A 72,089-nucleotide genomic window follows, 5' to 3' on the forward strand; every position below is an offset into this window, starting at 1 on the left:
CAAAGCAACAGAATACACATTCTTCTCTAGTGCACATGGAACCTTCTCCAGAATAGATCACATCCTGGGTCACAAATCAGGTCTCAACCGGTATCAAAAGATTAGGATTATTCCCTGCATATTTTCAGACCACAATGCTCTGAAGCTAGAACTCAATCACAAGAGGAAAGCTGGAAAGAACCCAAATACATGGAGACTAAACAGTATCCTTCTAAAGAATGAATGGGTCAACCAGGAAATTAAAGAAGAACTGAAAAAATTCATGGAAACAAATGATAATGAAAACACAACGGTTCAAAATCTGTGGGACACAGCAAAGGCAGTCCTGAGAGGAAAATATATAGCGGTACAAGCATTTCTCAAGAAACAAGAAAGGTCTCAAATACACAACCTAACCCTACACGTAAAGGAGCTGGAGAAAGAACAAGAAAGAAACCCTAAACCCAGCAGGAGAAGAGAAATCATAAAGATCAGAGCAGAAATCAATGAAATAGAAACCAAAAAAACAATAGAAAAAATCAATGAAACTAGGAGCTGGTTCTTTGAAAGAATCAATAAGATTGATAAACCCCTGGCCAGACTCATCAAAAAGAAAAGAGAAAGGACCCAAATAAATAAAATCATGAATGAAAGAGGAGAGATCACAACTAACAACAAAGAAATACAGACAATTATAAGAACATACTATGAGCAACTCTACGCCAACAAATTGGACAATCTGGAAGAAATGGATGCATTCCTAGAGACATATAAACTAACACAACTGAACCAGGAAGAAATAGAAAACCTGAACAGGCCCATAACCAGTAAGGAGATTGAAACAGTCATCAAAAATCTCCAAACAAAAGCCCAGGGCCAGACGGCTTCCCAGGGGAATTCTACCAAACATTTAAAGAAGAACTAATTCCTATTCTCCTGAAACTGTTCCAAAAAATAGAAATGGAAGGAAAACTTCCAAACTCATTTTATGAGGCCAGCATCACCTTGATCCCAAAACCAGACAAGGATCCCACCAAAAAAGAGAACTACAGACCAATATCCTTGATGAACACAGATGCAAAAATTCTCACCAAAATACTAGCCAATAGGATTCAACAGTACATTAAAAGGATTATTCACCACGATCAAGTAGGATTTATTCCAGGGCTGCAGGGTTGGTTCAACATCCGCAAATCAATCAATGTGATAGAACACATTAATAAAAGAAAGAACAAGAACCATATGATACTCTCAATAGATGCTGAAAAAGCATTTGACAAAGTACAGCATCCTTTCCTGATCAAAACTCTTCAAAGTGTAGGGATAGAAGGCACATACCTCAATATTATCAAAGCCATCTATGAAAAACCCACTGCAAATATCATTCTCAATGGAGAAAAACTGAAAGCTTTTCCGCTAAGGTCAGGAACACGGCAGGGATGTCCATTATCGCCACTGCTATTCAACATAGTCCTAGAAGTCCTAGCCTCAGCAATCAGACAACAAAAAGAAATTAAAGGCATCCAAATCGGCAAAGAAGAAGTCAAACTATCACTCTTCGCAGATGATATGATACTATATGTGGAAAACCCAAAAGACTCCACTCCCAAACTGCTAGAACTTGTACAGGAATTCAGTAAAGTGTCAGGATATAAAATCAATGCACAGAAATCAGTTGAATTTCTGTACACCAACAACAAGACAGAAGAAAGAGAAATTAAGGAGTCAATCCCATTTACAATTGCACCCAAAACTATAAGATACCTAGGAATAAACCTAACCAAAGAGACTAAGAATCTATACACAGAAAATTATAAAGTACTCATGAAAGAAACTGAGGAAGACACAAAGCAATGGAAAAATGTTCCATGCTCCTGGATTGGAAGAATAAATATTGTGAAAATGTCTATGCTACCTAAAGCAATCTACACATTTAATGCAATCCCTATCAAAATACCATCCATTTTTTTCAAGGAAATGGAACAAATAATCCTCAAATTTATATGGAACCAGAAAAGACCTCGAATAGCCAAAGGAATATTGAAAAAGAAAGCCAAAGTTGGTGGCATCACAATTCCGGACTTCAAGCTCTATTACAAAGCTGTCATCATCAAGACAGCATGGTACTGGCACAAAAACAGACACATAGATCAGTGGAACAGAATAGAGAGCCCAGAAATAGACCCTCAACTCTATGGTCAACTAATCTTCGACAAAGCAGGAAAGAATGTCCAATGGAAAAAAGACAACCTCTTCAATAAATGGTGCTGGGAAAACTGGACAGCCACATGCAGAAAAATGAAATTGGACCACTTCCTTACACCACACACGAAAATAGACTCACAGTGGATGAAGGACCTCAATGTGAGAAAGGAATCCATCCAAATCCTTGAGGAGAACAGAGGCAGCAACCTCTTCGACCTCAGCAGCAGCAACATCTTCTTAGGAACATCGGCAAAGGCAAGGGAAGCAAGGGCAAAAATGAACTATTGGGATTTCATCAAGATCAAAAGGCTTTGCACAGCAAAGGAAGCAGTTAACAAAACCAAAAGACAACTGACAGAATGGGAGAAGATATTTGCAAACGACACATCAGATAAAGAGCTAGTATCCAAAATCTATAAGGAACTTAGCAAACTCAACACCCAAAGAACAAACAATCCAATCAAGAAATGGGCAGAGGACATGAACAGACATTTCTGCAAAGAAGACATCCAGATGGCCAACAGACACATGAAAAAGTGCTCCACGTCACTCGGCATCAGGGAAATACAAATCAAAACCACAATGAGATATCACCTCACTCCAGTCAGAATGGCTAAAATTAACAAGTCAGGAAATGACAGATGCTGGCGAGGATGTGGAGAAAGGGGATCCCTCCTCCACTGTTGGTGGGAATGCAAGCTGGTGCAACCACTCTGGAAAACAGCATGGAGGTTCCTGAAAATGTTGAAAATAGAACTACCCTATGACCCAGCAATTGCACTACTGGGTATTTACCCTAAAGATACAAACATAGTGATCCGAAGGGGCACGTGTACCCGAATGTTTATAGCAGCAATGTCTTCAATAGCCAAACTATGAAAAGAACCTAGATGTCCATCAACAGATGAATGGATAAAGAAGATGTGATATATATATACAATGGAATACTATGCAGCCATCAAAAGAAATGAAATCTTGCCATTTGCGACGACGTGGATGGAACTAGAGCGTATCATGCTTAGTGAAATAAGTCAATCGGAGAAAGACAACTATCATATGATCTCCCTGATATGAGGACATGGAGAAGCAACATGGGGGCTTAGGGGGATAGGAGAAGAATAAATGAAACAAGATGGGATTGGGAGGGAGACAAACCATAAATGACTCTTAATCTCCCAAAACAAACTGGGGGTTGATGGGGGGAGGTGGGGTTGGGAGAGGGGGAGGGGGTTATGGACATTGGGGAGGGTATGTGCTATCGTGAGTGCTGTGAAGTGTGTAAACCTGGCGATTCACAGACCTGTACCCCTGGGGATAAAAATACATTATATGTTTATAAAAAAAAAATTGGAAGGGGAGGCAAACCATAAGAGACTAGGGACTCTGAAAAACAACCTGAGGGTTTTGAAGGGTCAGGGGTGGGAGGTTGGGGGAACAGGTGGTGGGTATTAGGGAGGGCACGTTTTGCATGGAGCACTGGGTGTTGTGCAAAAACAATGAATACTGTTATGCTGAAAAAATTAAAAAAAATAAAAAAATAAAGAGAAAGGAACACATTTTTCTCTTTGGCTAAAATAAATACATAGCAAATTCATTTAATGATTTCCAATATACTAAGCACTTAATGTATATTCTCTCTTTTATTCCTCACAAAAAGCTTTATATATTGTTGTCCCATTTTATGTGAGAAACTGAGACCAATAACTCTTTAATGACTTGCCCCAGTCCAATACAGAGGTATTGAAGAGTCACAAGAATATAATTTTTCATTTAATTATGGTCTACTAATTCTCCCTGGTTTCTTTCTTTCCTTTAAACTGATGCAGCAGTAAATCTTTTTCATCCTATCTCCTTATGCTTTTCAGCCAGTTCTTCCCAGATCTACCCTAAGTTCTCTGCAAATATACTAGTGAGTATCAGAAAAATAATATTTTAAAATATTTTAACAGAAAACAAAGGTTTTTTTAAATGTCATGATATATTTTAACTGAAATAGGTATAGAAGAGGGGCCTTTGTTAACAAATACTGTAGCTAAGACTAAAAAAAACTGGGCTGTCAGCTAAAGTGTTAGAACTTTTTCTGTTACTTCTTCAGTATAATTTCTAATCCAATTGCTTGAATGGATCATACTTCTTTACTTCTTAACAGTCCCCCATGCCTGCATAATACACCCTTCATCTGGTCATACTAAACATTTCTATATTCTTTGTTTTTTTTTTTTAAAGATTTTATTTATTTATTTATTTATTTGACAGCGAGAGAGAGAGATCACAAGTAGGCAGAGAGGCAGGCAGAGAGAGAGAGAAGCAGGCTCCCTGCTGAGCAGAGAGCCCGATGTGGGACTCGATCCCAGGACCCTGAGATCATGACCTGAGCCGAAGGCACCGGCTTAACCCACTGAGCCACCCAGGCGCCCCATTTCTATATTCTTTGAAACCATATGTTTTCACTTCTGCATTCCTGTACCCACACCTCATTACTCTCCTTCCCTTTACTCTTTTTCTTTCAGTTTTACTAAGGTATAACTGGCATTAAAAACTGTAAGATATTTGAAGTGTACAACATGATAATTTGATACTTTGCAAAAGGATTCTTCCCACCCAGTTAATGAACACCTCACATAACTCCATCAGCTCGCACATTTACTCCCTTATTTTGGAGAGAAATTTAAGTTCTATCTTCTTAGAAATTTCAATATAAAATACAGTGTTATCAACTCTAGTCATCAAGCTATGCATTAGATCTTTAGACTTTATTAATCTTATAACCGAAAGTGTTTACTTTTTTTTAAAGTTGGCTCCACCCTCAGTGTGGAACCCAGCATGGGGCTTGAACTCATGACTCTGAGATCAAGACCTGAGCTGAAACCAAGAGTCGGTCACTCAACTGCCTGAGCCACCCAGGCACCCAAGAAAGTGTGTACTCTTACCAAACTCTCCCTATTTCTTCCATCTAAAGCCCATTTTTCTATTCTGTTTCTATGAGTTCTATTTTGTTTTTGTTTTTCTTTTCTAAAAAAGTCCACATGTAAGTAATACCATGCAGTATTTGTTTTTCTCTGTCTGGACTGTTTCACTTACCATAATGCCCCCCAGAGCCAACCATGTTGTCATAAATGGCAAGATTTCCTTCTTTGGGGGCACCTGGGTGGCTCAATGGGTTAAGCCTCTGCCTTCGGCTGAGGTCATGGTCTCAGGGACCTGGGATCAAGCCCCACATTGGGCTCTCTCCTCAGCAGGGAGCCTGCTTCCCCCTCTCTCTCCCTGCCTCTCTGCCTACTTGTGATCTCTCTCTCCTGTCAAATAAATAAGTAAAATCTTTTTAAAAATATTTCCTTCTTTTTAAGGCTAAATAATACTCCATTGTATATATATATATATAATCCCACATTGCTTTTTCATTCATCCATTGACAGACACTTAGCTCGTATCTATATCTTGGCTATGGCTGCAATGAATATGGGAGTAGAGATACCTCTTTAAGATCTTTGGGTTTTTTTTTTCCCTATGGAGATGTACCCAAAAGTAGGACTGCTGGATCATAGGGTAGTTCTATGTAATTTCTTGAGAAATCTCCATGCTGTTTTCCACAGCAACTGTACCAGTTTAAATTCCCAAGAACATGTGCAAGATTTCCCTATTATCTACATTCTCACTAGAGTTTCTTATCTCTTGTCTTTTTGATAATAGTTATCCTAACTGGTCTGAGGTGATAACTTATCATGGTTTTGGCTTGTATTTCCCTGATGATTAGTGATGTTGGGCACCTTTCCATGTATATGCGGCCATTTTTATGTCTTTTTTGGAAAAAATGCCTATTCCAGTCCTTTACCCAATTTTTATTTGGGTTATTTGCTTGATTTCTATTGAGTTGTATGAGTTCCTTGTATATTTTAGATATTAACCCCTTATTAGGTAGTTTGCAAATACTATTTTCCATTACATAGGTTGTATGTAATGTTCATTTATTGACAGTTTCCTTTGTTGAGCAGAAGCTTTTTAGTTTGATGTACTCCCACTTAATTTTGCATTTGTGGCCTTTGCTTTTGGTGTCAAAAAAATCATTGCCAAGGCCAATGTCAAAGAACCAATCCCATATTTTCTTCTAAGTGTTATACAATTTCAGGTCTTACATTTAAATCTTTAATTCATTTGAGATTATTTTTATGGTATAAAATAGGGGTCCAGTTTCATTTTTTTGCATGTGACTATATAGTTTACTAATACCATTTATTAAAGAGACTATTGATTCCCTATTGTATATTCTTGCATCCTGTCATAAATTAATTGACCACAGGTATGTGGGTTTATTTCTGGACTGTCTCCTCCACTCCACTAATCTGTGTGTCTGTTTTATGCCAATACCACGTTGTTTTGAGTACTATAGTTCTGTAAAATAATTTGAAATCAAAAATTGTGATGCCTGCAGCTTTGTTATTCATTCTCAAGATTGCTTTGGCTGTTCAGGGTCTTTTGTGGTTCCATACAAATTTTAGGACCTTTTTTCTTCAATTTCTGTGAATAATGCCATTGGAATTTTGATAGGGATTACACTGAATCTGGAGATTGCTTGGTTGAATTAATTCCTAAGTATTTTATTCTTTTTGATACAATTGTAAATAGATTATTGTATTTACTCTTTCCTATTGTTTGTTGTTACTGAATAGATATGCAACTGATTTTTGCATATTGAGCTTGTATCCTACAACTTTACTTAATTCATTGATTAGTTCTAACAAAATTTTGGTAGAGTCTTCAGGGTTTTCTATATATATTATCATGTCATTTGCAAAAAGAGACAATTTTACTTCTTCCTTTCTGATTTGGATACCTTATTTACTTTCTTTAATCTATTTATTTTGTCTAACTATTCTGGCTAGGACTTTTAAAACTATGTTGAAAAAAGAAATGAAATCTTGCCATTTGCGACGACGTGGATGGAACTAGAGCGTATCATGCTTAGTGAAATAAGTCAATCGGAGAAAGACAACTATCATATGATCTCCCTGATATGAGGACATGGAGAAGCAACATGGGGGGGTAGGGGGATAGGAGAAGAATAAATGAAACAAGATGGGATTGGGAGGGAGACAAACCATAAATGACTCTTAATCTCACAAAACAAACTGGGGGTTGCTGGGGGGAGGTGGGATTGGGAGAGGGGGAGGGGGCTATGGACATTGGGGAGGGGAGGCGAACCATAAGAGACTATGGACTCTGAAAAACAACCTGAGGGTTTTGAAGGGTCAGGGGTGGGAGGTTGGGGGAACAGGTGGTGGGTGATGGGGAGGGCACGTTTTGCATGGAGCACTGGGTGTTGTGCAAAAAGAATGAATACTGTTACGCTGAAAAAAAATAAATAAATAAAGAATTTGCACGTGAAAAAAAAAAAAAAAAAAAAAAACTATGTTGAAAATATTGGTGAGAATGGGCACCCACTCTTGTTCCTGATATTAGAGGGAAAGTTTTTAGCTTTCCACCAATTATTATGATGTCACACATGGTGTTTTCATGTATGGCCATTATGTTGAGGTACATTTCTACTCTACCTAATTTGTTGAGAATTCTCATTACAAAAGAATGTTGGATTTTATTAAATGATCTTTCTGTATCTATTGGAATTATATTTTCATCCTTTATTTTGTGAATGTGGTGTATTGCACTTACCGATTTGTAGATGTTGAAACATCTTTGCATCCCATGGATAATTTTATTTTATTTTTATTTTTTAGACAGACAGAGATCACAAGTAGGCAGAGAGAGAGATGGTGAAGCAGGCTCCCTGCTGAGCAGAGAGCCCAATGTGGGGCTCGATCCCAGGACTCTGGGATCATGACTTGAGCCGAAGGCAGAGGTTTTAACCCACAGAGCCACCCAAGTGCCCCTGCATCCCATGGATAAATTCCACTTGATCATTGTGTATCATCTTTTTAATATGCTACTGGATTCAATTTGATAATATTTGTTGAAGATTTTTGCATTTGTGTTCAACAGGGATACCAACCTCTAATTTTATTTTCTTGTAGTATCCTTGTATGGCTTAGGTATCAGGGTAGTGCTGACTTCATAAAATGAGTTTGCAAGGGTTCCTTCCTCATCAAATTTTTGGAAGAGTTTGAGAAGAATTGATGGCATATGGTCCTGGACATTTCTTTCTTGGGACATTTTTGATTACTGATTTTATCTCCTTACTAATAATTGGTCTGCTCAAATTATCTATTTTTTTTATTTTTATTTTTAAAGATTTTTAAAATCTTTTTTTCAGTGTTCCAAAATTCATTGTTTAGGCACCACACCCAGTGCTCCCTGAAATATGTGCCCTCCATAATACCCACCACCAGGCTCACCCAACCCACCCCTGCCAAACCCTCAGTTTGTTTCTCAGAGTCCACAGACCCTCATGGTTTGTCTTCCACTCTGATTTCCCCCAACTCAGATTATCTATTTCTTCATGATTCAGTATTGGTAGATTGTTTCTAGTATTTATCCATTTCTTCTATGTTGTCCAATTTGTTGGCATATAATTATTCATAGTAGTCTCTTGTGATCCTTTGTATGGTATGAATTATAATGTCTTTTCTTTCATTTATAATTTATTTGAATCCTCTTTTTTCTTTTATGTAAAGTTTTGTCAATTTTGTTTATCTTTTCAAATAAACAGCTCTTAATTTTTTCTTTTTTTTAGTTGCTATTTCACTTATTTTTGCTTTGATCTTTGAACATTTTTTAAAATTTATTTGACAGACAGATATTACGAGTAGGCAGAGAGAGAGGAGGAAGCAGGCTCCCTGCCAAGCAGAGAGCCCAATGCGACCTTGATCCCAGGACCCTGGGATCATGACCTGAGCTGAAGGTAGAGGCTTTAACCCACTGAGCCACCCAGGTGCCCGCTTTGATCTTTGTTATATTCTTCCTTCTACTAACTTTGGGCTTAGTTTGTCCTTTTTCAAGTTACCTGAGGCATAAAGTTATGTTGTTTGTTTGTGATCTTTTTCCTAATGTAGGCATTTATCACTATAAACTTCCCTCTTAGAACAACTTTTGCTATGTCCCATAAGTTTTAGTGCTTCCTTTCCTTCTCTGAATATATTTTCTGATTTTTCTTTTTATTCCTTCTTTGACCTATTAGTTGTTCAGTAGGATATTTTTAGTTTCCACATATTTGTGAATTTAGTTTTCTTCTTGTAATTGATTTCTAGTTTCATACCATTGTGATCAGAAAAGATGCTTGATATGATTAAAATGTTCTTAAGTTTATTAAGACTTGCTTCATGGCTCACATATAATGTATCCTGGGAATATCCCATATGCACTTGGGGAGAATACATATTCTATTGCTTTTGGATGGAATGTTCTGTAAATATCTATTAGGTACATTTAATCTATTGTGTAATTTAAATCAATATTTCCTTACAGATTTTATGAGTGGATGATCTATCCATTGTTGAGAAAGTTATTTTAAAGTCCCCAACTAGAGTTGCAGCAGCATCATGGCAACATAATTTGTTCTTTTATCTCCCCACTTCTTAAATAAATAGACATCTATAACTGAAAAAAAGTGCACCTTACATCCAGGGACCCAGGAAGATTTGCTCCCACCTGTGCATCCAAAAATAAACAAACAATGGGATGCCTGGGTGGCTCAGTTGGTTCAGTGTCTGCCTTTGGCTCAGGTCATGATTCTAGATTCCTGGGATGGAGTCTCACATCAGGCTCCTTGCTCAGTGGGGATCCTGCTTCTCCCTCTGCCTGCCACTCCCCCAGTTTGTGCTTGTTCTCTCTCTCTCCGTCAAATAAATAAATAAAATATTTTAAAAATAAAATAAACAAACAAGACTTCTGTAAGGGCTGTGGACCCAAGGAAGTTGTGAACCCACCCTACCCCCAATTGCTGTGGTCAGAAAGAAAACCCAGAGAGTGGCACACCTGGGCAGATACCCACACATGAGAAAACTATTAAGAGTCCAGCCTGCCTGAAGGAGATTCCAGCATACCTTTGGAGTGAAACAGAGATGAGTTTGGACACACAGTAGAGGGAGGTATCACCAGAGACACCTTCTTCACCAGGATAACACTGCAAGGATCTGAGTTATTTGGCAGCAGCGGTGGTGAGCTTCCTATAGAGGTGGAAAGTGGCAACCTCTTCCACGGAGGAGTGGAGAGCAAAAGCAGTGAGTGACTGGCTATCTCAGTGCTGTTGTAGCTAGAGAAGCCTATTTCTCTCCAGTAGCACAATGATTTCTGAGGAAGGACCTCTATCATTGGAGGGAGGGAGGGAGAAGAAAAGGAAGAAAGGAGGTAGGAATATCAAAAGGCATTAAAGGAATGTAGTTCCCAGGTGTCTTCTTTAGGACTTCAGCAGGATCTTCCCACAAGCCCTCAGGAGTACCCCCAGTGAAGCACTGCCCCACCAGGGCATGGGTATCCCCAAAGCACTGAGTGCTAAATCCTACCATCTAGCCACCCTGTGGGCAGTTCCTTATGTGTACTCCCTAATGTAGCAGTGAGAGCAGGTAAGATAATCTAAGTGCTTTCAGAAAAATGGTCCAAAATCTGTGGACAAGGGAGGAAACACAAACTGGAGCTGCGTGGGGTGCCAAGTTTTGCAAAACAAAAGAGAGGCTTTCTGCAGGCAGCTTGGCAAATTGCAATAACAAGAGAAAACAGGAAGGCTAAAAATTCTGCCACAAGAGGGAAGAAGTGTAAAACAGGTCTATCCCTTATAAGTCTGGTATTCCCCAGAGAAACAATACCAATTAACAGTATACCATCTGAAGATAATAAGATACTTAAAATGAGAAAGTAGCAACTCAGAAGTACAAGGAGCTCAAAAAATCAAGGAAATATGTCATTGTGAAAAGGTATCAATAATTCTCCAGCAACAGAACCCAAAACCACAGAATAATGCAATCAACTGATAAAGAATTCAAAATAGCTGTACTGAAGAAACTCAACAAGCTATAACTCAGAAAGGCAGATCAATGAGGGGCACCTGGGTGGCTCAGTCCGTTAAGTACCTGCCTTTGGCTCAGGTCATAATCCTGGGGTCCTGGGGTTGAGTCTGCATCAGGCTCACTGCTTAGTGGAGATTCTCCTTCTGCCTTTTCCCCCACTCATGCTCTCTGGCCTGCTCATTCATTCTCTCTCTCAAATAAATAAATAAAATATTTTTACAAAATCTCTTATAAAACAGATTGAAACTATAAAAAAGAACCAAACAGAAATTCAGGAGTGGAAGAATTCGATGAATGAGACGAAGAATGCAACAGAAAGCATCTGTAGTAGAGAAAAGCAGATGGAAGACAGAATAAATGACTGGCAGGAATTTTGAAACAACACATTTACAACAGAAAAAAGGGGAAAAATACAGAGCAAAGAAAGCCTACATGATCTATGGGATTCAATTAAAAGGGCAAATATTGGGGTGCCTGGGTGGCTCAGTAGGTTAAAGCCTCTGCCTTCAGCTCAGGTCATGATCTCAGGGTCCTGGGATCGAGCCCCGCATTGGGCTCTCTGCTCAGCAGAGAGCCTGCTTCCTCTTTCTCTCTCTGCCTACTTGTGATCTCTGTCATATAAATAAATAAAATCTTTAAAAAAATAAATAAAAGGGCAAACATTTAAATAATCAGGATTCTGGAAAGAATAGAGAGGGAGAAGGGTGGAAGAAATTTTAGTTAAGGAAACAGTAGCTAAAAACTTCGCAAGCTGGGGAAAAGAAGCTAACAGATGATCCTATTATCCCAATGCCAAAAGGCCTTCTCCATGACACATTATAATGAAACCATCAAAAATCAAAGGTTAAAAAAGAATACTAAAGACCACTAGGGAGGAAAAAAAGAGTACAACCTACAAAGGAACACTCATTGAGCTATCAGAAAATTTCACAGCAGAAACCATATAGGCCAAGAGAGAATAAAATGACATATTCAAAGTGATGAAAGATAAAAACTGCCAGCTAAGATTATCCTATCCAGAAAAGTTATCCTTCAGATGAAGAAGAAATAAAGACTTTCATGGACAAATAAAAGCTGAGAAGGTATATCACCACTAGATTTGTCTTGGAAGAAATGCTGGAAGGAGTTCTTCATGCTGAAATAAAAAGACAATAATCAAAGACATGAAAACATATAAAAGTATATGGCATACTGATAAAATGAAAAATATATAGCCAGATTTAGAAGACTCCAATTCTACAACAGGATGGTATATTAATTACTTAACTACAGTATGAAATTAAAAGAAAAGAGTATTGAACATAACTATAACTACTTGGATTTGTTAACAAATACACCACATAAAAAGAGGTAAATTCTGACATCAGAAAAGGGAGGAAGAGTAAAAAGGCAAAGCTTTAAAAAATGAACATGATAAATTGCTGTCAGAAAAAAATGGATGGTTTTATCTCTAAGATGTTCTACATAAGCCTCATGAAACCACAAAGGAAAAAATCTAAAGCAAATTTACAGAACATAAAAAAAGGAAACAGAGTAAATAACTGTAAAGAACCACAAATTTATAAAGGTAGGCCAAAAGAAAGGGAAAAATTTAAAAATTGGAAATATAAAACAACCAGGAAACAATCAATAGGAGGACAATAGTAAGTCCTTACAGATCAGTAATCACTTTAAGTGTAAATGAATTGAATTCACTGATAAAAAGGCATGAAGTGGTTAGATGGAATAAAAAAAAAAAGACCAAATTATATGCTGCCTACAGGAGGCTCATTTCAGCTTTAAAGACAAACAGGCTCAAAGTGAAGGGATTAATAAAGTGAAAACCAAAAGAACATGGAGATAGCCGCACTTATATCTGACAAAATAGACTGTAAGCCAGAAATGGTAACAAGAGACAAAGAAGGTCATTATATAATGATTAAGTAGTCGAAACAATAAGAAAATATAAGGATCATAAATACATGCATTGGAGCACCCAAATATATCAAAGCAAATACTAATAGATCTGGGAGATATATACAATGGTATAATAATAGGAGGAGAATTCAATACCTCACTTTCAGCAATGGATGGTTCATCCAGACAGAAAATCAAGAAAACACTGGACTGGGGCACCTAGGTGGCTCAGTGGGTTAAAGCCTCTGCATTTGGCTCAGGTCATGATCCCAGGGTCCTGGGATCTAGCCCCATGTCTGCTCAGAGGGAAACCTTCCTCACCCCCCAACCCCACTCCCGCCGGTCTGCCAGCCTCTCTGCCTACTTGTGGTCTCTGTCAAACAGATAAATAAAAGCTTTAAAAAAACAAAGAAAAAAGAAAACACTGGACTTAAAACATGCTGTAAACCAAACAGATATAACACACATATATAGAATATTCTATCTAACAGTAACAGGATACACATTCTACTCAAGTGTACTGGAATATTCTCCAGGACAGACCATAGGACACAAAGCAAATCTTAGCAAATTTAAGAAAACTGAAATCTTATCAACTATATTTTCTGATCACAGTGGTATGAAACTAGAAATCAAGAAAAGGAAAGCCGAAAAAACTTCAAATATGTGGAATCTAAATAACACACTTCTTTTTCCTTAGAAGATTTAATTAATTAATTAATTCATTCATTCATTCATTTGAGAGAGAGACAGAGAGAGGGAAAGAGAGAGTGTGCACCCACACAAGCAGGGAGAAGAGTAGAAGGAGAGAGAATCTCTTAGCAGACTCTGTACTGAGTGAGGAGCCCAAGGTGGGGCTCAATCTCATGATGTTGAGATCATGACCTGAACTGAAACCAAGAGTCCGACACTTAACTGACTGAGCCACCCAGGCTCTCCTAAATAACACACTCTGAAAAATCAATGAATGAAAGAAGAAATCAAAAGGGAAATAAAATATATCTCAAAACAAATGAAAATTGAAACCCAACATATCAAAACCTATGGGATGCTGCAAAAGCAATTCTGTGAGGGAAGTTCATAGAGATAAATGTATATATTGAGAAATCAGAAAGTTTTCAAATAAACAACCTAACTCTCCACATCAAGGAACTTGAAAAGGAAGATCAAATTAAGCCCAAAGTTAGCGGAAGAAAGGAAAGAATAAAGGTCATAGTGAAAATAAATTAGAGATCAGAAAAACAACAGAAAGGATTAACAAAAGTAAGCTGCTTTTAAAAAGAGAGAACTGACAGATCTTTAGCTAGAATAAGAAAATGAGAAAACTCAAATTAGAAATAAAAGAAGAGACATTATACTGATAATACAGAATTACACAGGATAATAAGAAACTACTGTCTACAGTTACATGCCAATAAATCAGATAACCTAGAAGAAATGGATACATTTCTACAAACACACAACCTACCAAAACTGAATCAGTAAGAAACAGAAAATCAGAACAGGCCTATAGTGAGTAAAAAGACTGAATTAGTAATTAAAACCTCCCAACACAGAAAACCCCAGGATGAGATGACTTCACTGGTGAATTCTACCAAATATTAAAAGAAAAATTAATGCCAATCCTTCTCAAACTCTTCTAAAAATTTGAAGAGGAGGGAGCACTCAAATTCATTCTATGAGGCTAGCATTACCCTAATGCCAAAGCCAGATAAGAGCACTATAATGAAAATCCCCTAGAGGTCAACATCCCTAATGAATACAGATGCAAAAACTCTCAACAAAATATTAGCGAACCAAATTCAAGAACATATTAAAAGGATTATACATCATGACCAAGTAAGACTTATCCCTGGGATGGAAGGATGGTTCAACATACATGAATCAATAAATGTAATACACTAAATCAAAAGAATAAAAGATAAAAATCACATGGTTATCTCAATAAATACAGAAAAAGCATCTGACAAAATACAAATATCTCTTCATGATAAAAATTCTCAACAGACTTGGTATAGAAAGAGCATACCTCAACATAATAAAGACCTTATATGACAAACCCACAGCTAACATTATATTCAATGGTAAACAAGACAAGGATGCCCACTCTCATCACTCTTATTCAATATAGTACTGAAAGTCCTAGCTAAAGCAATTAGGAAGACAAAGAAATAAAAGGCATCTGAATCAGAAAGGAGAAGTAAATTTTTCATTATTTGCAAATGATATGATTTTGTATGTAAAAAACAGAATCCCAAAGACATGATCAAAAACTGTTGGAATTAATCAATAAATTCAGTAAGTTACCGGATGTAAAATCAACACACATAAATCCATTACATTCCTATACACTAAAAATGAAACACCTGAAAAAGAAGTAAAGAAAACTATCCTATTAACAATAGCATCAAAAACAATAAAATACTTAGGAATAAATTTAACCAAGGAAGTATAAGATCTGTATAAAGAAAACTACTAGACTTTTTTGAAAGAAATCAAAGAAGATACAAACAAATGGAAAGACATCCCATGTTCATGAGTCAGAAGAATGAATTTTGTTAAAACGTCCATACCACCCAAAGCCATTTATAGATTCAGTGCAATTCCTATTAAAATTCCAATGACATTCTTCACAGAAATAGAAAAAAATTCTATTTATGTATTTATTTATTTATTTATTTATTTATTTGAAAGAGAGAGAGAGCATGAGCAGGAGGGGATGGGCAGAGGGAGAGATAAGCAGACTCCTCACTGAGGAAGGAGCCCAATGTGGGACTCAATCCCAGGAACCTGGGATCATGACCTGAGCTGAAGACAGCTGCTTAAAAGACTGAGCCACCTAGGCACCCTAGGAAAAACAATTCTATAATGTGTATGCAACCACAAAAGGCCCTGAATATTGAAAGCAGCCCTGAGAAAGAAGAACAAACCTGGAGATATCAGACTTCTGATTTCATACCATACTCCAAAGCTATAGTAATGAAAACAGTAAGGTACTGGCATAAAAATAAACACAGAGACCAATGCAACAATGCAATTAAACCCCCACATATTATGTCAAATAATATTCAACAAGGGAGCCAAGGACACCTAATGAAGAAAGGATAGTGTCTTCCACAAATGGTGTTGGGAGGGATGCCTGTGTGGCTCAGTCAGTTAAGTGTCTGCCTTCAGCTCAGGTCATGATCCCAGGTTCTGGGATCCAGTCCCACACTGGGATCCTTGCTTTGCAAGGAGCCTGCTTCTCCTTCTGCCCACTACTTCCTCTGCTTCTGCTTACATGCTCTCTCTCTGTCTCCCTCTCTCTCTGACAAATAAGTAAATAAAATCTTAAGTGAAATAAGTCAAGCAAAGAAAGTCAATTATCATATGGTTTCACATATTTGTGGAACATAAGGAATAGCATGGAGGACTTAGGAGAAGAAAGGGAAAAATGAAGCAGAACGGGGGGAATCAGAGGTGGAGAGGACCCATGATAAACTATGGACTCTGAGAAACAAATGGAGGATTTTAGAGGGGATGGGGTGGGGGGATGGGTTAGCCTGATGATGGGTATTAAGGAGGGCACAGATTGCATGGCATACTGGGTATTACATCCAACAATGAATTATGGAATGTTACATCAAAAACTAATGATGGGGGTGTCTGGATGGCTCAATTGGTTAAAACCTCTGCCCTCGGCTCAGGTCATGGTCTCAGGGTCCTGGGATCAAGCCCGAATCAGGCTCTGCTCAGCAGGGAGCCTGCTTCCTCCTCTCTTAGTGCCTGCCTCTCCACCTACTTGTGATCTCTCTGTCAAATAAATGTATAAAATCTTTAAAAAAAAAACTAATGATGTACTATATGGTGACTAACGTAATAAGAATATAGAAAAAAAAACACCTGGATCAATAAAAAAGGAAATTTTTTATGCAGAAAAATGAAACTGGACCTCTATCTTATACCACTCACAAAAATTAATTTGAAATGGATCAAAAACTTAAACAGACCTTACACTATAAAATTCCTTGAAGAAAATGTAGGGAAGAAGTTTCTCAACATTGTCTTGGTAATCATTTCTTGGATATGGCACCAAAAGCACAAACAGCAAAAGCAAATATCAATAAATGGGACTACAACAAACTAAAAAGATTCTGTAAAGAACAACAACAACAACAACAACAAAAAACTCCAACAAAATGAAAAAGCAACCTAAAGAATGGGAGAAAAGTTTTGCAAATCATACACTGGATGAGGGGTTAATATTTAAAATATAAAGAACTCACACAACTCAATAACAACAAAAACAAAAATCCAATTCACAAATGGGCAGAAGAATCAAATAGATCTTTTTCTGAAAGACATCCAAATAGACAACAGGTACATGAAAAGATGCTCAGCATCAATAGTCATCAGGGAAATGCAAATCAAGAGACTCCAAATAGCCCCCCAAAATCTTGAAAAAGAACAAAATTGGAGAATTCACACATCCTGGTTTCAAAACACATTACAAAGCTACATTAATCAAAAGAGTGTGGTACTGGCATGAAGACAAACATATAGACCAATGGAACACAATAGAAAGCTCAGAAATAAACCCTTGCATATATGGCTAAATGAGTTTGGACAAGGGTGCTAATAACTATTAATGGAGAACAAATGGTGTTGAGATAACTGGAAATCCACATGCAAAAGAGTGAAGGTGGGCTGTTATACCATATACAAAAATTAAGTCAAAATGAATCAAAGACCTAAACATAAGAGCAAGAACTATAAAACTCTTAGAGAGAAAACAGGGGAAAACCTTCATAACATTAAATTCAGCAATCATTTCTTGGATATGACACCTACAGCATAGGCAGCAAAAATAGATAAATTGAACATTAAAATTAAAAACTGTGTATCGGAGGACAGAATCCACAGAGTGAAAAAATCAGCTTACAGAATGGGAGAAAACATTTGCAAATCCTGTATCTGATAAGAGGTTAATATCATGAATATATAAAGAACTGCTACAATTCAGTAGCAACAATTCAGTAACAACAACAATTTTAATCTTACTTTAAAAATGGGCAAAGGAGGGGCGCCTGGGTGGCTCAGTGGGTTAAAGCCTCTGCCTTCGGCTCAGGTCGTGATCCCAGAGTCCTGGGATCGAGCCCCACATCGGGCTCCCTGCTCAATGGGGAGCCTGCTTCCTCCTCTCTCTCTCTCTCTCTGCCTGCCTCTCCACCTACCTGAGATTTCTGTCTATCAAATAAATAAATAAAATCTAAAAAAAAAAATGGGCAAAGGACTTGAATACACACTTCTACAAAATTATATACATATTGGCAACAAACGTATGAATAGATCCTCAATATTGCTAATCATTAGGGAAATGCAAATCAAAATTACAATATGACTGCACATCCATAGGACGGCTGCTCTTTAAAAAAATGAATGCAAAATAAAAAGTGTTGTCAAGGATGTGAAGAAATTGCAAATTCTGTGCACTGTTAGTGGGAATCACTGGCAAACAGTAAGTTTGTTCATTAAAAAATTAAAATTAAAGTTACTATATGATCTTACAATTCCATTTCTGGGTATATATCCAAAAATATTTAAAGAAAGGTTTTGAAGAGATATTTGCACACATAGCATTAACAACACTATTCACATTAGCCAACAGGTGGAAGCAATCCAAGAGTCCATTAATGGATAAGTATGAAAAGAAAATGTGGTATGTACATACAATGGAACATTATTCAGCCTTAAAAAGGACAGAAATCTTGACTCATGGTACATGGATGAACCCTGAAGACATTATTCTAAGTGACACGAGCCAGTCACAAAAAGACAAATACTATATGATTCCACTTATATGTCTAGGGCAGTCAAACTCATGAAAAAAGTATAACATTTGTCAAGGGCTGGGGTAAGGGAAAATGGGATATTGTTTCCATTTCGCAAGATGAAAAAGTTCTATGGCTTTGTTGTAAACAGTATGAATATATTTAATACTACTGACTTTAAATTTTAAGATAATAAAATTAAAATTTTTTAAATTTAAAATTTTTTAAGATAATTAAATTGTTTAAATTAAATTTTTTACATAATAAATTTTATATGTATTTTACCACAGTAAAAAAAATAAGCAACTATTGAGTACCTGTTGTATGTCAGCCATTAAGCTCTGTTCTTTAATAACAGGTTTTGAAAACAACTTTCTGGTGCACCTGAGTGGTTCAGTCGGTTAAGCTCCTGCCTTTGGCTCAGGTCAGGATCCCAGGGTCCTGGGATTGAGTCCCACGTTGGACTACTTGTTTGGCGGTGAGCCTGCTTCTCACTCTGCCTGTTGCCCTCCCCCCGCCCCCCGCTTGTGCTGTTTCTCTCTCTCTGACAAATAAATAAATACAATCTTTAAAAAATACATAATAGGGGCGCCTGGGTGGCTCAGTGGGTTAAAGCCTCTGTCTTCGGCTCAGGTCATGATCCCAGGGTCCTGGGATCGAGCCCCACATTGGGCTCTCTGCTCAGTGAGCAGCCTGCTTTCCTCTGTCTCTGCCTGCCTCTCTGCCTACTTGTGATCTCTCTCTGTCGAATAAACATTAAAAAAAATACATAATAAAAACAACTTTCCTATGTGGAAACTCCTATGTTTCTTCCCATTTTATGGACATTGAAATTGAGGCTCTAAGCAACTTCATGATTTTCATGATCTCCTAACATGTTGAGCTTAGCTTCAGAGTCAGACATCCTGGGTTTCAGTTCCAATTTTAGCACTGACTTGTTGCGTGGTTCCAGACAAATTAGTGAGCCTGGGATCCTGTTTTCTCATCTGTCAATTGGGCACAGTAATAACACATGCCTTCTAGATTTTTGTAAGGATAAAAATAGATGGTACATGTTAAAAGCTCAAAACAGTATCTGGCACAGTAAAGAGGGATTTTAGTGTTATTATCATGTACCCAGATATTTCTGATCACAATAGCTAGACTCAACGTTCCACATGATGCCAGAATCTGTATATTCCTTAGGGCTAGATTATCATATCCTCAGATAAAGATCAAATCTGTATCAAGAACACTGGACTTCTATATATCTAGTCTGCAATTATAGCATTTATTATTCCACATTTTTCCTTATGAACAGTTAAATGAGCATAAATGATAACTCTTTCCGTTTGTTGACAGATTTTGTATACGTGGACCACACTAATCCCTAATGCTCAAATGATGTACGAGAGAAGTAGTAGCTAACATTTACAGAAAGCTTCCTGTCAAACAAGCTGACAGTTTTGGTCAGTAACAGGCAGCCCAGATAGAGTCAGTTTATTTCTTATATAGACAGGAAAAGTAATTTAAACATGATGTCACCTTCCACTTTCCTTGTTCCACAGGACATCAAAGCAAAATTTGCCAGATGATAGGCATCATTAGTGTTGTGGAACTCAGTGGTGTGGAAATGGAGTCATTTCCATATTGCAGTTAGGCATTGGAATATGCTATAGCTTTTGCCTGTACCCTCAGGTCAGGGAGAAGGGAGGAATCAAGTTGAAAAGTATTGGAACCAGAGAGGTGATAAGGGTGTTGGTGAGAAATGGTCTTGTACCAGTATCTCAGACACCATCCTATCTTTCCATGTTCATGGAGGACAACAGGGCATTCTATCTAGCCCCAGATCAAACTTCTGAAATTTTACCTGGCCCATATACAAGTTTGTCAGTGTGCTGGCACAGAGAAGTTTTCCTGCATATACTCTACGTGCCAGAAATACTCTGATGCTCATGACAGCCTACACCAAACTGCCTTCAGTTTTACTAGTGTACAAGATGCACCGCCATTCCAACTTGACTATAAGATCTTCAAATATAGACAGCAAGATTTAACATACTCTAACACTGCTAATACCTAGCTCAGTGCAAACAAATACTCATGAAATAATTGTTGGAGGGTTGAATTGCTTATAATGACAATTGGTTACACAATCTCTGTAACACTTTTTTTTTTTTTTACTTAAATGAAGCAATAGGAGAATAACTGTGTGACTCGATAATAATAATGGCATTCCTTGTTCCTGAGAGAGGACAGAGAGAGACAGAGGCGGACAGGGACAGAGAAAGAAATTTATTTTTTCCATCATAAGGAAATTAACCTAGTAAAAGATTTGACTGTGGATTCAGAATAGCATATAGGTTCGATTCTAGGTTCTATTATTTTTTGTTAAATAGCCTTGGGTAATTTGATTAAACTTCCCTATAGCTATTATTCCTCATCTCTAAAATGTGAATAGGACCAGTACTTACTGGTCTTGGATGCCTTTTTTTGAGTATTAAATTATACATACATGTAGGGATGCCTGGGTGGCTCAGTTGATTAAGTGTCTGCCTTCAGTTCAGGTCATGATCCTGGGGTCCTGGGATCGAGTCCTGTATCAGGCTCCTTGCTCAGAGGTGAGCCTGCTTCTCCCTCTGCCTGCCACTCCCCCTGCTTGTTCACTCTCTCTCTCTCTGACAATTAAATAAAAAAATAAATTATATGTATATGTATACATACATACACACACACTTTTTTACATTTACACACACATATATTTATATGTATGTATAAAAATATACACAGTGATTGGCACATAGTGAGTACTCATTAAATAAGGTATTTCTGGGCCACATGTTATTGTGTAACAAAACTGTTTTGAAATCACCCAAAATTGTAGCAGCATCTTCAGAATTCCTGAGATGTGTCTTCAAAATTTCTGTTTCCATATTTCATCCTTTTTGAGGAAGTCAACCCGACCTTAAGGGAAAGAGATTATTTGTAAAAACTCTATGTTACATTAGCTATGGGCTACATTTGTCACACCCAAATTCATATGTTGAAGCCTCGGTACCTCAGAATGCAACTGTATTCAGGTAAGAGCCTTGAAAGAAGTGACTAATTTAAAATACAGCCCTCAGGGTGGGTCCTAATCCAGTTTGATTGGTGTCCATATAAAAGAGAATTTGGACACACAAGAAGACACCAGGGATGTACACACACACAGAGGAAAAGACGTGTGAGAACAGTGAGCAGGCACCCAGGTGCAATCCCAGAAGAGAGGCCTCAGAAAAAAACAAACTTGCCAACATAGTGGTCTTGGACTTCTAACTTCCAGAACTGTGGGGGGAAAAAATTTCTGTTGTCTAAACTACCCAGGCTGTGATATTTTGTTATGGCAACCCAAGCAGACAAATATAATACAAAGTGTTTTTATCTTTTTCTAGACTAAAGTCAAGTATGCCTAGATTCAGGAATATCAGAATACACGGGGTTGGGGGGGAGAAGTCAAGATGGCGGAGAAGTAGCAGGTTGAGACGACATCAGGTAGCAGGAGATCAGCTAGGTAGCTTATCAAACCATTCCAACACCTACAAGTCCAACAGGAGGTCGAAGAGAAGAAGAGCAACAATTCTAGAAACAGAAAATCGACCACTTTCTGAAATGTATGACCTGTGGAGAAGTGAATCCAAAGCGACGGGAAGATAGACTGTGGGGGGGAGGGGCTGGCTCCCAGCAAGCAGCAAAACAATGGAGCACAAAATCAGGACTTTTAAAAGTCTGCTCCACTGAGGGCCATTGCTCCAGAGGCTAAACCGGGGTGAAGCCCACGCGGGGTCAGCATGGTCTCAGGTCCCGCGGGTGTGGAGGCCGAGAAAAATGAAGGCCATCCCACCTCAGGTTTAGCCTTAGCATAAGTATAGCCATCTTAGCTCCAGCAGCCATCTCAGACCCCTGTGCCCAAGGGCTGAACTTTCCCCTACTTTACTTTAGTTCTAAGGACCCCCACCCTGCTTTAGTAACAAGAACCCCCACCCTGCTTTGGTTCCAGAGACCCCCACCCTGCTTTAGTAACAGGAAACCCCACCCTGCTTTGGTTCCAGAAACCTCCACCCTGCTTTAGTAACAGGAACCCATAAATACCCCTGCCTTAACTAAGCTCCAGGTCCAAGTCCCTACTCCGCTGTGTCGGGTATACTTGGGCCCAAGCTTAAGCTTGTTGAATAAACTCTCGTGTGATTGCATCAGTGTTGGCTCCTTGGTGGTCTCTCAGATGCGAAAACTCGGGTATAATATTTGGAGGTTCCACCGAGATCTGGGAGACTCCCAGGACACCAACCCAGAGGGTCTTGCGCCGGCTGGTGAGTGCACTCATTTTTATCTATTTGCGTGCATACTTTGGGAGCTCCAGTCTGCATTTTTACCTGTAGGAATTCCAACTTGTATCTGGGTCGACATTGGCTCAAGCGGACACACGTGGCGGGCTGTCAACTGGGGGTCTTGGGAGACGTCCTTTGCCTCTGCAGGGGTTTGAGTCCCCTGCCATTTCAGGTGTTAGAGTCCCCCTAGGCGGTCACCAGGGGGTTCAAGTCCCCCACCGTTTCAGGGGGTTAGAGTCCCCTTAGACAGTCACCAGGGGGTCGTGGTCCCCCAAGGCAGTCAGGCATCTTGTTTTTGTTGTCAGTTGTGCTGTTTATTAAATGTATGGGAATTTTGTCTGTTGTGCTGGTTATTAAGTTTATGGGAATTTTTGGAAGAGGTGTCCCTTACCCCCGCCTGGAGGACAAAATCCTCATCTGTGAGGAGAGCTGGCTGCCACTGCGGTTGGATTCTCCCTTACCTTCCTTTCAGTTTTGTCTTCGCAGTCATGCTGGATCGTTTGTGTGTGTGTATTCTCGTTAATTGTTGTAAGTGTATGTGCCTTGTTGTGGACTGAAGGCGTGATGGGACAGACACAGACTACCCCTCTGTCCCTGATGATTAACCACTTCTCGGATGTCAGGGAGAGAGTTCATAATCTGAGCACAGTTGTACGAAAGGGAAAGTTTCGGACTTTCTGCATGTCTGAGCGGCCAGCTTTTAATATAAAATGGCTCCGGGAGGGAACATTTCAACCTGCCTATTATCCTACAGGTTAAGGCTGTCATCTTCAGAGAAAAACCACATGGCCACCCTGACCAAATACCTTATATACTGGTCTGGCAAGACATGATAGAGAATCCTCCCTCCTGGCTTAAACCTTTTCTCCCTCCCGAAGCAGGACCTTCCACCCTGCAGAAACCAACTCCTAAGTCTAACAAGAAAGCGGAGTCGAAACCAAAGACTCCGCTTTACCTGGTCTTCCAGGATACTCCCACGGAGGACCTGATTTTTCCGCCACCCTACCAGGTCTCCCCACCCTCCTGCGTCTTCCCCTCCAGCAGAGGCATCAGGGGCTGTTGAGGGAGTGCCACCCCCCTCCCAGATGGAGGGGCCACCATGCATGGGCCGGCGGCAGGGACATGTGGACGGACCCATCGAGCGGCCCCAGCCTCAAACCTGGGACCGGCCAATTCCACTGTCCTCCTCCATGCCATGGGACCCCCTGATGAAACAGGACAACCAATGTTATATTGGCCATTCTCTACTAGTGATTTATATAATTGAAGAATTCAACATGCAAAGTTCTCCGATAACCCAAAATATCTGACTGGTCTTTTGGATACTGTTCTTTTCACCCATCAGCCCACCTGGGATGACAGTCAGCAGCTCTTGCAGGTCCTCTTTACCACTGAGGAAAGAGAGCGAATCCAGATGGAAGCCCGGAAGTCCATCCTGGGTGACGACAGACAGCCAGGTTAGAACTCTGATCTCATAAATGCAGCTTTCCCCTTGTCTCGCTCCGCTTGGGACTATACAACTCAGCAGAGGGTAAGGAGAGGCTCTGGGTCTACCGCCAGACTCTAATGGCAGGTCTCAAGGCTGAAGCATGCAAGCCTACCAATCCGGCCAAGGTATATGATGTAAAACAGGGTAAAGATGAGAGTCCGGCAGCATTCCCAAAAAGGATCATAGAGGTGTTCAGACAGTACACCCCTATGAATCCAGAGGCCCCAAAGACCAAAGTTGCCATAGTTATGGCTTTTGTTAACCAAGTTGCTCCAGACATTAAAAGGAAATTACAGAGGGTAGAAAGACTAGGAGAGAAGAGCCTACAGGATCTGATAGTGGTGGCAGAATCTACAATAACAGAGAGACCCTGGAGGAGCAACAGGCTAGGATAAGTGACCATCAGACTTGTAACCTGGCTAAGATCCTACTGGCCATGACCATGGATGACCCACATGAAAAACAGAGATGTCTCAAGAAGCTGGCTTCAGGAAAAGGTAAGGGGGACGGCCCCCACCAAGAATGCCCCAAACTGAATAGAAACAAGTGTGCTTATTGCAGGAAAGAAGGCCACTGGGCAAGGGTCTGCCCCTAGTTAAAGGAATCCCCCGATAAAAGACCAAAGGCCTCCACTACTATCTTGGAGGTTGAAGAGTTGGATAACTGGGGGAGTCGGGGTTTGGCACACCTCCCCGAGCCCAGGGTAACCCTTAAAGTGGAGGGGCAACCAATTAAATTCCTAGTAGACACTGGGGCATAGAACTCTGTCTTGCTACAACCTCAAGGGAAGTTGACAAATAAGACCTCATGGGTACAGGGGGCCACAGGCACTAAACAATATTATGGACTACCTGAAGAACAGTGGATCTTGGTGTAGGCCAGATAACCCACTCCTTCATGGCCATTCCTGAGTGCCCCTACCCCCTGTTAGGCCAGGACCTACTCACCAAGATGGGAGCCCAAATTAGTTTCCACCCTGAAGGGGCAAAGTTTCTGGATAAAGAGGGACACCTGATCCAGGTGCTTGTCATGAACCTGGAGGACAAATATTGTCTTAACCAAACTCCCCCAGAACCAATGACCGACACTGACCACTGGTTGCAGGAGTTTCCCCAAGCGTGGGCAGAAACCGAGGGAATGGGATTGGCCCAACATCGGCCAGCGATATACATTGAACTAAAGCCAGGAGCAGAACCAGTCAGAGTCCACCAATACCCCATGCCTCTCACAGCATGGATGGGAATCACCCCACACTTCCAGCGACTGCTAGACTCAGGCATACTGTGGCCTTGTCAGTCAGCATGGAACACTCCCCTGCTGCCGGTATGAAAGCCACACTCTAATGATTATAGACCAGTCCAGGACTTGAGGGAAGTTAACCGATGGGTGATGGACATGCACCCTACGGTCCCAAACCTCTACACCCTCCTCTCCACGTTGCCCCCAGACAAGAGTTGGTATACAGTGCTAGACCTAAATGATGCCTTTTTCAGCTTGCTCTTGGCCCCAAAGAGCCAAGACCTCTTTGCTTTTGAATGGGCGGACCCGGAGAATGGCATCAATGGCCAATTCACCTGGACTCGACTACCGCAAGGATTCAAGAATTTGCCCACCATCTTCGATGAGGCACTGCACGAAGACTTAGGTGAGTTCCGTGCCCAACACCCTAATCTGACTCTATTACAATATGTAGATGATATCCTGTTGGCAGCAGAGGACCAGGAAACATGCCTACAAGGCACCAAGGACTTGCTCCAAACGATAGCTACTCTGGGATACCAGGCTTCAGCTAAGAAGGCCCAGATCTGCAAAATGGAGGTGAGCTATCTGGGTTACAAATTAAAAGATAGACAAAGATGGTTAATGGATGCACGGAAGGAGACTGTCATGAGAATCCCACAGCCTCAAAACGTCCGCCAGGTATGTGAATTCCTAGGGTCGGCTGGGTTCTGCCAATTGTGGATCCCAGGTTTCGCTGACATAGCTAAGCCCCCCTCTACGAGGCCATGAAACAAAAACAGGACTTTGTATGGACTGAGGCCATAGACAAAGCCTTCAATGACCTTAAACAAGACTTGCTTTCAACCCCGGCACTCAGGCTCCCTGATCTAAGCCCTTCCATCTTTACATGGATGAAAAGGAAGGGGTGGCAAAGGGAGTCCTAATTCAATACATGGGCCCCTGGAAGAGACCAGTGGCATACCTCTCAAAGAAATTAGATGCCGTGGCCACTGGATGGCCTGCCTCCATGTTTAAAAATTATTGCTGCAGTGGCCACCATGGTTAAAGATGCAGATAAGCTGACTATGGGGCAGGAACTATACATCGCTACCCCACATGCCATTGAAGGGGTACTCAAACAACCCCTGGACAGATGGATCAGCAATGTCTGCTTGACCCATTACCAGAGCTTGCTTTTGAACCCTACCAGAATTTTGTTCCAGGCGCTAATAACCCTACACCCAGCGACACTGCTCCCTAACCCTGATGGGGACACACACACCCCCACCCATATGACTGCCAAGAAATCCTGGCTCAGGTGCACAGAGTCAGAGCTGATCTCCAGGACCAACCACTGCCAAATGCAGATGACACCTGGTATACAGATGGCAGTAGCTTTGTCTGGGAAGGAATCAGGTATGCAGGGGCAGCTGTGACCACAGAGACAGAGACTGTCTGGGTGGAACCATTGGTGGCTGGAACTTCTGCCCAACGTGCAGAAATGATTGTGCTAACCAAGGCGCTAACAATGGGAGCAGGCAAGCGAATAAACATCTATACTGACAGGAGGTACACCTTTTCCACAACTCACATCCACAGAGACATTTATAGAGAAAGAGGGCTCTTAACAGCAGAAGGAAAGACTATTAAAAGGCAGAAATCCTTGAGCTCCTAAGGGCCCTCTGGCTGCCTAAGGCACTGGCCATTATCCATTGTCTAGGACATCAAAAAGCAGACATGCCAGTGGCCAGGGGAAACAGGCTGGCCGACTTAAAGGCAAAAGGGGCAGCTCTTTCAGTCGACCATGTATTAGTGACCACACTGCCTGAACCGGGAGCACCTAGCTTGCCAGACAACCTCAACTACTCTGACACAGACTTACAATGGATTAGGCGTCTTCCCAGGACACAATGCCTGCATGGCTGGTGGAGAGCTGCAGATAGCAGCATAATCCTACCAGAGGAACTGGGATGGTGACTCCTATCCGAAATGCACAGGAGTACACACATGGGAACAAAAAAAAAAAAAAAATGGAAGACTTGGTGTGACCTGCAAAGATCACCATCAAAGACTCCCGATCAAAGATTGAACAGATTGTGGCAAGCTGCCACGCATGCCAATTAACTAATGCCACCGCCCATGGCTCTAACCCGGGCACCCGGCTCTGGGAAGACCGCCCAGGAGCCTACTGGGAAGTGGACTTCACCAAGATAAAACCTGGAAAATACGGATACAGGTATTTACTGGTATTTGTAGATACTTCTTCAGGATGGACAGAGGCATTTCCCACCAAACATGAAACCACACAGACCGTGACCAAGAAACTGCTGGAAGACATCTTAGCAAAGTATGGTTTTCCTGTTAAGATTGGATGGGACAATGGACCAGGATTCGTCTCTAAGGTAACACTGGGAGTGGCACTAGTACTTGGGGCAGATTGGAAATTACATTGCGCATATAGGCCCCAAAGTTCAGGACAGGTAGAGAGGATGAACAGAACATTAAAAGAGGCCTTGACCAAATTAACCTTGGAAACTGGCATGGATTGGGTGACTTTCCTCCCCTTTGCCCTATATAGGATGTGAAACTCCCCATATAAGATGGGACTTAACCCTTATGAAATCATGTTCAGTATTCCTCCACCTATTCTCCCCAATTTAAAACCTGAGGTGCTAGCTGAGTTTGATGATCACCAACTCCTTTTCTCCCTCCAAACGTTACAACAAACCCATGAACAGGTGTGGCCTAAGCTGAGGGCCCTCTATAAGACTGGGCCACCCCCAGACCCCCATCGATATCAGCCGGGTGACTGGGTGTACGTCCGGAGATACCAACACCAGACACTTCAACCACACTGGAAGGGACCCTACATTGTGATCCTGACCACTCACACTGCTCTCACACTTACTCCCCGGGTCCACTATACCCACGTCCAGCAAACTGACCCACACGCCGTTCTCAAGGACTTTGTCTCAGAATGGAAAAGTCAGCCCGACAAGGACAATCCCCTAAAGTTAAGACTGCACCATTCTCACTTACCCCACTAATGTTGCTTACTTTTGTCAAAGACAGAGTCAGTACAGTTCAGCTCATGGTACTCAGACAGCAATACCAACCACCAGACCTTGTTGCTGAGACCAGCCTGGACCCATGATTGGGTCCTTCCTTAGGTTCCTCTGAGAGGGGGAAATGTGGAGGCTGAGAAAAATGAAGGCCATCCCACCTCTGGTTTAGCCTTAGCATAAGTACAGCCATCTTAGCTCGGGCAGCCATCTGAGACCCCTGTGCCCAAGGGCTGAACTTTCCCCTACTTTAATCTAGTTCTAAGGACCCCCACCCTGCTGTAGTAACAGGAAGCCCCACCCTGCTTTAGTAACAGGAAGCCCCACCCTGCTTTGGTTCCAGAAACCTCCACCCTGTTTTAGTAACAAGAACCCATAAATACCCCTGCCTTAACTAAGCTCCGGGTCCAAGTCCCTACTCCGCTGTGTTGGGTATATGTGGGCCCAGGCTTAAGCTTGTTAAATAAACCTTTGTGTGATTGCATTGGTGTTGGCTCCTTGGTGGTTTCTCAGACGTGAAAACTCGGGTATAACACGGGGTCACAGAAGGCTCAGGGGTATCTGAGTGTCGCAGAGCTCGCAGGTATTAGAGTGGGGAAGCTGGCTATGGAGACAGAGCCAAGGAGTGAGCTCTCAACTTGGAATTACCTTGAACCATAATCCGTGGCACAGGCCACTGCTCTGTGAGTGGGGTCCCCACAAGATCCAGGGAGACACCCCCTGGAAGAGCTCAGGGATCTGCTGGGATTGGAGACTCCAGGCGGAGCTGTGTGCCAGAGACAGAGACGCTTGGTCACAGGCTGGATGAGCTCAGACTGCAGCCAGAGGCCAGGGAGACGGGAGTGATTGAGCACTTTTCTCTGAGGGCGCACTGAGGAGTGGGGCTCTGAGCTCTTGGCTCCTCCGAGCTGAAGATTGGGAGGCCACCATTTTCATTCCCGTCCTCCGGAACTCTACAGAAGCGCTCAGGGAACAAAAGCTCCTGAAAGCTCCTGAAAGCGAACCCAATCGGATTACTTAGCCCCTGGTAAGGGCAGTGCAATTCTGCCTCGGGCAAAGACACATGAGAATCACTACAACAGGCCCCTCCCCAAAAAGATCAACAAGAAATCCAGCCAAGACCAAGTTCACTTAACCAAGGAGAACAGCAGAATTCCAGAAGAGGAGAAAGCAAAGCATGGAATTCATGGCTCTCTCCCCATGATTCTTAATAATAATAATCTTTTTTGAATCTTCATTATTATAGTCATATTTTATCCTTCATTGTATCTAACTTTATTTTTTGTATACACATAGGGTTTTTGTGTATACACATAGGGTTTTTGTGTATACACATAGGGTTTTTTCTTCTAAAAAATTTGGGGTACAACTTCTTCTAATAAGTCAAAATATACCCTAAATCTAGCTCCGGGCTTGTTCTAGTCTCCAGTCTGAGCAAATTCTCTCCACTTTCTTTTTCTTTATTCTCCCAACCAACTTACTTTATTAACTCCTTTTTCAGAAATTAAAAAAAATTTTCATCTTTATAGGCATATTCCATCCCTTCATTGTGTTTACCCTTATATATGTTTTCCATTCTTTAAAAGTTTGGGAGTAGTTTCTTCTAAGAGACCAAAATACTCCCAAAATTAAGTGGGTGACCCTGTTCTAGTCACCAGTCTAATATATATATATATATGTATATATGTATATATATATATGTATATATGTATATGTATACATATATATATATTCTTTTTTATATTTTTTCTTTATTTGTTTTCTTAATTTTTTTTCTTTTTTCAGAACTTCTTTTTATCCCCTTTCTCCCCCCACAATTTGGGGTCTCTTCTGATTTGGTTAAAGAATATTTTCCTGGGGTCTTTGCCACCCTTTTAGTATTTTATTTGCTCCTTCTTATATTCTTATGTGGACAAAATGACAAGGCAGAAAAACTCACCACAAAAAAAAAGAACAAGAGGCAGTACTGAAGGCTAGGGATATAATCAATACGGACATTGGTAATATGTCAGATCTAGAGTTCAGAATGACGATTCTCAAGGTTCTATCTGGGCTTGAAAAAGGCATGGAAGAGATTAGAGAAACCCTCTCCGGAGAGATAAAAGCCTTTTCTGGAGAAAGAAAAGAACAAAATCTAACCAAGTTGAAATAAAAAAAGCTATTAATGAGGTGCAATCAAAAATGGAGACAATTACTGCTAGGATAAATGAGGCAGAAGAGAGAATTAGTGATATAGAAGACCAAATGACAGAGAATAAAGAAGCTTAGCAAAAGTGAGACAAACAAATACTGGACCACGAGGGGGGAATTCAAGAGATAAGTGACACCATAAGACAAAACAACATTAGAATAATTGGGATTCCAGAAGAAGAAAAAACAGAGAGGGGAGCAGAAGGTATATTGGAGAGAATTATTGTAGAGAATTTCCCTAATACGGCAAAGGGAACAAACATCAAAATACAGGAGGTACAGAGGACCCCTGTCAAAATCAATAAGAATAGGTCATCTAATAGTAAAATTTACAAGTCTTAGTGACAAAGAGAAAATCCTGAAAGCAGCCCAGTAAAATAAGTCTGTAACATACAATGGTAAAAATATTAGACTGGAAGCAGGCTTATCCACAGAGACCTGACAGGCCAGAAAGAACTGGCATGATATATTCAGAGCACTAAGCAAGAAAAACATGCAGCCAAGAATACTCTATCCAGCTAGGCTATCACTGAAAATAGGAGAGATAAAAAGCTTCCAGGACAAACAAAAACTGAAAGAATTTGCAAACACCAAACCATCGCTACAGAAAATATTGAAAGGGGTCTTCTAAGCAAAGAGAGCCTAAAATTAGTAGACCAGAAAGGAATAGAAACAATACACAGTAACAGTCACCTTATAGGCAATACAATGGCACTAAATTCACATTTCTCAATAGTTACCCTGAATGTTAATGGGCTAAATGCCCCAATCAAAAGACACAAGGTATCAGAATGGATAAAAAAACAAAACCCATCAGTATGTTGCCTACAAGAAACTCATTTTAGACGCGAAGACACCTCCAGATTTAAAGTGAGGGGGTGGAAAACAATTTACCATGCTAATGGGCACCAGAAGAAAGCTGGGGTGGCAATCCTTATATCAGATCAATTAGATTTTAAGCCAAAGACTATAATAAGAGATGAGGAAGGACACTATATCGTACTCAAAGGGTCTGTCCAACAAGAAGATCTAACAATTTTAAATATCTATGCCCCTAACGTGGGAGCAGCCAACTATATCAACCAATTAATAACAAAATCAAAGAAACACATCAATAATAATACAATAATAGTAGGGGACTTTAACACTCCCCTCACTGAAATGGACAGATCATCCAAGCAAAAGATCAACAAGGAAATCAAGGCCTTAAATGACACACTGGACCAGATGGACATCACAGATATATACAGAACATTTCATCCCAAAGCAACAGAATACACATTCTTCTCTAGTGCACATGGAACCTTCTCCAGAATAGATCACATCCTGGGTCACAAATCAGGTCTCAACCGGTATCAAAAGATTAGGATCATTCCCTGCATATTTTCAGACAACAATGCTCTGAAACTAGAACTCAATCACAACAGGAAATTTGGAAAGAACCCAAATACATGGAGACTAAACAGCATCCTTCTAAGGAATAAATGGGTCAACCAGGAAATTAAATAAGAATTGAAAAAATTCATGGAAACAAATGATAGTGAATACACAACAGTTCAAAATCTGTGGGACACAACAAAGGCAGTCCTGAGAGGAAAATATATAATGATAGAAGCCTTTCTTAAGAAACAAAAAAGGTCTCAAATACACAACCTAACCCTACACCTAAAGGAGTTGGAGATAGAACAACAAAGAAAGCCTAAACCCAGGAGGAGAAGAGAAATCATAAATATCAGAGCAGAAATCAAAGAAATAGAAACCAAAAAAACCAATACAACAAATCAACTAAACAGGAGCTGGTTCTTTGAAAGAAATAATAAGATTGATAAATCCCTGGCCAGACTTATCAAAAGAAAAGAGAAAGGACCCAAATAAATGAAATCATGAATGAAAGAGGAGAGATCACAACCAACACCAAAGAAATATAAGCAACTATAAGAACATACTATAAGCAACTCTACAGCAACAAATTTGACAATCTGGGAGACATGGATGCATTCCTAGAGACATATAAACTACCATAACTGAACCAGGAAGAAATAGAAAACCTGAAAAGACCCATAACCAGTACAGAGATTGAAGCAGTTCTCAAAAATCTCCAAACAAAAGCCCAGGGCCAGACGGCTTCCCAGGGGAATTCTACCAAACATTTAAAGAAGAATTAATTCCTATTCTCCTGAAAGCGCTCCAAAAAATAGAAATGGAAGGAGAACTTCCAAACTCATTTTATGAGGCCAGCATCACCTTGATCCCCAAACCAGACAAAGATCCCATCAAAAAAGAGAATTACAGACCAATATCCTTGATGAACACAGATGCGAAAATTCTCACCAAAATGCTAGCCAATAGGATCCAACAGTACAATAAAAGGATTATTCACCACGACCAATTGGATTTGTTCCATGGCTGCAAGGTTGGGTCAACATCCACAAATCAATCAATGTGATACAATACATTAATAAAAGAAAGAACAAGAACCATATGATACTCTCAATAGGTGCTGAACAAGCATTTGACAAAGTACAGCATCCCTTCTTGTTCAAAACTCTTCAAAGTGTAGGGATAGAGGGCACATACCTCAATATTATCAAAGCCATCTATGAAAAACCCTCCGCAAATATCATTCTCAATGGAGAAAAACTGAAAGCTTTTCCACTAAGGTCAGGAACATGGCAGGGATGTTCATTATCACCGCTGCTATTCAACATAGTACTAGAAGTCCTAGCCTCAGCAATCAGACAACAAAAAGAAATTAAAGGCATCCAAATCGGCAAAGAAGAAGTCAAACTATCACTCTTTGTAGATGATATGATACTCTATGTGGAAAACCCAATAGGCTCCACTCCAAAACTGCTAGAACTTGTACAGGAATTCAGTAAAGTGTCAGGATATAAAATCAATGCACAGAAGCAGTTGCATTTTTTACACCAACAACAAGACAGAAGAAAGAAATTAAAGAGTCAATCCCATTTACAATTGCACCCAAAACCATAAGATACCTAGGAATAAACCTAACCAAAGAGGCAAAGACTCTAAACTCAGAAAACTATAAAGTACTCATGAAAGAAATTGAGGAAGACACAAAGAAATGGAAAAATGTTCCATGCTCCTGGATTGGAAGAACAAATATTGTGAAAATGTCTATGCTACCTAAAGCAATCTATGCATTTAATGCAATCCCTATCAAAATCCCATCCTTTTTTTTCAAAGCAATGGAACAAATAATCCTCAAATTTATATGGAACCAGAAAAGACCTCGAATAGCCAAAGGAATATTGAAAAAGAAAGCCAAAGTTGGTGACATCACAATTCCGAACTTCAAGTTCTATTACAAAGCTGTCATCATCAACACAGTATGGTACTAGCACAAAAACAGACACATAGATCAATGGAACAGAATAGAGAGCCCAGAAATCGACCCTCAACTCTATGGTCAACTAATCTTCGACAAAGCAGGAAAGAATGTCCAATGGAAAAAAGACAGCCTCTTCAATAAATGGTGCTGGGAAAATTGGACAGCCACATACAGAAAAATGAAACTGGACCATTTCCTTACACCACACGTGAAAATAGACTCAAAATGGATGAAGGACCTCAATGTGAGAAAGGAATCCATCAAAATCCTTGAGGAGAACGCAGGCAGCAACCTCTTCCTATGAACATCACCAAAGACAAGGGAAGCAAGGGAAAAAATGAACTATTGGGATTTCATCAAGATCAAAAGCTTCTGAAGAGCAAAGGAAACAGTTAAAAAAACCAAAAGACAAATGACAGAATGGGAGAAGATATTTGCAAACGCCATATCAGATAAAGGGCTAGTGTCCAAAATCCATAAAGAGCTTAACAAACTCAACACCCAAAGAACAAATAATCCAATCAAAAAATGGGCAGAGGTTATGAATAGACATTTCTGCAAAGAAGACATCGAGATGGCCAACAGACAGATGAAAAAATGCTCCACATCACTGGGCATCAGGGAAATACAAATCTAAACCACAATGAGATACCATCTTACAGCAGTCAGAATGGCTGAAATTAACAAGATAGGAAATGACAGATGCTGGTGAAGATGAGGAGAAAGAGGAACCCTCCTACACTGTTGGTGGGAATGCAAGCTGGTGCAATCACTCTGGAAAACAGCATGGAGATTCCTCAAAAAGTTTAAAATAGAGCTACCCTATGACCTAGCAATTACACTACTGGGTATTTACCCTTAAAGATACAAATGTAGTGATCCAAAGTGGCACGTGCACCCCAATGTTTATAGCAGCAATGTCTACAATAGCCAAACTATGGAAAGAACCTAGATGTCCATCAACAGATGAACGGATAAAGAAGAAGTGGTATATATATATACAATGGAATACTATGCAGCCATCAAAAGAAAAGAAATCTTGCCATTTGTGATGACGTGGATGGAACTGGAGGGTATTATGCTTAGCAAAATAAGTCAATCAGAGAAAGACAACTATCATATGATCTCCCTGATATGAGGAAGTAGAGAGGCAATGTAGGGGGGTTGGGGGGTAGGAAAAGAATAAATGAAACAAGATGGGATCGGGAGGGAGACAAGCCATAAGAGACTCAATGTATCAAAACAAACTGATGGTTGCTGGGGGAAGGGGGGTTGGGAGAGGGTGGTTGGGTTATGGACATTGGGGAGGGTATGTGCTATGGTGAGTGCTGTGATGTGTGTAAACCTGGCAATTCACAGACCTGTGCCCCTGGGGCTAATAATACATTATATGTTTATAAGAAAATTAAAAAATTTAAAAGAAATATGCCTAATTCTTCTCTCTCACCCCAGCGCACACAGACTAATATGCAGTAGGTACAAAATAAGGAATTGCTCACTGGACAGTGCCAATGAGGTGGACTTAGGAGAAGTGGTTACTGTTTACTGAACACCTAATGCAGCAAGAATGACAGGGTAGGCATAGCTTAAGAGTAGAGAGATTTGAGGTCCTACAGACCTGGACTTGAATCTCCACCCCCAACTTTATACCTGAGGAGCCCGGCCAAGTTCTCTGTCCTCCTTGCAATAAACTGACTCACAGAGCATGCCCTGGGTTGAGGCTGCCTGGTTCATATAATTTTCATTGCTGAATTTCAGTTTGACTGTGGGATATTCTTTGAACATCTCTGTAACTCATTCTCTTCATCCATAAATTAGATAATAATGTTTGCCATATCTTGCAGCTGCCTTGAGGATCAGTTATCATATGGTTCCACTTTTTTTGTGGAGCATAAGGAATCACATGGAGGGCATGGGGAGATGGAGAGGAGTAGTGAGTTGGGGGAAATTAGGGGGGGAGACGAACCATGAGAGACTGTGGACTCTGAGAAACAAACTGAGGCATTTGGAGGGGAGGTGGATTGGGGGAACCTGGTAGTGGGTATTATGGAGGGCACGTATTGCATGGAGCATTGGGTGCGGTGCATAAACAATGAACTCTGGGGGTGCCTGGGTGGCTCAGTGGGTTAAAGCCTCTGCCTTCGGCTCAGGCTATGATCCCAGGATCCTGGGATCGAGCCCCGCATCGGGTTCTCTGCTCAGTAGGGAGCCTGCTTCCCTTCCTCTCTCTCTGCCTGCCTCTCTGCCTACTTGCGATCTCTGACTGTCAAATAAATAAATAAAATCTTAAAAAAAAAAAAAACCAAACCAATGAACTCTGGAACACTGAAATTTTAAAAAATTAAGAAAAAAAATAAAACAAAAAAAACTGTACCTGACTCAGTATAAGCAGTCAGTGAAGTTTAGCTCTGAAAATGTACATACCTCAGAACAACCAATTACATAAACTTAGTAAGTGTTGGTAATTAATATGTTTATGGTAATTGATACTAACATTATTTCACTTAGTTCTTCTAACATTATGCAATGTAGGTAATAATATCTGCCTCCTATAGTTGCAAGGGCTAGGAATCCTAACCAAATGGCTCCTGAGTGAAAATATTGGTCAAATAGAAAAAAAGCTGTATGTGTTTACAGATAGTGTTACTAAAATGTCAATCTAATTTTCATCCTAAAACTGTTTTTCATCTTAAAATTTTATCTCAGGTAGACTGACTACCGTTTTGCTGACTTTTTGGCTTCACTGAAAAGAAACATGAAGGAGGACTGAATATCCTGAATCATATATGAAGTGGAATTTATACTGGTCTTTTTTTTATTATTATTATTTTGACATAGAGAGATCACAAGTAGGCAGAGAGGCAGGCAGAGAGAGTGAGAGCGAAGCAGGCTCCCTGCCGAGCAGAGAGCCCGATGCGGGACTCGATCCCACGACCCTGAGATCATGACCTGAGCCAAAGGCAGCGGCTCAAACCACCGAGCCACCCAGGCACCTGGAATTTATACTGGTCTTAACGCTGATAGGACACTACTGGATTTTAGACTTGGTCTTAAGTACTCACTTTCCTCATTTGTAAAACGAAGGTGACCATAACTATTTTGAAGCTATGTTGGGAGGTTTAAATTGAGTAAGGTACAAAAACCTCCCAACATACAGTTATTACTACATAGTAGGTTTTTATAAATGGTTAGAGGTGTCTTTGTATTCCCATCATATGATGGGAATACATCACAGAAATGATGGGATCATCATCATCATCATTATTTTGCTAAGCATCAATCATATGATGGGAATACATCACAGAAACCTGTTACATGGTCAATGATTCCCTTTCAATATTTTTTTAATGAATGAACTAGAGCAATGAATCTCAAATATTTTGGCCTCAAAAGCCCTTTAAACTTTTAAAAACTTTTGAAGATGTAGAAGTGCTTTAGCTTATGTGAATCATGTCAATTAATGCTTACTATATTAGAAATTAAAACTGACAAATTTTTCAAATACAAGAATATACAAATACTTTCCATTAAATGTCAGAGTGAGGATGTCATTACAGTTCCCGTCATATCTGGAAAAATCTGCTGTTAGAGAGTGAATGAGAGTAAAAAAGGCAACTAACTTTTAATATTATTATAAAAATAATTTTGACCTCTCTAACCCCATGAAATGGACTTATGAACCTTTGACCTAGAGAGAAATATTGCAAATTGTGGGGAACCATAAATTCAGGGAAATCCATCTGGCAAACTGAAGCTTTAACTTATAACCTGACTTTTGGGTTCATTGACCTCCACTAAAGCTTTACCCTGTCTTCAGAAGCTGCATGAATTGATGAAGCAAACTTGATTCTGTGGTAATTGAGGTATTTTGTCTAAGGAATCATAAATATTCCTCAAACTAGGACAACTAAAAAAAAGAAATAAAGCAGGGTGAGGGAATGTGAGAAAAAAGAATGAGTAACGTTCTTTGATCAACGAAGTAGTGGAGGACTGGTAGTCTTGTTTACCTCCACAAAATGCCAAAAGTAATATGTGTGTTCTGAATGTCATTGTACACAGACAGAGAAGTGAATAATTTTCTTTCTTTTTTTTTTTTTAATATTTTATTTATTTATTTGACAGAGAGAGAGGTCACAAGCAGGCAGAGAGGCAGGCAGAGAGAGAGGGAGAAACAGGCTCGCCACTGAGCAGAGAGCCCGATGCGGGGCTCGATCCCAGGACCCTGAGATCATGACCTGAGCCGAAGGCAGAGGCTTAAACCACTGAGCCACCCAGGCGCCCCAAAGTGAATAATTTTCTAATGTATGGGTTGGCCAAACACTAGATGGACAATGAATATACAAAAATACTCTAGTTATGATTCTGAGATTTCAAGAGACATATGTAAATCAGTTAGGGGACAACTGTGTAAGAACTATATTTTAAAGTTTTACATTTAATTGTTTTCTTGAGATGATGTCTCCTCCCAAGGGAAAATGATGTACTTGTTTATTTCGAAACATTTATTTCTACTATTAAATTATATATGATTCTTCTTTTAGAGTGAGCTTTAATACTTGCATCTGTCCAAGTTGCATACATGAGAGTTTTTTCATGTGTTCTTTGTTTTCTGCCTTGGCATGTGCTGCATCTTTAAGGTTGTTAATAACAATTCACAAGTTTCAATATAATATTTAGGAAACTAGTAGATAACTGGCTTCTATTTTTATGGATTATAGTTGATGCTAGGCAAGTGAACTAAATATCTACCTCCTACTCTTAATTTTGAAAAATTTCAAACTTACAGAAAATTTGAAAGAACTGAAAGAAGACTAAAATGAGTACCCAAAGGGGCACCTGGCTGGCTGGCTGTGGCACATGTAGCTCTTAATCTTGGAATTGTGAATTCAAGACCCGTGTTGGATATAGAGATTACTTAAAAAATCAAATCTTTAGGGATCCCTGGGTGGCTCAGTGGGTTAAGTGTCTACTTTCAGCTCAGGTCATGATCCCATGATTTCTAGAACAAATCCCTCAACATTTTTTTGTTTGTTTTTCATGACATTGAACTTTTGAACGCTGCAGCCAGTTTTCCTTTTGAATGTCCCACAATCTGTATTTTTCAGTTTCTTCATGATGAGATTCTCGTTAAACATTTTTGGCAAAAATACTACAGAAGTGGAATTATATATTTAATACTGTACATCAAAAGGCATATAATGTCAGTTTACCTCAATCTTGTTTAAACTGGTGACCAACTGTCTTTCCAGTTAAATGCATCTTTTCCCTTAGTGATTATTAAGTCATCTGTGGGTTAACTTCAATACCTTATTCTCTAATAATATTTAACTTGATGATTTCATCATTCATTGATTATCCTGGCCTTAATCAATGGTGACATTGTATGCTGCATTTATTAATTAGTATTCTTACTTTAAGAAGAATTAATTCCCCAAATTTTATCTTTCATTCTTCACTCTTTTAAAAAATATTTTGTACTAGGGATGTCTGGGTGACTCGGTCAGTTAAGTGTCTGCCTTCAGCTCAGGTCATAATCCCAGGGTCCTGGGATCGAGTGCCAGATCAGGCTCCTTGCTCAGCAGGGGAGCCTGCTTCTCCCTCCGTCTGCCACTCCCCCTGCTTATGTGTGCTCTGACAAATAAATAAATAAAATCCTTAAAAAATAGTTTAAAAATATTTTTGCACTAAGTAGATTATAATTTTTTTTTAAATTTTTTATTTCTTTGACAGAGAGAAATCACAACTAGGCAGAGAGGCAGGCAGAGAGAGAGGAGGAAGCCGGCTCCCTGCCAAGCAGAGAGCCCGATGCGGGGCTCGATCCCAGGACCCTGGGACCATGACCTGAGCTGAAGGCAGAGGATTTAGCCCACTGAGCCACCCAGGCGCCCCAGATTATAAATTTTTAAAAGCAGATGCTTCTTCTATTCTTCTATATGCCTTTGTTACAGTAGCTTGTGTCTTACTATATATCTTAGATTGAAAGGTACAAACGAGAAAAATCATAATCCTGCTTCATGTTACTAATAACATTTAATAAGGACTGTTTCCATACTGCGAACTCATCATATGCCACACACAAGGCTGAACACTTTAAATGCACTGTTATTTTTTAATTATGACAACAATTCTACAAAGTAGACATTATTCTTAACTGGTTTACATAAGTTATAACTGAGGCCCAGAGAACTTAATAATCTCAGAGAAGGTTATTTAATAATGAATTGCTGATAATCACATCAACTTCTGAAATCAGGGATTCTGTGATCTGACTCTGAGCTAAAATCTAGGCAGAAAAAAAAAAATTATTCCTAGTACTATAGAATATTTACGGTTCTGTGAAATTGAATGTTTTAAGGCCTTAAAAAACCTATCTGAACAATGTTATAGACTAATTAAAGATGTATTAGTTGTTGTTGTTGTTTTAAGTAGGCTCTGCACCCAGCATGGAGCCCAATGCCAGGCCCAAACTCACAACCTCAAGACCAAGACCTGAGCCAGGATCAAGAGTTGGACGCTTAACTGCCTGAACCACCCAGGTGCTCCCAGTCTACTCTTTTCTAACAGTATCCAGTAAATAATTATATGTCCCATTGATGGTTATTCTAAATGTCTACCAGGCATTCTGTATACCATATCTCTTTTAATCTCCATAAGATACCTCAAGTAAGTTTTAGTTTAATGTCAACAGAAACAAGGATGCAGATTAAAAAAAATCAATAGCTTTGAAAGAACTGCAAGACTGTCTTTCAAAGTGGTCCTAAAATTTCTTATACTCAACAGCAATGAATGACAATTCCTGGCTCTCCACATCCTTTTCTGCATTGGGTATTGTCAGTGTTTGGGATTTTCTAATAGGTGTGCAGCAGTATCTCACTGTAGTTTTAATTTACAATTTTGGCTTTATTAGTAAATTCTACCAAACATTTAAGAAAGAATACCAATCCTGGGCACCTGCGTGGCTCAGCTGGCTAAGCATCTGCCTTCAGCTCAGGTCATGATCCTGGGGTCTAGTCCCACATTTGGCTCCTGTGGGATTCTGCTACTCCCTTTCCTTCTGCCTGCTGCTCTGCCAGATTGTGCTCTCACTCTCTGTTAAATAAATAAATAAATCTTGGGAAAAAAGAAAGAATACCAATCCTTCTTAAACTCTTCCAGAAATTGAAGAGTTAAGAAGATTCCCAAACTCATTTGTAAAGGATTTGTTATCCTAATAACAAAGACAAGGACACTACAAGAGAAGAAAATTAAAGGACAGTATCACTGACTAATATAAATGCAAAACTCTTCAATAAAATACTAGAAAACAAAATTCAATAGCACATTAAAAGGAATGTACAACAAGATCAATTTACTCTTATTCCTAGGATACAAGGATGCTTCTACCTATTCAAATCAATAAATGTGATACGCCACATTACCAAGATGAAGGATAAAAATCACATAATCTTCTCAACAGATGCAGTAAAAGCATTTGACAAAATTCAACATTCTTTCATGATAAAAGCTCTCAACAAATTAGGTATAGAAGGAATGTACTTCAACAAAATAAAAGCATATGTGACACAGAACATCATACACAGGGAAAAGCTGAAATCTTTTCCTCTAACATCAGAAATAAGACAAGGGTGCCTACTTTCACCACTTCTATTCAATATAGTTCTAGAAATTCCAGCCAGAGCAGTTAGGCAAGACAGAGGGGAAAAAACAACCAAATCCTAAAAGAAGCAGCAAAATTGTAGCTATTTGCAGATGACATCTTATAGAAGGAAATTCCGAAAGATTCTACAAAAAAACTGTCAAAACTAAATAAATGACAGAAAAGTTGCAGGGTACAAAATCAACATACAAAATTCCCCTTGTTTCTATATACTAAAAATAAACGATCTAAAAATACCTTAAGAACACAACCCCATTTACAATAGTATCAAAAAGAATAAAATACTTAGGAGTAAATTTAACCAGGAAGTTAAAGATCTGTACTCTGAAAACTATAAAACACTGATGAAACAAATTGAGGAAGACACAAATAAATGGAAATATATTTGGTATTCATGGATTAGAAGAATTAATGTCGCTATAATGTCCATTTTACCCAAAGCAATTCACAGATTTAGTGCAATCCACAGATTTAGTATATTCCCTTTCAAAATTCCAATGGTGGGGCACCTGGGTGGCTCAGTCATTAAGTATTAAGTGTCTGCCTTAGGCTCAGGTCATGATCCCAGCATCCTGGGATCCAGCCAGCATCAGGCTGCTCCCTGCTCTTAGGGAAGCAGCTTTTCCTCTCCTAGTCTCCCTGCTTGTGTCCCCCCTCTCTCTGTGTCTCTCTCTGTCAAATAAATAAAATCTTAAAAAATAAAATAAAATTCCAATGGCATGTTTCACAGAAATAGAAAAAAATATCCCCAAGTTTTTATAGAACCACAAAAGTTCCCAAGTAGCTAAAGCAATGTTGAACAAGAATAACAAAGCTGGATGCCTCACACTTATTGACTTAAAATGTATTACAAACCTACAGTTATCAAAACTATATGGTACTGGCATAAAAATGGATACGTAGACTAATGAAACAGAATAAAAAGTCCCAAAGTAAATACATACATATATGGTCAACTAATATTTGACAAGAGAGCCAAGAATACTCAATAGGGAAAAGAGAGTATTTTCAATAAACGGTGCTGAAAAAACTCGATATCCACATACAAAAGAATGAAATTAGACCCTTACATCATATACAAAAGTAAAGTCAAATGTAATATTTAAATTTAAATATAATTTAAAATTTAAATATAAAACCTGAAATTATAAAACTCCTAGCAGAAAACATAGAGGGTAAACTCCTTAACATTGGTCTTGACAATGACTTTTTTTTTTTTGGTTTGACAACAAAAGCATAAGGAACAAAAGCAAAAACAAACAGGTTAGACTGTATCAAAGTAAAATGTTTCTGAATAGCAAAGGAAAAAATTAAAAAATAAAAAGGCAAATTATGGAACGAGAGAAAATAGTTGCTAACCATATCTGATAAGGGGTTAATATCCAAAATATATAATGATTCATATAACTCAATAGCCAAAAAGTATAACCATTTAAAAATGAGCAAAGGACCTGAATATACATTTTTTTCAAAGAAGACATACAAATATACATAGATAAATGAAAAGATACTAATATCAGTAATCTTCAGGGAAATGCAGATGAAAACCACAATGAGATTATCACTTCACACCTGTCAGAAGGGTTATTATCAAAAACTCAAAAAAGATAAGTATTGGTGAGGAGATGGAAAAAACCTTGTGCATGACTGGTGGGAATGTAAATTGATTCAGCCATTAAGGAACACAGTATGGTGGTTCCTTGAAAAATTAAAAATAGGACTACTATATGGTCCATCAATCCCCCTTCTGGGTATAAATCTGAAAGAAATAAAATCACTATCTCAAAGAACTATCTGCACTCCCATCATTATTGTAGCATTATTCACAGTAGCCAGGGTATGTAAACAACCTAAGTATCCATCAAGAGATGAATGGACAAAAAAATATGTGGATACATGCATAAAACAGAATATGATTCAGTCTTTCTAAAAAAGAATATTATTCAGTCTTTAAAAAGAAGGAAATCCTGCACTTGGGATAACATAGATGAACCTGGAGGACATTATGCTAAGTGAAATAGGTCAGACACAGAAAGACAGATATTCCATTTTCTTATTTATATGTGAAATCCAGAAGGGGGGTTGCCGATCATATAGTACTCCTATCTTTAATTTTTCAAGGAACTTCCATACTGGGATAAGGCTACCTAGTTCATATCAGCTCTATTATTAACTTCTGGTGGGGCCACGGGAAATTCTGACCATCTTTGTGTCTCAGTTCCCTCATTTGAAAAATAAACTCAGTAATACTTCTAATTGGTCCTCATCTGTTTTCCTAGAGCCCCCTGCACTTGCTATTTATTTTCTAAGTGAAAGGCATCGATGTTGTTCAGGATTACACTGAAAGAATCAAGAACATGAACCCAAGGATAAGTGAAATTGTCAAATATAGATGAGCTCCTTCACACTTACTAGGAGATGGCTTTCTTGGGTATCCTGTCTCTTCTTTGGCCACTCATCCCCAGTCCATCCTAGTATGAAGCTTCTTCCTTTGTGTCTTTCCTCTGCATTCTCATGATATCCCTAAAAGACGGCTAATTCTTCATGGTAAACCCTTTCATGTAATTTGTCTGTTTGCCTACCACATTAGAACTTGAGATGCTTAAGGAGAAGGATCAAGTTATGCTGGCTTTTTCCCCTCCAGCATCCAGAATGCTTCCTGAAACTTAGCATAGAAGAAAACTAAAAATAAATCTAATGAAAAATTTTAAAACTTAGGAAATTACTGGAAAATAAATTTAGAAATAATATAGATATAACAAATCCAATTCTTTTCTGCTGTGTTAAAAACTTCAAATATGTTCTTGAATTCACTCCCCCCTACACTCGAGAGTGTATTCTTACCCTTTTCTCACAGAAGATTACTGGGACCCAGAGAACTGCAGAATCATGTCCATGGTCCCAAGGCAGGTATGTGTAACAAAATGAGCAAGGATATAGGCAATCTCCAAGTGTCTATGGACGTTGTAAAAAAAAAAAAAAATCTTAGGTGAAGGTGTTACAGATACACCTTGCCAAGACGTTACCCCAGTAGTTATTTTAGGATCCGGGAAGGGTCTTTTGGCCTCATTTTCAACAAGTGGTCAACCGTGGTAGTGCAGACAAAGGGGCAGCCCCCCAAATTCTTAGAACCCAAGCACTCCCCTGTATTACATCCCCACTCACCACCCAGCACCGTAGGGTGACAAGTTAGCCAGATTAACACATATCGCTGAGGAAGCCACGGTCAGGATAAGGAAAAGGACTGCCGCCCAAACGGCAGTGGCCCAGGGATCCCTGCTCCCCGTTCTCCCCACCATCCACCTCCACCCTCACCCTTACTACCCCTCACCAGCTCAGCCGCGGGTCCTGGCGCTGGGCGCGCCCCTCTGCGTGTTAGTCCAAGCCAGGGTCAGGAGCCTGGTGGCGGCAAACAACACTGCAGAAAGAAAGCCAGGAGCCTAGTGAAGCTGGCTACAAAGAACACTGTCGTGTACATGGCTCTAGCGTCCTCGCAGTCCCTCAATGAGATGGACCTGGGCGCTCGGCGGGAGCAGTTCAGGAAGCGGCGGGGCCTCAGCTGCGAGGGCGCCGCCAAGTTCCTGCTGGACACCTTCGGGTACCCAGGCCTGGATGTATCACACTGGAGGCTGCCACTGCGGCGCGGTCCGCTTCGCCGTCTCGGCCCCCGCAGACCTGCGCGTGGTGGATTGCAGCTGCAGGCTGTGCAGGAAGAAGCAGCACCGACACTTCCTCGTCCCGGCCTCGCGCTTCACTCTCCTGCTGGGCGCCGAGAGCATCGTCACCTATCGATCCCACGCGCACCCGGCGCTGCACAGCTTCTGCAGCAGGTGCGGGGTGCAGAGTTTCCACGCCTCTGTCTCTGACCCCGGCGTGTATGGCGTCGCTCCGCGCTGCCTGGACAAGGGAATATTTTCCTAGAGGTAATGCCCACAAACTCGTGAAGGCCCCCTTACTGTCTGAGCAGTACACGCTCAGCTTTAAGTAATCAAGCAAGTTGACCATTTAAGTGTTCTATGTTTATGGCTCTAGAGGCATGTGCTCCAAGTAAGCAAATCGTGGTTGTTGAATCTGTTTTTCAGGGTGGTGGCTTGCTCTGCAACCTCAATTATCCAGTGGGTTTAAAAAAAAAAAAAAACTGATTCTGTTTGTACAGGGTCTTCTTGTTATATGAAAGGGGTGATGATTTCCAGCCTCTTCACACAATGGCACTGAAAACCCGAAGTCCTCTTTGTGGCCATTTTTGAAGTACGCTAAAATGAGTACAAGGCTCTGAATTAGAAATATCATGGCAGGGGCGCCTGGGTGGTTCAGTGGTTAAGCATCTGCCTTTGGCTCAGGTCGTGATCCTTGAGTCCTGCAATCCATCCCTGAATCAGGCTCCCTGCTTAGCTGGGAGCCTGCTTCTGCCCCGCCCCTGCTCCTGCGCAGGCTCTCTCTCTCTCAAATAAATAAAATCTTAAAAAAAAAATAAATATCATGGTAAATTTCAGAGAAACAGAAAAGATGAAAGTCTCAGAGCCAGAGCAGGATTAAGTAGGGTGTGCAGAGTGGGGGTTGGGGGATTGGTTAAGTGGTGATTTCATGAAAGGCTAGTGTTACTACTGAACTTTAAAGATCTTGTGTGTATGTTATTTTGAGAAAACTAAAGACTATTTTATATAAAATAGCCTGTAGAAATTATATGTAAAGAAATACATAGAAATGGTAAATTTAATTTCAAGAAGATTAAATAAATGCTTAAACATACATACAATTCCTTAAAGTTATTGCCTCCTTTTTTTTAAGTGTTTGTTTTATTTTCAGTTAACTAACATACAGTGTTATAGGAGTTTCAGGTGTACATTATAATGATTCAACAATTTCAAACATCACTCTGTGCTCATCACAAGTGTATTCCTTAATCCCCATCACCTAGTTAACTCATCCCCCTACCCACCTCCCCTCTGGTAATCATCAGTTTGTTCTCTATAGTTAAGAATCCGCTTCTTGGTTTGCTCCCCTCCACCAGCTTCTTTCCCCTTGGCTTGTTTGTTTTGTTTTGAGTCACAGGGTGAAGAAAGAACATTAAAGCATTAAGAAAATAGAACCAAAGGTCAGTCTTTTTTTTTTTTTCCATTTTATTTATTTTTTCAGCGTAACAATATTCATTCTTTTTGCACAACACCCAGTGCTCCATGCAAAACGTGCCCTCCCCATTACCCACCACCTGTTCCCCCAACCTCCCACCCCTGATCCTTCAAAACCCTCAGGTTGTTTTTCAGAGTCCATAGTCTCTTATGGTTCGCCTCCCCTCCCCAATGTCCATAGCCCGCTCCCCCTCTCCCAATCCCACCTCCCCCCAGCAACCCCCAGTTTGTTTTGTGAGATTAAGAGTCATTTATGGTTTGTCTCCCTCCCAATCCCATCTTGTTTCATTTATTCTTCTCCTATCTCCCTACCCCCCCATGTTGCTTCTCCATGTCCTCATATCAGGGAGATCATATGATAGTTGTCTTTCTCCGATTGACTTATTTCACTAAGCATGATACGCTCTAGTTCCATCCACGTCGTCGCAAATGGCAAGATTTCATTTCTTTTGATGGCTGCATAGTATTCCATTGTGTATATATACCACATCTTCTTTATCCATTCATCTGTTGATGGACATCTAGGTTCTTTCCATAGTCTGGCTATTGTAGACATTGCTGCTATAAACATTCAGGTACACGTGCCCCTTCGGATCACTATGTTTGTATCTTTAGGGTAAATACCCAGTAGTGCAATTGCTGGGTCATAGGGTAGTTCTATTTTCAACATTTTGAGGAACCTCCATGCTGTTTTCCAGAGTGGTTGGACCAGCTTGCATTCCCACCAACAGTGGAGGAGGGTTCCCCTTTCTCCACATCCTCTCCAGCATCTGTCATTTCCTGACTTGTTAATTTTAGCCATTCTGACTAGTGTGAGGTGATATCTCATTGTGGTTTTGATTTGTATTTCCCTGATGCCGAGTGACGTGGAGCACTTTTTCATGTGTCTGTTGGCCATCTGGATGTCTTCTTTGCAGAAATGTCTGTTCATGTCCTCTGCCCATTTCTTGATTGGATTGTTTGTTCTTTGGGTGTTGAGTTTGCTAAGTTCCTTATAGATTTTGGATACTAGCCCTTTATCTGATATGTCGTTTGCAAATATCTTCTCCCATTCTGTCAGCTGTCTTTTGGTTTTGTTAACTGTTTCCTTTGCTGTGCAAAAGCTTTTGATCTTGATGAAATCCCAATAGTTCATTTTTGCCCTTGCTTCCCTTGCCTTTGCCGTTGTTCCTAGGAAGATGTTGCTGCGGCTGAGGTCGAAGAGGTTGCTGCCTGCATTCTCCTCAAATCGAGGGTTCAATTTGAAAGGTTGCCAGAATTGTTTGCTTGTTTTTGTGGATGGGAAATGAAGGAGGTTTTTTAAAAAAATTTTTAATTAAATTTTTAATTTTTAAAATTCCAATGTAGTTAACACACAGTACTATATTAATTTCAAATGTAAAATATAGTGATCCAACAGTTCCTACATTACTCAGTGCTTATGAAGAAAGTGTACTCCTTAATCCAAATCACCTATTTAACCCCCACCCCCAACTCCTCCTCTCTGGTAACCATCAGTTCTGTATAATTAAGAGTCTGTTTCTTGATTTCTCTCCCTCTCTCTCTGTTTCTCTTTTATTTTTTCCCTTTGCTTATTTTTTTTATTTCTTACATTCCACATATGAGTGAAATTATATGGCAATTGTCCTTCTCTGACTTATTTCGCTAAGCTTTATACTCTCTAGCTTCATCCATAGCATTGCAAATGGCAAGATTTCATTCTTTTTGTAGCTGAAGAATATTCCATTGTAAATATATACCACAACTCCTTTATCCATGGACACATGGGTTGCTTCCCTATCTTAGCTATGGGAAAGTAACACTTCTGTAAACATAGGGGTGTATGTGTTCCTTTGAATTAGTGTTTTTGTATTCTTTGGTTGAATACCAGTAGTGCAATTGCTGAATCATAAGGTAGTTCTGTTTTTAACTTTCTGAGGAAACTCCATACTGTTTTCCACAGTGGCTGCACCACTTTGCATTCCCGCCAACAGTGCAAGAATATTCCTTCTTCTCTACATCCTTACCAACACTGGCTGTTTTTTGTGTTGTTGATTTTAGCCATTCTGACAGGTGTGAGGTTGCCTCCCCCTTGTTGATGTTAATTGTAACTATTTGTAAATTACCACGTGTTTTACTGGTAATTTGATCCCAGCAGGTTTGCACATTCCTTAACTTCAGTATAATTAGAAAATTACACTTGGCTAAATTTGGAATAAATGACACAAGAGGGGAGATTATATCCCTATTTCCGAAATGGAGAAAATCACTGCTCAAAAGATGAAGTAACTTCTATTTTCAACATTTTGAGGAACCTCCATGCTGTGCAATTGCACTACTGGGTATTTACCATAAAGATACAAACACAGTGATCCGAAGGGGCATGTGTACCCGAATGTTTATAGCAGCAATGTCTACAATAGCCAAACTATGGAAAGAACCTAGATGTCCATCAACAGATGAATGGATAAAGAAGATGTGGTATATATATACAATGGAATACTATGCAGCCATCAAAAGAAATGAAATCTTGCCATTTGCGATGACATGGATGGAAGTAGAGGGTATCATGCTTAGTGAAATAAGTCAATCGGAGAAAGACAACTATCATATGATCTCCCTGATATGAGGACATGGAGATGTAACATGGGGGGTTAGGGGGATAGGAGAAGAATAAATGAAACAAGATAGGATTGGGAGGGACACAAACCATAAATGACTCTTAACCTCACAAAACAAACTGGGGGTTGCTGGGGGGAGGTGGGGTTGGGAGAGGGGGAGGGGGTTATGGACATTGGGGAGGGTATGTGCTATCGTGAGTGCTGTGAAGTGTGTAAACCTGGCGATTCACAGACCTGTACCCCTGGGGATAAAAATACATTATATGTTTATAAAAAAAATTGGAAGGGGAGGCGAACCATAAGAGACTATGGACTCTGAAAAACAACCTGAGGGTTTTGAAGGGTCGGAGGTGGGAGGTTGGGGGAACAGGTGGTGGGTAATAGGGAGGGCATGTATTGCATGGAGCACTGGATGTTGTGCAAAAACAATGAATACTGTTACGCTGAAAAAAATAAATTAATTAAATTAAAAAACAAAAAAAAAAGATGAAGTAACTTGTTTAAAGTCATACACTAAGTAAGTGGTGGGCCTGGGACAGTTGCCCAAGTCCACCTGAGGTTTCCATCTATGTTATCTGTAGTATCTCTCTCTCCCTTTTCTAGAATGCACATCTTTTAATACCCAACACTTTATCAGAAAATGATGTGATTCTTTTACTGGGTTTGGGAACCAAAATTACTATTGAATGCACAGGGAAAGTTGAATAAAATCATATCATTCTTTTAAGGCATCAGAAATTCCTAAAACAATAAAAATGGTATTTAGAAGCTAGAAGAAAAGATAGAAATCTTCCAAATTTATTTAATGGAATCTAGCCCCTGATTCTAAAACCTGGAAGAAATAGTATTCTACACTCATAGAGAAATATGGATCTATTTTACTTATTTATAATTTATTTATTTATAGTTTAATTTTTTATCAATAAAGTTCGAATAAAATTCAACAGTATTTAAAAATCTACCATGCTTTGGTATTTTCCTAGTCATGAGAATATGGTATAATATTAGGAATATTTCAACATTTTAATAATCCACTATATCCATTAGTCAAAGGAGAAAAATCATATGATCATTTTAAGTGCCGAACAAAGAGTTCAATAAATTCAAACTGCAGCTTTTCTTAGTTCTTGTTTAGTTCTTAATCTGTCATCAGATGACAGAATTATGTAAAATTTCTCCACTACTACACATGTATAATTCCCTATCTAAGAGTCCCGGGACTAAATATTTCAGAATTCATATACCATACATTACATAAATCCACAGCAGGGTCTGGAGCAATACTACTAAATCTAATACAACAATATTTCTGCAGTGAAACATATAAATAATCACTCCAAGATATATAAAGATTGCAACTAGCCTTATGTCAGTTTAGGTCAAATTTTATGGGCAAATGAATCAGGAAAATTAAGTTCAGTTTTCAAAGCATTTCAACTTTAAAATTGCCTATATAGGGGGTGCCTGGGTGGCTCGGTGGGTTAAAGCCTCTGCCTTCAGCTCAGGTCATGATCCCAGGGTCCTGGGATCGAGTCCCACATCGGGCTCTTTGCTCAGCAGAGAGCCTGCTTCCCTTCCTCTCTCTCTGCCTGCCTCTCTGCCTACTTGTGATCTCTCTGTCACACAAATAAATAAATAAATAAAATCTTTAAAAAATTTAAAAAAAATTAAAATTGCCTATATGGGATTATGAGTCTAAAACATATGTCAGTTCTTCTTGCCTTTTATAAGGTTTTTTTTTCTTTTATGTTAGCTTTTATTTGTCACTGAAGTAGAACATATAAAAAGAAGAGTGCATAAATTAAAAGAGGCAACAACTTGATGACATTTTACAAAGTGAAAACATGGGGATACATGCACCCTGATATTTATAGTAGCATTATGAACAATAACCAAACTATGGAGAGAGCCCAAATGTCCATCGACTGATGAATGGATAAAGAAGATGTGGCAAATATATACAATAGAATATTACTCAGCCATCAAAAAAGATGAAATCTTGCATTTGCAATGACATGGATGGAGCTAGAATGTATTATGTTAGGTGAAGTGAGTCAGTCAGAGAAAGACAAATACTATATGATCTCACTCATATGTGGAATTTAAGAAAGAATACAGTCGTACATATGAGAAGAGGGAAATGGAAAAAAGGGAGAGAGGGAAACAAAGTGTAAGAGACTCTTAATGATAGAGAACAAATTTGAGGGTTGATGAAGGGAAGTGGGTGGAGATGGGCTAGTTGGGTGATGGGTATTAAGGAGGGCACTTGTTCAAATGAGCATTAGCTGTTGTACGTAAATGACAAATCACTGAATTCTACCCCAGAAACCAATATTGCATTTTATGTTAACTACCTATTATTATAAAAAAAATGTGAAGACATGAATCAAGAGTAAGAAACCTATATTAAGCCCCAGAAACCTATATTATCCCCCCATCTAGTCATTACATTTGACTTAACCACTATTCTGACCTATGTCACTAAATATTCATTTTGCCTGTTTTTTAAACTTTATACAAATTATCGTGTACCTTTTTTATGATTGGTTTGCTTCACTTAATACTCTGATTTGGGGATCTGTTTATATTTATTTGCTATATATGGGGTTATTTGCTTGTTTCATGTCTGTGTGGTATTCCCTATTATGAGTATACCACACTATATTTATTCACTCAGCTGTCAATAGGTATTTGGATTGTTTTCAGTTCCTGACTACCATCAATAATGATGCCGTGAACATTTTTATTCATGTGTTTTGGAAAACAAGTTTGCCCTTCTGTTTGATATATACATGGATTGTGTAATAGCCAGAATCTGTGGTGATGACTGGTGACCCTTTTCTTTTCCCAGTCTCCTCCCATTGGATGTGGATGGAACTTGTGGATATAATAAGATATTACTCTCATGGTGATGTGAAATTATATACCAAAAGGGATTTTGCAGATGTAATTAAGGGCACAGATCAGTTGACCTTAAGATCGGGAGATTGTTTGGGGTGGGCCAGACCTAATCAGGGGACCACTTACAAGGGCCTGGGCCCCTCCCAAAAGAGAGATTTGAGGCACGAGAGAGTATTTTCGGGGGACTACATGGTGAGACACTGAAGGCAGCCTCTAGGAGACGAGTGCTGTCCCCAGCTGACAGTCAACGAGAGAAAGAGTCCTCAGTCCTCCAACAGCCTGGAATGGAATCTGGCTGACAACATGGATGTGTTTGAAAGGGACTCTTCCCAAAAACCTCCAGAAAGGGACACAGAAAGTCCACTGCCATCTCACCCTGTGAGACCCGAGCGGAAAAGCCAGTCACACTGGGCGCAGGTTTTTGACCTGCATAGCTGTGAGCCAATAAATGGGGTTGTTTTAAGCTGTTAGGAGCGTGGTCATTTATTCCACACCAACAGGAAGGTAATACAGATTTTGGTACCTGAATGTGGGGTGCCGCCACTGCAAACAGCTAAAGATGTAAGTGCGGCTTTGGGGTAGTGGGTGAGGGTGAGGTAGTGGGGGAGGGCTGGAGGAATTTTGCACACTAGAGAAAGCCCAAGTGGCCTTAGAGAAAGCCCTGTTGGGCACCTGGGTGGCTCAGTCCATTAAGGGTCTGCGTTTGCTCAGGTCATGATCTTGGGGTCCTCCCATGGAGTCTGGTAGCTGGCTCCCTGCTCAGTGGGGAGTCTGCTTCTCCCTCTGCCCCTCCCCCGACTCATGTGTATGTTCTCTCTCTCTCTCTCCCTGTCCCCTCCCAACACAAATAAATAAATAAAATCTTAAGAAAAGAAAAAGCCCCGATTGCCTCCGACAGACCTTTAGTACAAATCTGCTGAATTTCCAAACAGCGCTGGGACTCTTAACTCCTTGTTACTTTCCATTCCCGCCCCCCCACCCCCAAATTAAATCAGAATGTTATAGGTGTTATCTTATGCCTCTCCCAACACTGTGTATTGGGGTAAGATATTTGTCACTTTAGTGTCACTGGTGCCAGTTGGAAAGGGATTGTGCCCTGGGAGTTGTACTGCATGGATTTTACCCAGAAACCTCATCCATGCCTACTTTCAGAGGACTGAGATGAGATTCTGGACTGATGTTGATGAGCTTTCAGTGAGCATTTGGAATTGAGCTGATGCCATACTACTAGGAGAAATTTGGAGACAGTGGAATGGAGTGAATGAATTTTATATATGGGAAAGACTGGATTCCTGGGGGCCAGAGGGTAGACTGTGGTAGGCAGAATTCTAGTATGATTGCTAATGACCTTCCGCCTTGTGTAATATTCCCCTGTTAAGTGTGAGTGTGCAGTTCCAGAGAGACTCATCTGTGTGTGGATGTTCAGAGGGATCAATGTGGCAAGGAACTGTGAGAAATCTCTGGGAGATAAAAGTGGAACTAAATTCTGCCAATGCCTTGAATGAGCTGGGAAATGTATTCCTCCAAAGAGCCTTCAGAAAGAAACACAAGCTGGCTGTCTTAAATCAGCTTGGGCTGCTATAACAAAATACCATACACTGGATGGCTTAAATAAGAAGCATTTATTTCTCATGGTTCTAGAGGCTGGCGAGTCCAAAATTAAGGTGTTGGCAATTTTATGTCTGATGAAGGTCCACTTCTTGGTTTGCAGATGGCCACCTTCTTGCTGTACCCTCACAGGCTCTGTTCTTTTCATCTCCTTATAAGGGCACCAGTCCCATCATGGAGCCACTCCTTCATTATCTCATTCAAACCCATTTCCCTTCCGAAGGCTTCACCTCCAAATACCATCACAATGGGGAATAGGGTTTCAACTTGCAGATTTTAGGGGGACACAAACATTTAGTCTGTAGCATTGGACAACTAATTTCTCAGGCTGATTTTACCCTGTGAGGCCCTGAGCAGAGAACCCACCCACACCATGCATGAACTTCTGAAATTACAGCATTGTGAGCTAAAAATGGACATTATTTTAAGCCACTACATTTGTGGTAATTTAGTATGCAGAAATAGAAAACTAATACAGATGGAGTTGCTGGGTTCCAGAAAATGCAAAAATTCAGCTTTCAAACTGCCAAGCAGTCTTCCCCATGGTAGTACCAATTGACACTCCCACTAGCAGTTAGAATTTCAGCTTCTCTTTGTTTTCTCCAACTCTTGATATTGGTAGAGATTTGGGGTATTCTGGGAGATATTTACAGATATTTCATAATTTCAGTTTGCATATCCTTGATGACTGAGTTTGGGCAATATTTTTTCTTCATAATTTTTGATACTAATATGTAGAAATATAACTCAATTTTGTAATACTGATCTTATATCAAACTAAATTCACTTATTCTAACATGATATATATATTTATTTGCTTTAAGTAATTTTGTGTAAACAATTTATATCTCTTTTTTTAAGAGCTGAGAAGACTTTCCCCCAAAGACCCCAAGACATTTTACATTTATATTTTATAAACTACAACTGGGAAATGTCCATTTACAAACCAGTCACTGGAATGGTAATGAGATTACCATGACCTGGTTAGTCAAACATACTGCCCTTTATATATTAGATATATTACATTATGATTATGATGATCACAATTTTTCTTTTTTAACCAAATATATAAATACTTTGAAATTAATTCTTTGATTAGAGGGTTGAGAATCAGGTGAGAGATGATGATGAATTGTTATTTGCAGAATATTCCTCCATGTAAATGGGTTGAAATTAAAATTCTTAAGTTATATAAGTTCTTAAGCAATGACTAGACTATTTCTTGTGAAAAAAATCTGTAGCTTGTTGAATTTTTTTGAGATTTTGTTTATTTGACAGAGAGAGACACAGCGAGAGAGGGAACACAAGCAGAGAGAGAGAAGGAGAAGCAGGCTTGCCCCCCTGAGCAGAGTGCCTGATTTGGGGCTCAATCCCAGGACCTTCGGATCATGACCTGAGCCAAAGGCAGATGCATAACAACTGAGCCACCCAGGCACCCCTTGTTGAATTTTTTAGCAGCCCTTCTGCTATTTAAAAAGCACAAGATCATCATAGAAAATTTAACACCTACATATATCAAACTTTTAAGAATAGTTATCACTGGAAGGATTGTGATTTAAATTTTGTCTCAACCTTTTCTGAGTTATCTAAATGCTCTATGATAGATTTTGTGAAACTTGACAGCTTTGGCATTTTGCGTCAGACAACTGCATGTTGTCAGAGGCTCTCCTGTGCACTGAAGTAATTGGGAGTATCCCTGGCCCCTGCATACTAGATGCCAGTAGCACCTCTCCCTCTTCAACATTTTCAAAATTCCCCCCACCAACTAAGGGGCAAAATGGGCAGGTTGAGAACTGCACAACAGTAAATAAAATTCTAATATATGTAGAGCGCTTAGGTAGATATAAAAATACACAGATGTAAATATAGATCAGCAGACAGAGTAAGTACATCATGTCCTTTTTGTATATCATAGATATTGTCCCATGGTACTAAATTTTTTTTTCAAAAATATCCTGTAAAAGGTGCATGTTTATTCTATGGACATCTCATATCCTATTGGAAAGTGAGATTGTTTCAGATTACTTAAAAGAAATGGCACTATAATAATCACCTTTGGGCATATAACATTGTGGGTATATGAATATTTCTTCAGAATTAGTCCCCAGAAGAGAAATTGCGGCATCAATTTAAATTCTTTTTTTAAGGTTTTTTTGTTTTGTTTTGTTTTTGTTTTTTGGGGGATGTTTTTTGTTTGTTTTTAGAGAGAGAGCGAGCGTGCAGGGGAGGGGGCAGAGGGAATGAGAACCTCAAGCAAACTCTGCTGAGTGCAGAGCCCAAGGTGGGGCTTGATCCCATGACCCTGAGATCATGAACTGAACTGAAACCAAGAATCAGTCCCTTAATCAACTGAGCCATCCAGGCACCCCTAAGACTTTTCATATGTATCATTAACCTTTCCATCAGGCAAAAATGTTATGAATTTATAACACCATCCAGTAGTATAAAAGATGGATTGTTTTTACAAACAGCTCAAAACCTAATTAAACATTAAAACTATTTTTTAAAAGATTTTATTTATTTGACAGAGAGAGAGATCACACGTAGGCAGAGAGGCAGTCAGAGAGAGAGGGGGAAGCAGGCTCCCTGCTGAGCAGAGAGCCTGATGCAGGGCTCAATCTCAGGACCCTGAGATCATGACCTGAGCAGAAGGCAGAGGCTTAACCCACTGAGCCACACAGGCGCCCTAAAACTGTTTTAAAAGCGCAAATAGCAAAAAAAAAAAAAAAAAAAAAAAAAAAAAAGCGCAAATAGCTGTACTTTTTTCTGAGTATAAGAGTTATGTATCCTCATTGAAAACATTCAGAAGATATAGTATGAGACTAAAACTCATCCTTGTAGTTATTTTTTTCTATGTGCACATACATACACATACACTCTCTCTAAACAGGAGCTCAAGGAAGGAAAAAGGAGAAGGCACTGAAGACACTCGAGTGGGGTTAAAAGGGAACTTAAGGACTTCCTTAGCATAAAGTTTGAGATCTTTAGAGAAGATTATATATGTCTCCATTATATAATTTGTATATATATAATATATATATAAATATATAAAATATATCTCATACATACCATATATAAGATAGTTATGTATAGTATATATATTATATATCTAAATGCTGTATGTATTATATATCCATTATATGTCTGTTATATATGACTCCTTTATATGTATTTATTTTTTACTGTGTGTGTATATATATATATGTATGTATATATACAGACACATCCTTCAAAGAGAACAAGGGTAAGTTAAGGATCATGACTGAGTGGCTCGGTAGGTTAAGTACCTGCCTTCAGCTCAGGTCATAATCCCGGGGTCCTGGGTTTGAGTCCTGAACCAGGTTCCCTGCTCAGTGGGGAGTCTGCTTCTCGCTCTCCCTCTGCTGCTCTTTTTACCTCTCTTTCAAATAAATAAATAATCTTTACCAAAAAAAGTTAAGGATCATGACCAAGGCCCTGAGATTCCATAAAGGAGGAAAGGAAATATCTCAGAGAGTAAATTGAAATGACTCCCAAGAGGAAACTGGATCCATGAAACTGGTGAAAGGTGACCTAGAATTAAGAGAATGGCTTCAATATAAGATGGGGTTCATAACCCTAAATGACTAGGACAAGTACAGAGGATATAGTGACCAACATAATCAGAACAGGATCACCAATTCCCACTGTGTCCCCAATCTACAAGCCTTCCCTTTTCAGGAAGTAGCACCAATGTCTGCCCAGATACTGTGACCAAAATCTGGGAGTCATCACTGATTGCTGTCCTTCCCTCATTATCTCAGACATTTACGTTTTCTCAACTGAGGCCTCAGACAATGACATCATTGAACAGAACTGCTCTACCCTCCCTGAATTCCAGCTTTATAAAAGCCATGAACATAATTTAATGGATGCTGTTCCACAACACTATACTATATATAGTATATAGAATGGTAGATGACCAGAACAAATTCTATTCATTTATTCTTCATTTAAATCCACCCTTCATCACTATTTCATTTTCCACATTGTTTTTGTTCAATTCCCATTCCACCTTTTATAATCTTGTGTTTTGTATTTCATTCCATCTTTTAATGTTATTTTAAAATTTATGTGTATTTCATAGTCAATTGATTTCAAGCCACTGCATATTTTATTCTGCTTTGTAGTTTTTCCCATTTCAACTTGAATTGCCTTCTATTTGCTATTTTATTTCACACGATACTCCACTCCATTTTTCTTTCTTTTTGTTTTTTAAGATTTTGCTTATTTGACAGAGAGAGACACACAGAGAGAGGGAACATAAGCAGGGGGAGCAGAAGAGCGAGAAGCAGGCTTCCCGCTGAACAGGGAGCCCAATGTGGGCCTGGATCCCAGGATACTGGGATCATGACCTGAGCCGAAGGCAGCCACTTAATGACTGAGCCACCCAGGTGCCCTCCATTCCATTTTTCATATAACAATATATTTTTCTTTCATTTCATATGCTGTATTTATTTCTGTTGTGCATTCCATTCCTTTTCCCCATTATATTTCATTCAATCTCCATCCCATTCAATTTCCCATTTCACCTCCACTGCAATAAGTCTCCACTTCATCCCATTCTGCATTCCCTTTCAAATCCATTTTCCATTCCACATTATTTAACATTCCAAATACCATATTCCATCCTATTTTGAGTTGTGTTTCAGTCCAGTTACTCATCTATCCCATGAAGTATCCCATTCTATTCTGCCAAAATTACTGTAACAGCAACTTTCAGGAAAATCAGTTATCAATATTTTTATCAAAGGATTACAGATGTGCATGGTGGGTATTAAGAATTTTCTAGGAATTTATCTACAGTGAGGTTATATTTGAAACTATGAATAATTTTTAGCAAAAAGGATATGCCTCACACTGATGTGTTTATAAAAAGTTGGAAATATGTTGATGAATACAACAGTGTTTAAAAATGTAAGCTTCCTCCATAAAAGAAGTATTTTGTAGTTACACTGACCTTGTGGAAACATATTGATATGGGAAGTGTGTTTTCTAGACCCAAAACACAGGTTACAAAATAGTACGTATGCATAAATAATTCTATTTTATGAAACAGGACTATGAATTATTTAAGAATGGCCATTCTACCAAAAATGGAACATTTCTAATATTTTCTCCATGGGTATGTGGGAATTGAGATTCTAGTTTTCCTAAGCTAGGTTCTATGTGCTTTTCTGTTTTGGGTTCTGAGCATGCAGTAATAATAACTTTTATAATTATGATTACAGTGTCCAAATATTAAACTTTAAGTCTGCATCACAGCATAATAGAGAACTGTAGCCAAGAATGGAGACTGGATCAAACAAATTAATGTACATTCATCAGAGGATTACTATGCAGCCCATACAAATGATTATGTATATTTAAGGCAGTGTTATCCTTAATTCAGGGCAATGCCAGCCCATGCCTCAGGAGATGAGGTAGGGGGAGGCATGTTACTTCAAAATCCCCCTCTGATACAAAGCAGTGCTGAACATCCCGAACCAAGACAGCAAGGGCCCCATCCATTTTCTTGATTTCAGGCAGCTTTCAAGACTCCAGTGCAGAGTCATCCAGATAACTAACAGGGAGGAAGTTCTGGGACGGTCTCTTCCAGAGTCAGACACAGGCTGTGTCCTCTCGGGAATCCAGGAGGGATGCCCAGCTCAGTGGTTGACTACTGTTGGCCAGTGTGGTATTTCTTTCAGGCCATTGCTTGAAAGTTTCACCACGAGAGTGGTGCTGACAAGCTAAACTGATTTGGGGTGACTCAAAGTATTTACACAGACAGCATCGCTGCCCCTGCCTGGCCCAGATATGGATGGGGAATTCACATTGTGGACCCAGCAGCAGTGGCCCCCAGAACCGCAGAGCACATGGTCTGGTTTGGCGCCGAATGGAGCTAGGTTGGCTCTCTCCCTTTAAGACGAGAGTCATGTGACAACTGGCCGACCAATCAGAAGCAAAAATCCAAGCAGGGCACGCCCATCCTCCTCACTCCTTGCCCCGGAGCTCTACTCAGGCGGCGTCTGCAGCCACGCTCTCACGTCTCTGAGAGAGAATCTAGCATTATGGCCACTCCATCGTCCGACAAGAAGGCGCAGAAGCAACCGCAGGGTGAGGTGCCCGTAGGGTCGAAGAACGAGGTCTCCTCTGACCCTGGCGACGCCCATGGGGTTAGCAACCTGGATCCCGGTGCCTCCGTCCCGTCGGTCTCGAGCGGTCTTTCTCCATCGGGTGGTGGCGCCCCACACAGCGGCACAGCAGGTTCCTCTGCCTCCGCCCTGGCTGCTGTCGGCGCCATTTCAATCAATGGCAAGGGCCCAGGGCTGCCCTCTACAGCAGGTGTGCAGGCAAGGGAGCGTGCCGACCTCCAGGGCAGCTGCAGTCCCCACGCCGAGCTGAGATGTGTGGTGCCCGGGGCGGGCCAAGGTCTCCAGGCCTCACACGCAGGCGGCGTGGGCGCCGTGGTGCAAGCCATGAGGGGAGTTGGCCAGGCCAGCGGGCCTCCGACCCGGCCCGCGAGCCTGGGGAAAGGCCGTGGGAGGAAGCAGCTCGGCCGCAAGGAGGCTGCCCAGGCTCAGAAGCCTCCAGGGCGTCGCTGTCTGTTTCCTGGGCTTCTTGCACCGCAGTGCCCGGTGCCTTCGCCGCCATCTTCTCCGGGGTCTCAGCCCAGCGGCCATCGCCGTTCTCGGGCTTCTCCGTGGGGTCAGGCAGCCCAGCCAGGCCCTGCCCTTCGAAGTCAGGCCCGAGCACCACGCCCAGCTCTCCGCAGTCAAGCAGCCAGGCCAGGCCGCGCCCTCAGTAGCCGCGCCACCCCGCTAGTCGCTGCCTTCGGTGGTCATGCTTCCGGGTCGGTCTCTGCTCTTCGCAGCCGTACATCGGCACCAGGCCCTTCTCGTCGCCGTGGTGTACCCGCGCCAGGCCCTGCTCATCGCCTCGGTGCTTCTGCGTCAGGCCCTGCTCTCCAGCGTCGCCGTGCATCCGCGCCAGGCCCTGCTGTCCCTCGCCGCCATGTGCCTGTGTCGGGCCCTGCTCTCCGCAGGCGCCGCTGTGCTTCCGCGCCGGGTCCAGCTCTCCGCAGCAGCGGCCGTGCTTCCGCGCCGGGCCCAGCTCTCCGCAGCCGCGGCCGTGCTTCCGCGCCAGGCCCAGCTCTCCGCAGCCGTCGCCGTGCTTCCGCGCCGGGCCCAGCTCTTCGCAGCCACGCATCTGCGCCGCGTCCTGCTTACCGCAACCGTGCAGCTGCTCCGGGTCCTGCTTACCGCAACCGTGCTTCCAGTCGCCGTGCATCTGGGCGGTGCCCTGCTCTCAATCACCACGCCAGCCCACCAGGCCCTGCTCTCCGCAGCCGTGCATCAGGGTCAGGCCCTGCCCTCCGAAGCGGAGCCAACCCGATAGGCCCTGCCCTCCGCAATGGCTGCCCGATTTCGGGCTTTGTCCTCCGGAGCCGCACCATCGAAAGGTCATCCCCTAGAAGCCGCGCCTCTCTACCTGTGCCTACTAGCCTGAGTCCTTCTTCCCCTGGGGTAGCCTTACGAAGGCTGGTCTGCCAGAGCAGCTCACGCTCTCCTAATCCTGAGGTCCCAAGCGTTGATGCCCAGCCCCGTTGGCATGCAGTCCGTATGCGTGCCTCATCTCCCTCACCTCCTGGTAGGCTCTTTCCTTTCTCTGAACAGCTGTGTGGTGAAAGCTCCTCCTCTTCCTCTTCTGACTCCTCCTCTGGGTCGCCTGGCCAGAGCCCCTCCTCTTCCTCCTCCTCCTCTTCTTCCTCTTCTTCCTACTCTTCCTCCGCTAATTTTTCTGGCCAGAGCACCTCTTCCCCTAAGTTTAGTGGTTTGGGCTCCATCTCCACTCCTAGTCCTGCGAGCCTGAGGCGTGCTTTGCTGCCAGAGCTTGATGCCCTGAGCCCTCTCTCTCCAGGAGAGGAGGCTGAAACAGGGAGCATGCCTTCCTCCCCTATACCTCCAGAGGTGTGACAACCACAAAAGGAATTACCGTGCACCCATTGACCTGAAAGGGGTGGCTACTGTGCAGTTAACCTGGGAGGTTTACAAGTGTTCTAGCTATTAACCAACGTAATGAGAAATTTTGATGCTGTTGTTTGGAGAGGCAGTTTTAAAGCCTCTTTTTCCCTTAACTTCACTACCTAGCACTTACTTGCTATTGACCCCTGATTCCAGGCCCACATTTTCCTGAAAAAGGCCTGCCTTTGCCCCTGTGTTGAGATTTCTCTTTTCCATGTTACCTTTGTATGATGAAATTTTTGAATGAATAAAATAAAAATGTTAACTTCATTTTTAAGATGTAGTTCTTTTTTATTGTCTAAAAAACCATTAATCCTACATCTGATTTAGAGGATTAAAGAAAATTGTTAGCATGCTACCTGAGTTCTTGGGAAGAGAGAGGGAATAAAATGCTATTCCTACAGTCATTTATTTCTACTGTCTAAAATGCAGTTTTGTCCAGGAAATTCCCATTTATATGGTATATACCCTCTTACTATAGGTGATTTGCAAATTTAGTCAAGAAAAGGCAGTAGGGTTCGGCCCAAGGAGGGGTGAAGCAGATATTCAGGGTCAGGAAAGAGAGCATGACTCTGTGTGTGTGTATATATGTTGGGGGGAATACTTCCTTCCCAGAAGGAGAAAAACAGTAGGATTCAGGAGTACAAAGGGAAAAGGTCTCAGTTTCTAGAGAAGGAAAAAAATTTATGTATTAGGAAAAGGGACTCCTGAGATCTGTGTGGGGGAGAGAAAGGTCTGGGAGGGTGATTCAAGTTTAATGATACAAAAATGGTTAGATTTTTAGTGGAAAAAAATGTGTTAATGGAGAATCTCATTTAAAAAATAATTGTGACTAAATTTGTAAGCAGGTATATAAGGGTGTGTGTGTGGGGTGTGTGTGTGTGTGTGTGTGTGTGTGTGTGTGTGTGTATAGATGTATTTGGAGAGAACCGGATGGACACGCACTACCATTCTGTGAACAGGATATATACGTTTTTTGGAATAACTGATGGTGTGGTCTTTTATGTGCTACATTTTACACTGATATATTGCTAGTTCTATAATGAAACTCAGCTATTTTTTAGGAAATTGTGGAAACACAATGGGAGAACATGGTAAAGGAATGGAATGAAAAAAATAAACCAAACCAGTAAGGACCTCCCTCTACCTACTTTGTCATATTCCTCCTCTCTAAGCTTTTCTGATGTATGGCTGATTCTGGCATAGACTTGGCCAGGTAGGACCTTCCTCCTGGGCCCCACATTTTAGAGGTTACTGTCTAGTCTATATTCAGACTACAGAGCTAGGAATCCACGGGGACAACGGTATGTACCCAGCAGGTCCTAACACCCTGCAATCTTTATAGAAAATATTTTATATTTTTTAAAGGTTTTATTTATTTATTAGAGAAAACAAGCAGGTAGAAGGGCAAGGGGAGAAGCAGGTTCCCAGATGAGCAGGGAGCCCAATGCAGGCGGCTCGATCATAGGACCCTGGGATCATGAACTGAGTCGAGGGCAGATGCTTAACTGACTGAGAAACCCACATGACCCTGTAGAAAATATTTTAAGTTCCCTCATTCCCCAAGGCTGCTTCTAGATTCTGTAAGGCCGTATTCTCCTAAGGAAGGGAGGTCTGGGCCTGTGGAATACATCCTCTTAGGTCCGAAATGTTGCCAGGAGGCCACTATTTGTAAAAACAAAGGATATACAAAGCTCGATGGTGTAGGCTGAGGTGTTCTCAGGGTTGGGTATAAGACACCTCTTGGCGTGAAATAGCTGGCAATGGGAAGAGATCAAGGACATGGGCCAAAGGCCTTAATTTTTACTTTGGCCACTGAAAATGTTAGTGACTGACCTGTATATATAATTACCTCTCTAGACCAGCCCCAGAGAACTAGAGACGCCCAAGGATACATTATTTAGGAAGCCATACCTTGTCCCTGGTGGTGGCTCTGACCACAAAACGTCCCCAATTATCTCAGACATTGGGGGAAGCATTAGTTCAGGTACTAGGCCTGATTCCTTCCTGCACTGAGCCAGCATTTAGTGGGCTAAATCAGAGATCCCACTACCATTCTGCATGCTAGTGTCTTAGTAGATAACTGGGCATTTGATGTGCTTGAGAGTGAACCTTAATCCAATGTCCTTAGCCCAAGCCGACAATACCAAAATTTGTATAGCCCCTCTTGACCATAGGCTCTTCTTCCTTCTTATAATCTTTGTTCTTTTTGTTTGTTTGTTTTGGATTTTAAATGAACTTTGGATTTTTTTTTTTAAATCTCTATTCATCTATCTGACAGACAGAGATCACAAGTAGGCAGAGAGAGAGGAGGAAGCAGGCTCCCCGCTGAGCAGAGAGCCTGATGCGGGGCTCGATCCCAGGACCCTGAGATCATGACCCGAGCCAAAGGCTGAGGCTTTAACCCACTGAGCCACCCAGGCGCCCCTGAACTTTGGATTTTAAATGAACTTTTTATTTGGATTTTAAATGAAATTAAGTGAACTCTTTTTTAATTAAGTTCAGTTAGCCAAAATACATGACATCATTAGTTTTTGATGTAATGTTCAATGATTCACTAGTTGCACATAACACCCAAGGCTCTTCACAACACATCCCCTCCTTAATACCCATTACCTAGTTACACCATCCCCCACCTCAGTTTGTCTCCCTGAGTCCAGAGGTCCTTCTAATACTCCCTCTTTATGGAGGTATCAAATGCCATCACACAGTAGACCTCTACACTGCAGAATGTAAAGGATAATTTTTTTAAAAGACCTTCCTTGAGGGAGAGAGAGAACGCATGTGCACATGAATGTGTCAGGGAGAGCAGAGGGACAAGGAAAAAGGTTTCCTGCCTACCAGGGAGCTCCACATGGAAATTGTTGTGTTCCTGGGGGATCCTGGGAGGGGTGCACCTGGGGTGGGGGGAGATTTGTGCTCAGGAATTGGCATGTGGGAATCAATGGAGATCACCGGGGAGATCGCCCTGGGATCAGCCAAGGGGATAAATCCCAGGACCCCAGATCATGACCTGAGACAAAGGCAGATGCTTAACCAACTGAGACAACCAGACACCCGGTAAATGATAATTCTTAGATTTCCTATTACTTGACCTTTTGGCACCATTTGACACTATTGATCACTCTTTTCTTTGATACAAGTTCTTCTTTAGTCTTTAAAGAGTATTCTCTTTGTGTTCACCCCACTTTCTCCTAGACTTTTCTCATTTTCCACACCTCTAATTATTAGAATATCCAAGGCCTTAGTCCCCCCCACACACACTTTTTTTTTACCTATACACATTTACTTCCTAGGAGATCCTATCTAGTCTCATGTCTTCAAATATTATTTTAAGTTGGTAAATCAAAATATTGTATATTCCCACCTATTCTCTTGTACTCCAGTCATGTATATCAAGCTGCATAACTGACTTTTCCATTTGAGATGTGTAAAAGGCATATCAAACTTCAGTAATAGGAAGTTTTGTCCGGTAGAAATAGAATGCTAGCCACACATGTAATTTACCATTTTCTACTAGCAAAATTTAAAAAACTGTGTACAGATACACATGACATTAATAATTTACTTAATTCCATCTATGCAAAATATTATTTCAACATGTATAAAAATTATTGAGATTTTGTTTTCTTACTAAATCTTCAAAAGTTGGTATGTAATTTACACTTTCAGTATATCTCCATTCTGACCAGCCACATTTCAAGTACTCAAAATAGCTGCAAGTGTGGACATCTGTGTACAGCACAGTTTTAAACCTTCTCATTTCCTTAGTCTCTCCTGTTCATTTCCTATTGAACTGGATTCCACCTCCAGCAGTTTCTGATTATTGTGGGCTCCTTTCAAGAGAGACCTGAGGTGTCCATATTGAGAGATTACATGCTCCTAGCACCTTTAGTGCCTCTTTTTTTAAAATTTACTTGAGAAGGAGAGACAGGCAGAGATAGTGAGAGAGAGCACAAGTAAGGAGGAAAGGGAGAAGCAGGCTCCCCACTGGGCAGGATTTCCCAACATGGGACTCAATCCCAGGATGCTGGGATCATGGCCTGAGTGAGCCAAGGCAGATGCTTAACCGACTGAGCCACCCAGGTACCCCATCTTTAGTGCCTTGTGAGCTGGGCCCCTTGCACTCACCTGATATAAAAAGGGCAAAAACCCTGTGAGTCTCTGCTGCTTTTTGCTGAGTTAGTTTGTGGTTCTATTACCAAGTTAGTCAGATGCTGTTCCATCATTTATTTCTCCTCCTGCACAGACACTAGTACCATGAAGGTAATATGACTATTGGTGATTTATTTTCATTTACTCGAATTTCATTTACTTGAATTTGGGGTTTTAAGGGATGTCTTGTAACCTAGATCTTTTTTTTAATATTTTATTTATTTGATAGAGAGAAATCACAAGTAGGCAGAGAGGCAGGCAGAGAGAGAGGAGGAAGCAGGCTCCCTGCGGAGCAGAGAGCCCAATGTGGGGCTCGATCCCAGGACCCTGGGATCATGACCCGAGCCGAAGGCAGAGGCTTTAACCCACTGAGCAACCCAGGTGCCCCTAACCTAGATCTTTTTTAAAGACTTTATTTATTTCTCAGAGAGAGAGAGAGAAAATACAACAAGCAGGGCGAGTGGCAGGCAGAGGAAGAAGCAGGCTCCATGCTGAGCAAGGAACCCCGTGTAGGACCAATCCCAGGACCCTGGGATCATGACCTGAGCCAAAGGCAGACACTTAACTGACTGAGTCACATAGGTGTTCCTAGTAACCTAGATTTGCTGAATATATTATCTACACATTTTGCTTTTGCTCTCTAGTTGCTCTGTTTTTCTGGTTTGGAGAGATTGAAAAACTATACAGCCAATGCTGCTACCATCTTCCCATAACCTCCACCAAGTGTTCTTACTCCTTGAAAATTATGCCACCTCCTCCTTAGGTGTTGCCCCAATGTCTGCTGATAACAATGTGTATAGTCAACCCTTTGGTAGCTCTCAAAGGAACACAATTGGAATCATGATCTGTACTAAACTGGAATAAAAGGAAAAAAGAACTTCATTTAAGAATCAGAACAAAAAACTAATGGGCATGTCACTAAAAATCTTGATAACTAAAGGAAATATTTTTGGGAACACATTTCAAAAGATTTTACTTTGTCATAGTATTTTGTTGATTCACAAAACTGGCCCATGTACTCAGAAGGCAAGGAGAAAGAGAAAGACCACTCCAGATTGGTGAGTGGCAGCCTTAATAAGCAAGGGAACTTACATATAAGACTTATCTTGGGCAGCTGTAAGATGAGTAAATCTCCCTACCTGCCCACAGGAATTTTAAAAGTTTATATAGAGGCCTGAACTGGGTTCAGTCACATCCATTGACTGGATGCTCTTAACAGCACGTTGCTCTCCAAGGCTGCATTCTTGAAAACGGCTCCATTTGTAGGAATAGTTGGCAAAACATACGATCTAAGGACAGGGGAGAGGGTGAGGAGCCTCTGATTTCCTGGGACCATTTCATGTGTCAGTCAGTGGTCTCTTGATTACCTCCTCCAACACACTTATTCTTGAAGAATTCTGCAGATGACAAAAGATTGGAACAAGAAGTAGACAATTTTATTGCAGCAATTCTCACAACCTCCTGATGTCAGAAAGCCTACATTTATTCCCATTTCACTGATATGGAAATTGATGCTCAGAGCAATTTTGTGACTCTTGAGATCTCTTCACTAGTAGGGGTTGGCTCTGGTGTTGGAATTCTTAGATTTGAATTCTGGCTTTCCTATTGACTCATTGTGTGTTTCTGGACAAGTTAGTTAACCTGGGATCCTAAATTTCCTCATTTGCCAATTAGGAATAATGAAAATACATGCCTCCTAGATTGCTGTAAGGATTAAAATGGGTGGTGAGTGTTAAGTGCTGCTAACACTATATGGTACACAGTGAGTGACTGATAAAGATGATTCTTTCTTAAAAAAAGATTTTATTTATTTATTAGAGAGAGAGAGAGCATGAGAGAGAGAGAGAGAGAGAGATCACAAGCAGAGGGGAAGGGTAGAGGGAGAAGCAGACTCCCCACTATGCAGGGAACCTGAGTCGGGACTCAGTTCCAGGACTCTGGGATCATGACCTGGGGCAAAGGCAGATGCTTAACTGACCGAGCTTCCCACGTGCCCAAGATGGTTCTTATTCTGATTATGATCATGTACCCAGATATTTCTGACCTCTCTGCTCTTCCACCCACTCGTGCCCCCCCTAATAAATATATAAAATCTTTTAAAAAAATCAAATTAGCCATTTCTGCTTACTGCTCCCCCTGCTTGTGTGCATTCTCTCTCTCTCTCTCTCTCTCTCTCCCTGACAAATAAATAAATCAAATCTTAAAAAAAAAGGATACCTGAGTGGTTCAGTTGGTTAAGTGTCTGCCTTCGGCTCAGGCCATGATCCCAGAGTCCTAGGATCGAGTACCGCACTGGGCTCCTTGCTCAGTGGGGAGTCTGCTTCTCCCTCTGCCTGTCATTACCCATGCTTGTGCTCTCTCTCTCTCTGAAAAATAAATGCATTCTTGAAAAAAAAATCAAATTAGCCATTTCAAAAATGGGGAGGACAAATCATTATTGTACTCACTTAATAATATAAACACATTTCCACAGACTATTGAGCAACATTTGCCAACACTGGAAGTCCCTGCATACAAATACAAAAAACAAAGTGTTAAGCTTCCAAGGTACAAACTAGGAATTTCACAAATTTGAACTTGAAGTAGTTATATAAATGCTTATGAGGAGAGTAGTTTTCCTCCAGACATCATTGCATCTTAATCTATTTAATGGATGAATAGAATACACCTGGGGCTAACATTATTGACTGTAAGTTGCTTTGTGTACATTAGGTGGCATGCAGATATACTGGATAAGAATCATCATATATTTATATGTTAAGTACTGTTTTAATATTTATACATATACCTTTAATTCATGGAATAGCCCTAGGAAATAGGTGCTTATGTCGAGCCTGTTTTTTACAGATAAGGAAATTTAGGAACAGAGGCTACATAAGATATAGTATGGAAGAAACACATGTTGAGTTGTGGACACTGTCATGGTCCTTTCCAAAGTTATGAACTTCCTTCGTGAAATAAACTGCATGATATGCTCCTATACAGAGTACTACTATTCTGCCAAGTGTAAAGTGATAGTTTGGACACATTCATCTGCTGTTGTTTATTATGAGAAGGAGTGTTGTTTTTATGATGTGTAAAATTACTCTATCCACCCAAACTTCAAATGGAGGTAAAAAATTCCAGCTCAGACATATTAACTCAAAGATACATTTAAAATAAACAAGTTATTTTGTTGTAATTTATTATAACATTATTATTATTTAAGTTATAATTTATTGTTCAGGGAAGATTAATCTACCTAGAATCAGAGCAGGAAGTCAGGACAGCAACATCACTGGCCTCTGATTGAGAATTTCTGTGCCCTCTCTAGGATAATGAGAAGATATAGCTTCCCTTTGTGTTCCCACATCCAAGTGGTGTCCGATCTCCAGAAATCATGAACTGGCAAAAGGAAGGTGAAAGACTTATCTCAGGGTCCTGTATCACTCATAGCTAGGCTGAACTTTTACCTCAGACTTCCACTGTGGTGAGGACCCGGGAAATACCAGAAAGACCTTCTTTCCCTGGAGTCTTTCCCTGAAAGTTACTTGCTGATTAACTACTTTGCTGTATAGGGCTGGCTTTGTGGCATGTGACTGGAGCAGTTCCATAGACCCCTGCTTGGTTTAATGATGTCCTGCCGCTGTCTTGAAATTCTTTGTTTTTTGAACAAGGGACCCCATATTTCATTTTATACTATGCTCTGTAAAATACATACCCAGTTCTAATACTATACTTGAATAGATTTTTAAAAAAGATTTTATTTATTTGACAGACAGAGATCACAAGTAGGCAGAGAAGCAGACAACGAGAGAGGAGGAAGCAGGCTCCCCGTTGAGCAGAGAGCCGGACGCGGGGCTCGATCCCAGGACTCTGGGATCATGACCTGAGCAGAAGGCACAGGCTTTAACCCACTGAGCCACCCAGGTGCCCCTATACTGAGTAGATTTTTAAAGAATTTATGGGCAAGCAGCATCCAGGAAATGTTGCTGGTGGTTGTGAGTTAAAACAGATGAAGTCAGGGCACTTGCATAGCTCAGTCAGTTAAGTGTCTGCCTTCAGATCAGGTCATGATACCGGTGGCCTGGGATCCTGCTCTGCATCTGCATCCTCTCTGCATCTGCATCCTCGGGCTCCTTGCTCAGCAGGGAGTCTGCTTCTCTTTCTCTCCCTGCCCCTCCCCCTGCTCATGGTCTTGTGAAATCTCTCTCTCTCTGTCTCTCAAATGAACAAATAAAACATCTTTAAAAAAAGTAAAACAGATGATGTCATAACAGTGATCACAGGGTTGTATTTAAGCGTATCTTTTTTTTTTTTTCTGATGCTTTGCAATCATGCGGCCCTGTTGACACTGAAAGGTACTGCCCCTTCCAGAGTTAACCCATTCCTAGAGAAAATGCTTCCTCTATTCGCAAACCAGCCAATCTAAATCCAAACTCGTACCCAAACCACCTCCTTTATCGGGCTTTTACTGGGCTCTCTCACATTTGGGGCACCATTCTTCTGTCCTAATCACCCAGAGGCCCCCACAGCCCACTGAAATCTGCTTACCCTGCCTTACCTATTTCGTTCTGCAAAAACCATAATGGAGGCTCTTGCCCAGGGCTTTGACTTAGCTCCTGACTGATGCTCATGCTTCCCTGTGGCCTGGCCTGGCGTGGTGGGTCCCCTCCTCTTGGGAACTATGAGCAACAGACTGTCTTTCTAATGGCAATCATTTCTTGATCTGTTGGCCTCAATATACCCAAATGATAATAAAACCTACATTTTAAAACAAGGGTAATATAAACTGTAGAGGGCACTGCAATTACACAGTCCTAGGTTTGAAAAATTACCACATGCCTGGTTTACTGTGTGGCTTTGAACGAACTGCACAACTTCTTTGACTTTCAGTCACTTCATATGTAAATTGATTAATGGTATCTACATCTAATCTACCTACCCCTCTGGCTATGATTTAGAGGCCTTCCTCTGTGTCTTCAGAGCTCTTTGTTCTTAACCTTATCAGAACTTCTCCCTTCCCTTTTAAGGTTTTATTTTCAATAGTTTAATTGAGGTACAATTGAGATAAAATAATTGAGCATATTTAAATATATTATTTGATAAGTTTGGATATATTTATATTCCATGAAACCATCACCACAATCAAGTTAATAAACAAATACATTATCCCCAAAAGTTCCCTCATGTCCTTCCCCACCAGGCCCTTCATTCATGGGCAATCACTGGCCTGCTCTCTGTTATTAAATACTGCTTTGCATTTCTTTTGTTTTATATAAATCAAAATATATGTTATTTCTATGTGGTCTCTTTCACTCAGCATAATTATTTTGAGATTTCATTTTGTGTATATCAATAGTTAATTCCTCTTATTGATGAGTGGCATTCCATTGTGTGGATATACCACAATTTAAAAAAATATTTTATTTATTTATTTGACAGAGAGGGAGAGAGAGAGCACAAGTAGGCAGAGCAGCAGACAGAAGGGGAAGCACGCTCTGGCTGAGCAGAGAGCCTGATATGGGGCTC

General features: G+C 40.6%; 1 protein-coding gene and 2 pseudogenes across 1 annotated transcript; all 3 read left to right on the forward strand.

The window, feature by feature from the left end:
- Positions 1-24,286: 24,286 nt before the first annotated feature.
- Positions 24,287-25,071, forward strand: LOC123934624 (annotated as a pseudogene).
- Positions 25,072-25,131: 60 nt separating this feature from the next.
- LOC123934625 lies at positions 25,132-28,482 on the forward strand (annotated as a pseudogene).
- A 31,988-nt stretch (positions 28,483-60,470) lies between these two features.
- Positions 60,471-62,375, forward strand: LOC123934626 (EZH inhibitory protein). Its single transcript, XM_045994763.1, has one exon. The coding sequence runs from the start codon at positions 60,471-60,473 to the stop codon at positions 62,373-62,375; it is 1,905 nt and encodes a 634-aa protein (XP_045850719.1).
- Positions 62,376-72,089: the final 9,714 nt, after the last annotated feature.

The sequence above is a fragment of the Meles meles genome, chromosome X, assembly GCF_922984935.1.
Source record: "Meles meles chromosome X, mMelMel3.1 paternal haplotype, whole genome shotgun sequence".
Classification (NCBI taxonomy): Eukaryota; Metazoa; Chordata; class Mammalia; order Carnivora; family Mustelidae; genus Meles; species Meles meles.

Coding starts and splice junctions, on each gene's coding strand:
- LOC123934626 (XM_045994763.1), top strand. CDS start 60,471: ATGGCCACTCCATCGTCCGACAAGAAGGCGCAGAAGCAACCGCAGGGT.